At 51.5% G+C, this 68837-nt stretch overlaps 5 protein-coding genes across 17 annotated transcripts; 2 read left to right on the forward strand and 3 right to left on the reverse strand.

The window, feature by feature from the left end:
* Positions 1-7987: 7987 nt before the first annotated feature.
* On the forward strand, positions 7988-20541 carry CIAO3 (cytosolic iron-sulfur assembly component 3). The gene is made up of 11 exons (XM_068207292.1): positions 7988-8088; positions 11034-11129; positions 12212-12355; positions 12565-12697; positions 13303-13437; positions 13706-13824; positions 15108-15237; positions 15470-15542; positions 16724-16858; positions 17860-18017; positions 18760-20541. Exons 1-11 carry the CDS (start codon positions 8023-8025, stop codon positions 18996-18998), a joined length of 1428 nt encoding a protein of 475 aa, XP_068063393.1. The 5' UTR covers positions 7988-8022; the 3' UTR covers positions 18999-20541.
* Positions 19785-56466, reverse strand: LOC137483866 (hydroxyacylglutathione hydrolase-like protein). Of its 3 annotated transcripts, XM_068207294.1 has the most exons (9): positions 56458-56466; positions 25642-25769; positions 24206-24270; positions 23983-24100; positions 22905-23013; positions 22653-22756; positions 22422-22523; positions 21944-22023; positions 19785-21701 (listed from the first exon to the last, which is right to left on the reverse strand). In XM_068207294.1, the coding sequence occupies exons 2-9, from the start codon at positions 25744-25746 to the stop codon at positions 21536-21538; spliced, it is 849 nt and encodes a 282-aa protein (XP_068063395.1). In that variant the 5' UTR covers positions 25747-25769; positions 56458-56466; the 3' UTR covers positions 19785-21535. The 3 variants fall into 3 exon arrangements, with proteins under 3 accessions (XP_068063395.1, XP_068063396.1, XP_068063394.1); XM_068207295.1 differs by lacking the exon at positions 56458-56466 and having other exon boundaries at positions 21944-22020; positions 25642-25821; XM_068207293.1 differs by lacking the exon at positions 56458-56466 and having other exon boundaries at positions 25642-25819.
* HAGH (hydroxyacylglutathione hydrolase) lies at positions 27825-36905 on the reverse strand. 4 transcript variants are annotated; one of them, XM_068207279.1, is made up of 10 exons: positions 36771-36887; positions 35166-35191; positions 33782-33963; positions 33319-33383; positions 32398-32515; positions 30168-30276; positions 29238-29341; positions 28725-28826; positions 28409-28488; positions 27825-28057 (listed from the first exon to the last, which is right to left on the reverse strand). In XM_068207279.1, the coding sequence occupies exons 3-10, from the start codon at positions 33884-33886 to the stop codon at positions 27958-27960; spliced, it is 783 nt and encodes a 260-aa protein (XP_068063380.1). In that variant the 5' UTR covers positions 33887-33963; positions 35166-35191; positions 36771-36887; the 3' UTR covers positions 27825-27957. The 4 variants fall into 4 exon arrangements, with proteins under 4 accessions (XP_068063380.1, XP_068063383.1, XP_068063382.1 ...); XM_068207282.1 differs by lacking the exon at positions 36771-36887 and adding an exon at positions 36670-36770; XM_068207281.1 differs by lacking the exon at positions 35166-35191 and having other exon boundaries at positions 36771-36905.
* Positions 36965-38236, forward strand: FAHD1 (fumarylacetoacetate hydrolase domain containing 1). The gene has a single exon (XM_068207296.1). It carries the CDS (start codon positions 36965-36967, stop codon positions 37649-37651), a length of 687 nt encoding a protein of 228 aa, XP_068063397.1. The 3' UTR covers positions 37652-38236.
* MEIOB (meiosis specific with OB-fold) lies at positions 39485-58045 on the reverse strand. Of its 8 annotated transcripts, none has more exons than XM_068207286.1 (15): positions 56288-56308; positions 52762-52814; positions 51546-51627; positions 48220-48277; positions 46898-47029; positions 46271-46343; positions 45693-45888; positions 44634-44734; positions 43093-43145; positions 42913-43008; positions 41988-42089; positions 41372-41525; positions 40846-41029; positions 40313-40399; positions 39504-40035 (listed from the first exon to the last, which is right to left on the reverse strand). In XM_068207286.1, exons 3-15 carry the CDS (start codon positions 51612-51614, stop codon positions 39922-39924), a joined length of 1419 nt encoding a protein of 472 aa, XP_068063387.1. In that variant the 5' UTR covers positions 51615-51627; positions 52762-52814; positions 56288-56308; the 3' UTR covers positions 39504-39921. The 8 variants fall into 8 exon arrangements, with proteins under 8 accessions (XP_068063384.1, XP_068063385.1, XP_068063392.1 ...); XM_068207287.1 differs by lacking the exon at positions 56288-56308 and adding an exon at positions 53437-53456; XM_068207283.1 differs by lacking the exons at positions 48220-48277; positions 56288-56308 and adding an exon at positions 57985-58045 and having other exon boundaries at positions 39485-40035; positions 52702-52814.
* Positions 58046-68837: the final 10792 nt, after the last annotated feature.

Below are 68837 nucleotides of genomic sequence, written 5' to 3' on the forward strand. Positions count from 1 at the left end.
CAACCCAACAACAAAAAAACAACCCAGCAAAAAAAAAAAACAACCCAACAACAACAGCAAAATCCCCAGAACAGAAAACCACCACCAACAAAAAAAACCCCAAGCCAACAACAAAAAACAACAGCAAAACCACCAACAACAATAACCCAAACAAACCCTCCCAAAAAAAACACAACAAAAAACCAGACAAGTTTTTGCAAAGCTCAGCTCTGGGCCTGGCCTAGGCTTGCCCAGTTCCTGGCCATCAATCACTGGTGTCACTGTCACCTCCCAGGGTCACCACACCCCTGCTTTTCTCAGCACACTCCAGTCCTTATCAGCTCCTCTGGAATTCCTGGAGTCACAAACTCGGCTGCTCTGACTCTGAGGCTCCCCAGAATCAAAGAGTCCCCCCAAGACCCATCCCAAGCCACCCAAACCCACAAAAGCCAGCAGCAGTTGGTAATTGGTCCCACTCTGGGGATCCTCCAGCCAGGCTTCAGAGCCCAAAGCTCTGGTGTTTGGCACTTTTTGGGGATTTTTTGGCACTTTTTGGGGGGATTTCAGCTCTCCAAACAGGCAGCCCCTGGCAGGATCAGATGGAAAAGTGCTGGATGGGGGAGCTGGGGGAAAACCTGGGGCTCCAAAAGCGAGACAGCAAGGAGCTCTGCCCTGACAGCCATGGGGCGTTCAGGGCTTGGGAGGGACCTGAAAGCTCATCCAGCCCCAACCCCAACACCTCCCAGCAGCCCTGGTGGCTCCAAACCCTGTCCAAGTGTCCCTTGGGCACTGCCAGGCAGGGGCACCCCTGGGAGACGTGTCCAGGACTGCCCTGCCCAGCCCAGAGCTGCCAGCAGCCCTGCAGGGCTCTGGGAGGAGGATTTTGGGGCTCACCTGGGATAAAAGATCCCCTTTAGCTCACCCCATGACACACCAGCCCTGCAGGGCTCTGGGAGGGAGATTTTGGGGCTCACCTGGAATAAAAAATCCCCTTTAGCACCACTGTCACACACCAGCCCTGCAGGGCTCTGGGAGGGAGATTTTGGGGCTCACCTGGAATAAAAAATCCCCTTTAGCACCACTGTCACACACCAGCCCTGCAGGGCTCTGGGAGGGAGATATAAAAAATCCCTTTAGCTCACCCCATGACACACCAGCCCTGCAGGGCTCTGGGAGGGAGATTTTGAGGCTCACCTGGAATAAAAAATCCCCTTTAGCACCACTGCCACATACCAGCCCTGCAGGGCTAGGGGAGGGAGATTTTGGGGCTCACCTGGAATAAAAAATCCCCTTTAGCTCACCCCATGACACACCAGCCCTGCAGGGCTCTGGGAGGAGGATTTTGGGGCTCACCTGGAATAAAAAATCCCCTTTAGCTCACCCCATGACACACCAGCCCTGCAGGGCTCTGGGATGGAGGATTTTGGGGCTCACCTGGAATAAAAAATCCCCTTTAGCTCACCCCATGACACACCAGCCCTGCCTCCAAGATGCTTTTTCCCAAAAACTGCTCCCAGTTCTGCACCAGGGCCCCCCCGGCTGCGAGGAGAAGGGTGGGGCAGCCCCAAATGGGTGGGACAGCCCCAAAATGTGTGGGACAGCCCCAAAATGGGTGGGACAGCCCCAAAATGGGTGGGACAGCCCCAAATGGGCCCGAGCCCTGGCAGGTGGCCCCGGGCTGGGCAGAGCCGAGGCCGAGCTCAGCCAGGTGTGACAGGGACAATAAATCCTCCCCAGTCCCACCGGCCCCGCCCGCAGCCCGGACAAAGGGGCTTTGTGCTGGCCCAGCAAAGCCGGGTCTAAGCCGGGCTCCGTGAGACGCAAGGCTCAGTCTTTCAGCTTTTTAAAAGCAGAATAAGCGATAAAATCCAGCAAACTGCCAAAAGCACAGAAGTTAACAAATTTCCTTATATACTTTTTCATTGCGCTGCTTAAATGCATATTCATAGACATTTTATAGATGATAAATATATTTATAGTATATTAAAATATATTATTATTATACAAAATGTATAATATTTATATATATTATTTCGATTATTTGTATATAGTGGTTTATATATTATTTATGAATATATGATATATTAATATTATATATAACATTTATATATATAAATATATTATTATAATAAATATATAATTATTTATAGTATATAAATGTGTTGTTATATATAAATATATGTTATTTCTGTTATATAATATATAATAATATATAATATATAATATATAATATATAATATATAATATATATATTATATACTATATATTATATATTATATATTATATATTAATTATATATTATATATTATATATTATATATTATATATTATATATTTTAGGTATATAATATATAGTCTTTTTTATATATATATATAATTTATATTATATAGATAAATATTTGAAGTTTTGTTTTAATATGTCCTGGGAATTCTTTAGCTTTGTTTCATCTCTGACTCATGGTGTAGACTTGATTTTTTTGTGGATTTTAGTGTAGATTTGAATTTTGGGAGTTGTGGCTGCCTTTTCCTCACAACGTGGGCGCTGCTTTCCCACAACAATCAGTTGTTTGCTCTGAGAGCTCCCCGCATTTCCGATTGCAGCACCTCTCCCTGGCTTTTCCTCCTGAAAAACCTGGGTGTTTCCTCCTGGGAGGGAGAGGGCTCCAGCAGCGATGGGGGCCGGGGATGTCCCCAGGGCTGCTCCGGTGGTGGCAGAGGTTTTGCAGAGCCAGAGAGGAGTTTGATCAGAGGATCCATGCAGAAAGAATTTCCTACCGAGGTCATTAACAGAGACACCCAGAAAGAAAGGAGGAGAAATAAGAGAAACCTGCAGCTGCCCGCTCCAATAATCACTTTGCTTGCCTTTCCTGGCCAATGACTAAAGTGCAAACTTTGTAAAAAACGGATAAAAAGCATGCAGGCTGGAATAAAACCGGTTTGAAGCCTTCTGGGAATGGAGTGTGCTGCTTTGGATTGGCTCTGTCTCTTTCCCTGCCCGTCCCCAGTCCCAAACTGGGCACGGAGCCGTGGGAGGGTGCGCGAGGTCACCCCAGCCCCGTGAGTTCGTGGCCCCAAGCTGGGCAACTCCCTGGGGCTCCCCTGGCAGGGGAGACCCTCCTGGAGCAGTTCTGTGTCAGGAACCAGAGACGCATTGGGCTTTTTCAGTCTTCAGCTTCTCCTTATTGTTATCTTATCAAAACTCCAGCACGCCGTCTGCACCAGACTCTGCGTGCAGGAAAACAGCACAAAAATGGCCAACAATCTCTTGTTACGAGGCCTTTTAAGTAATCAAAAACTGAGCTACCCAATTAAGAAGTGACACCTAAATTATTTCCCTTCTAACCCAATAACTGACTCCTAAAGACCCGCAATGTGGATTTTTCTACCCAATTGCAAGAAAACACCCAAACCCAGGAAGAAAGAGGAAGAAGAAGAAAGAAGAAGGGAACTCGAGACAACACCCTGTACCCTCCATCTTGAACCCATCTATAACATACCAAAAATCCTAAACCCTAAATTTCTCACCCATGTGACACACTACACCGCTCTCTACAATCTCCTTCACACTTTTGTGGTTTCTGGCTTTGGAAGTTTTCTCCATGAATGAGGGTCAAGGTCAGAGCTCCCCTGGGGGCCAGGACACCCCAGAGCAGAATGAGGAATATTCCTGGTGCCCCGGGCTCCCACACAGCCCCGTGGCCTCGGGGGTGACCCAGCCTCGTTAAATGTCACCAGCAGGGAGATTCCTACAAACAGGACAATATTTGATTTGCTTCACCAAGGAGCTTGTGTCACTCTGTTTGCTCAGGGCTGCAGCTCCGAGCGGGGAATTCGGGAACAAAAACAAATTTTGGCTCCAAGGTGCTGCTGAGCCCACGCCTAGAAATGCCAGAGGGGTCAGGCACGGAGGGTTTGGGTTTCACAGCTCATGCACATCCGTCTGTCACAGGGAAGGGAAAGGACAGCAGGAAATGGCCTCAAGTTGCACCAGGGGAAGTTTAATTTGGGGATTAATAAAGAATTTCCTCACCCAGAGGGGTGAACAGCCCTGGCACAGCTGCAGGGAGTCACAGCCCTGCAGGGATCCCAGAGCTGGCCCTGGGGACAGACAGGTTTTAGTGGTGGCCCTGGGGACAGGCAGGCTTTAGGGGTGGCCCTGGCACTGCTGGGGGAACAGCTGGGTTTCTAAAAGCCTTTTTAAACCTCAGTGACTCCGTGGTCCCATCCTCATCTGCCTCCAAGGAGGATTTTAAGCAGCAAAGAAGGAGAGAGGGAAGCCAGGGGTGTCAGGGATCTTCTCCTGCCACCAAGCACCCCAACCCCTCTAAACTCAACCCTGATTTATCTCCTGCTCTGGGACCTGCAGAGCAAAAATGCAAACACCCCAACCCCTCTAAACTCAACCCTGATTATCTCCTGCTCTGGGACCTGCAGAGCAAAAATGCAAACACCCCAACCCCTCTAAACTCAACCCTGATTATCTCCTGCTCTGGGAGCTGCAGGGAAATCCCACAAACACCCCAGCCCTGATTTATCCCCTGCTCTGGGAGCCCTCCCACAGCCCCTCCTGTCCCAGGGACAGCACCCAGAGGCCAAGCAGCACCCAACATCCGTTTGGAGCTGGAATCCAAGCCCGGCCATCCCTCTGCTCCTCCCTGCAGGTTTACACAAGAGATTTTTCCTTGGCTTCCCCCTCCCTCCCTCTGTCCCCTGCGATATTTGCGTTGCACAAGCCACAGAGCACGCACAGGTGACGCTCCAAGCCCTGCAAGGCAAACAAGCTGGAAAAGGGGAGGTAAAAAGGGGAAAGCGATTGCTGGGATGTGAGCTGTCTCCCTGTGCCCGGCTCTGGGGAGCCAGCAGCGCCCAGAAACGTGCCCAGCAGTGCCCCAGCCCCTCCTGCTCGGGGCTGGCCTTGGGGACACTCCGGGGACGCTCCTGGCACAGCAGGGCCAGCAGGGACAGGTGGGGCAGGTTTTAGGGTCACTTTAGGGTCACTGGGAGAGAGGTTTGCTCAGGGCTGACCACGGCTGCTCAGGAGCCATCCCATGGATCCCTTCCCATCCCATGGATCCCATCCCATCCTCTTCCATCCCATCCCATGGATCCCATCCCATCCTCTTCCATCCCATCCCATGGATCCCATCCCATCCTCTTCTATCCCATCCCATGGATCCCATCCCATCCTCTTCCATCCCATCCCATGCATCCCATCCCATGGCTTCCATCCCATCCCATGGATCCCTTCCCATCCCATTCCATCCCATGGATCCCTTCCCATGGATCCCATCCCATCCCATGGATCCCATCCCATCCCATGGATCCCTTCCCATCCTCTTCCATCCCATCCCATGGATCCCATCCCATCCTATTCCATCCCATCCCATCCCATCCCATGGATCCCATCCCATCCCATGGATCCCTTCCCATCCTATTCCATCCCATCCCATGGATCCTATAATATCCCACAGATCCCGTCCCATGGATCCCACCCCATCCTATTCCATTCCATCCCATGCATTCCACAGATCCCACCCCATGGATCCCCATGGATCCCGTTCCACCCCACGGATCCCACCCCCTGGATCCCACCCCATGGATCCCTTCCCATTCTATCCCATCCCACCCTATGGTTTCCCACGGATCCCCATGGATCCCATTCCACCCCATGGATCCCATGGATCCCATCCCACCCCATGGATCCCTTCCCATTCTATCCCATCCCACCACATGGATCCCACCCCATGGATCCCATTCCACCCCATGGATCCCATGGATCCCATCCCACCCCATGGATCCCTTCCCATTCTATCCCATCCCACCCCATGGATCCCACCCCATGGATCCCATTCCACCCCATGGATCCCATGGATCCCATCCCACCCCATGGATCCCTTCCCATTCTATTCCATCCCACCCTATAGATTCCCACGGATCCCATGGATCCCATCCCACCCCATGGATCCCACCCCATGGATCCCATTCCACCCCATGGATCCCCATGGATCCCATCCCACCCCATGGATCCCTTCCCATTCTATTCCATCCCACCCTATGGATTCCCACGGATCCCATGGATCCCATCCCACCCCATGGATCCCTTCCCATTCTATTCCATCCCACCCTATGGATTCCCACGGATCCCATGGATCCCATCCCACCCCATGGATCCCACCCCATGGATCCCATTCCACCCCACAGATCCCATGGATCCCATTCCACCCCACGGATCCCCATGGATCCCATCCCACCCCATGGATCCCTTCCCATCCTATCCCATCCCACCCTATGGATTCCCACGGATCCCCATGGATCCCATCCCACACCATGGATCCCTTCCCATCCTATCCCATCCCACACTATGGATTCCCACGGATCCCATGGATCCCATCCCACCCCATGGATCCCACCCCATGGATCCCATTCCACCCCATGGATCCCCATGGATCCCATCCCACCCCACGGATCCCCATGGATCCCATCCCACCCCACGGATCCCTTCCCATCCTATTCCATCCCACCCTATGGATTCCCACGGATCCCATGGATCCCATCCCACCCCACGGATCCCTTCCCATCCTATCCCATCCCACCCTATGGATTCCCACGGATCCCCATGGATCCCATTCCACCCCACAGATCCCATGGATCCCATCCCACCCCACGGATCCCTTCCCATCCTATCCCATCCCACCCTATGGATTCCCACAGATCCCATGGATCCCATCCCACCCCATGGATCCCACCCCATGGATCCCACCCCATGGATCCCATTCCACCCCACGGATCCCATGGATCCCATCCCACCGCACGGCTCCCAGAGCTGCCAGGACCGCCAGCCCAGGAACTGGGGTGTGCCCCCCGTTCCCGGCTGAGGCAGGGACAGCTGCTGGGGCCGTGCCCGCACAGAGCCGGGAGCGCTGGCATGGCCTGCCGCCATTCCCAGCACGCGGGGCTCCGGGAAAAGGAGCTCGGGGCTCCGGGGGCACAGCAGGGCTGGCACGGGGCACGGCCAGAGCGGCTTCACCCGCTGGGGCACTGACAGAAAGGGCACCGTAACCAAACGTGAGCAACAGACGGGAGCTGGAGACACAAACAGGAGCACGGCACTATAAACATGGGACGGAAATATGGAATTGGAAACATATACAATTACAAATATAAAAAATATACACACGCGAAATTGTAAATATATAAATTATAAATACATTAAATGATAAATACATTAAATGATAAATAAATTAAATTATAAATACATTAAATTATAAATAAATTACATTATAAATAAATTAAATTATAAATACATTAAATGATAAATACATTAAATTATAAATACATTAAATTATAAATACATTATAAATACAAAAATACACATACATCAAATTATAAATATATAAAATTATAAATATACCAAATTTTAAATATATAAAATTATAAATACATAAAATTATAAAAACATAAAATTATAAATACATAAAATTATAAATATATAGAATTACAAATACAAAAATATACATACATTAAATTATAAATATATAAAATTATAAACGTATAAAATTATAAATACATAAACTTATACATAAAACATAAAGAGAACGTGTATAGATATATAAAATATAAATATAAAATTAAAAATAATTATAAAATTATTATATAACGGAAATATAAAATGAATAGAAATATAAAATCACAAATATAAATTATTAAAATATAAATATAAATATAAATATAAATATAAATATAAATATAAATATAAATATAAATATAAATATAAAATCACAAATATAAATTATTAAAATATAAATATAAATAATATAAATATAAGTATAAATATAAGTATAAATATAAGTATAAATATAAATATAAATATAAATATAAATATAAATATAAATATAAATATAAATTTTCACACCACGGAGCAAAAATTAAAAATATTCGATTGGAATCGCGGCGGGGGGGGGGGCGGGCACTTTTACGACAGTGCTGCTCTTCGCTTGGCGGCGGGGCTGTAGTCCCGCTGCACGACGCTCGCTTGGCGGCAGCCATGGCGGCGCGGTTCAGCGGGGTGCTGCAGCTGACGGAGCTGGACGATTTCATCGCCCCCTCGCAGGTGGGGCCGCCCCGGCGGTGACAGCGCCGGGGAGCCGCGGGGCTCACGGGGAGCCGCGGGGCTCACGGGGAGCCGCGGGGCGGGCGCTGCGGAGGGGCCCTGAGGGGAGGCGGGGGTGCCGCCCTCAGCCTTGGCCCTGTCGCTGTGCCCGCACGGGGACCGGGCCCGGCCCGGCGGAGCTCCCCGCTGTGCCGGGCTGGGAAAAGGGGGAAAAGCGGGGATTGGGCTGGTGCTGCCACAGTGCGCGGGGACACTGCAGTGTCACTGTGGGACACTGTGGGGTCACTGGGACACTGTGGGACACTGCAGTGTCACTGTGGGACACTGTGGGGTCACTCTGGGGTCACTGGGACACTGTGGGACACTGTGGGGTCACTGCGGGGTCACTACGGGGTCACTAGGACACTGTGGGGACACTGCAGGGTCACTGTGGGACACTGTGGGGTCACTGGGACACTGTGGGGACACTGCAGGGTCACTGTAGGGACACTGTGGGGTCAGTGGGTCACTGTAGGGACACTGCAGGGTCACTGTAGGGACACTGTGGGACACTTCAATATCACTGCAGGGACACTGTGGGGTCACCGGGACACTGTGGGGTCACTGGGGTCACTCTGGGGTCACTGGGACACTGTGGGACACTCTGGGGTCACTCTGGGGTCACCGGGACACTGTGGGACACTCTGGGGTCACTGGGACACTGTGGGACACTCTGGGGTCACCGGGACACTGTGGGGTCACTGGGGTCACTCTGGGGTCACCGGGACACTGTGGGGACACTGGGGTCACTCTGGGGTCACCGGGACACTGTGGGGTCACTGGGGTCACTCTGGGGTCACTGGGACACTGTGGGGTCACTGGGGTCACTCTGGGGTCACCGGGACACTGTGGGGTCACTGGGGTCACTCTGGGGTCACCGGGACACTGTGGGGTCACTGGGGTCACTCTGGGGTCACTGTGGGGTCACACCCCAGAGCCTGCAGCTGCCCCGTGGGGGTGAGCTGGGGGTCCCCAGGAGCAGCTGCAGCCCGGGCAGGGCTCCGTGGCTGGAGCCAGGAGGGATCTGCAGGACTGCAAAATGTCAGGCCTGGCTTTATAGCCTGACTTATATCCGGGTTTAGAGCCAGGTTTATATCCAGGATTGAGGATTGGTATCCAGGATTTATGTCCAGGTTTATACCCAGGTTTATATCCAGATTGATACCCAGGATTTATATCCAGGTTTATATCCAGACTGATATCCAGGATTTATATCCAGGTTTATGTCCAGGATTCATATCCAGGTTTATGTCCAGGTTTATGTCCAGGATTTATACCCAGGTTTATGTCCAGGTTTATATCCAGATTGATACCCAGGATTCATACCCAGGTTTATATCCAGGTCTATACCCAGGTTTATACCAAGGTTTATGTCCAGGATTTATACCCAGGTTTATATCCAGGTTTATACCCAGGTTTATATCCAGATTGATACCCAGGTTTATATCCAGATTGATACCCAGGATTCATACCCAGGTTTATGTCCAGGTTTATACCCAGGATTTATATCCAGGTTTATGTCCAGGTTTATACCCAGGATTTATACCCAGGTTTATACCCAGGTTTATGTCCTGTATTTGCTGAGAAACCCGGCAGAAGAGCCGAGCCCAGCTGAGATGATGGAAAGGCAGATAGCAAAGCCCTGCATGGTGAATTCTCCGTGTGGGGTTTGGGTTTGGGTTTGGGAGGGAATCCCTCACCTGGGTAACCAGCTCTGCCTCTGCTTGGAGAGAAGGAGCCGAGTGAGAGGTTCCTGCAGGGCTGAGTCCTGCAAAGGTGGGTTCATTTAGGGGGGAACCTCAAACTGCTCCCAGGAGAAGCAGGACAGGGAGCCAGGGGCTGCCTGAGCATTAAAGACAGGATAAAATCCAGAAAAACCCTTGGGACTTGTGCTGGGCCACCAGAGCAGAGCAGCACCGAGCCCCTTCTGTCCCTAAACCCAGCTGGGCTGGGCACTGGCACCTCCCTGGAGCTGAGCTGGGATTTGCTCCCGGCTTTTGGGGACGAGGAGGAGGAGGAGGAGGAGGAGGAGGAGGGGGCTGGCTGGTCGTGCCGCAGCTCCGAAGGCAGAGCTGCGCTGCGGAGGAGCGGCAGAGCTGTGCTGTGGGGCTGGGATGATGCTGGAGAAGTGTTCCTCCTGCTCCCAGCGGGTGAGCAGCCTCTGCCCCGCGTTCTCCTGGCAGTGCTGAGACCCTCGGGGACGTTCCAGCCCGCTTTGAGGGCAGATCCAGAGCTGCTCTTGGATCCCTTGATTTCTTTTTGTTTTACTCAACCCCAATATTTATTTCTTACTCAATCCCCAATATTTATTTTTATTAAACCCCATATATTTTTTTATTCAATCCCCAATATTTATTTTTATTAAACCCCCAATACTTATTTTTTATTCAATCCCCAATATTTATTTTTATTAAACTCCCAATATTTATTTTTTATTCAATTCCCAGTATTTATTTTTTATTCAACCCCCATATTAATTTTTTATTCAATCCCCTCTATTTTTTATTAAATTCCCAATATTTATTTTTTATTCAACCCCATGTACTTATTTTTATTAAATCCCCAATATTTATTTTTCATTCAATCCCCAATACTTATTTTTATTCAATCCCCTGTATTTATTTTTTATTCAATCCCCAATATTTATTTTTATTCAATCCCCTATATTTATTTTTTATTCAATCCCCTATATTTCTTTTTTATTCAATCCCCAATATTTATTTTTATTCAATCCCCAATATTTATTTTTTATTCAATCCCCAATATTTATTTTTATTCAATCCCCTGTATTTATTTTTTATTCAATCCCCAATATTTATTTTTTATTCAATCCCCAATATTTATTTTTTATTCAATCCCCTCTTCCTTGCTCAGCTCCTCACTTCCAGGCTCTGCTGCTCTTTCAGGAATGCATCAAGCCTGTCAAAGTGGACAAAAAGCCTGGAAAAGCAGCAGCCAAGATCAGAATCGAAGCTGATGGAAGCTATTTCCAGGTCAATCAGGTACGTGGGGTCTTTGTTCAGTGTAAAAAACCAGAAAAATAAGTGTATTTTAATTATTTTAATTATCTACACCCACTTAATGCCTCAAAGAGATGCTGTCAGCATAACTGTATTTTTTTCTTTTTCATTTATAATCAGTAATTCCAATTTTGTGCCACTTTTATGCTCCGAAGCACTGGCATTAGTTACTGATTATTAATATAAGAGCAGATAAGCTGAGATTGTATTAAACTTGAATTTGTCAGCATTTTAACTTTTAAATTCTAAGCAGTCATTTTATAATCGGTAATTCCAATTTATTCCAGTTTTTTATGCTCTGAAATGCTGCTATTAATTGGGGGTGGTTTTCATAAGAGAGCAGATAAGATGAAAAGTTTATTTATTTTATCAGCATTTAAGGATTGGCAATTCCAGGTTGGTTGTGACAATGTCCTTGTGCTCACTCAGAGATTTAATCAATATATTTTTAATAAATCATTGTGGATTTAAAAAAAAATATTTCAAATTATTTATTTAAGAGCTTGAAGAATTCAGAAGCTTCCAGAATTCAGGCTGAGTTTTTCCTGTTTTCACCAAAAAAAGTTGGCATTGCTCAGCTATCCAGGCTGGGAACTCCTCTAGGAATGGAGCTTGGAGCTTCAGGCAGATTTTGATTTAAAGAAAGGAGGACACAGCACTTCCAAAAGAGTCTGGTTCCTTAGTTTAAAATGTTAATAGTGCCTCGTTTCCTGGGCTGTTCTGGCTTTATTGAGGAGAGATGATCAGAGGAGAATCTCTTGGGAAAATCAAATTATTCAGGGCAGATAGAAGGGAAAATATTCCCTTCCAGTGTCTGGGATGAAATCCCTCAGCAAATCCCCCTTGCTGTGCCAAATAATCCCATTAAAAGCAGCCAGCTTCAGGTGCCTTTGTCCTCATCTCATTAAAAATAAAGATTTTTGTTTTAAGTGATAAACCAACAGCATCAAAAGAGCAACATCATTATCATTATTATTTGTAACAAAGTGGGGAAGCTGCTTCTTAAATTCTGGGGTCAGAGCTGAGCCTGCTCTGGGTTTATTTTTTTTGGTTTTTTTTTGTAGGATGGGGAAGCACAAAAGCTGGAGAAGGCCAAAATCACCCTGAATGATTGCCTGGCCTGCAGTGGCTGCATCACCTCAGCTGAGAGCGTCCTGGTCAGCCAGCAGAGCCACGGGGAGCTCTGCAAGGTGCTGGCCCTCAACAAGGTGGGAGCCACTCATCCCTGCAGGAGCAGGGGGCACATCCACAGGAGAGGGGAATTCCTGAGCCCTGAGGGATCCCGGGCTGTCCTTGCTGGTTTATTGTCATTTTTAAAGAGTTTGGTGTGAATTCCTGCCTGGGGTGAAGGTGAGGAGCTCTGTGCTGCTGCCAGCCCTGCCTGTGCCACACTTTGGGATTGTTTGGTTTTTTCCAGGCTGCTGCTGCCCACGAGCAGAAGCTGGTGGTGGTTTCTATCTCCCCCCAGTCCAGAGCCTCCCTGGCTGCAAGGTGCAAACTGGGGCTGCTGGAGACAGCCCAGAAGCTGACCACCTTCCTCAAGGGTTTGGGCAAGTGTGGGGTTTTCTGCTCTCTGGGCTGAGCACAAGTTAAAGGGATTTAAGCCCCACGGGGATTCCAGACTGTCCAAAACCTCAGTCCCACAGTGAGCTTGGAAAGAGGGGAGGAAAGCTTGGAGAAAGGAGGGTGAGGGATTTTTTTATAGGGGCAGATGGTAACAGGACAAGGGAAAGGATTTAAACTGCCAGAGGGCAGGGTCACATGGGATGCTGGGGAGGAATTCCTGGCTGGGAGGGCGGACAGGCCCTGGCACAGATTCCCAGAGAATCCCTGGCAGTGTCCAGGGCCAGGCTGCCTCACCCTGGGATAGTGGGAGATGTCCCTGCCCATGGAACTGGCTGAGTTTGGAGGTCCTTTCCAACCCAAACCATTCCACCAGTCTATAAAACCTCTAAAGAACCACTGGAAAGAACTTTTACGTTTTACATTTCCACCTCTCCTGTCACTTTTCCTCTTCTTCCCCTCCTGAAAAATGTCCCCTGCCAACTGCAGGGCTCAGTACCTGTGCCTGAGTTTGCCTCTGGTTGAAGTGGGAGGTTTTTTGTTGTATTTTGCTGCATCCTGAGGGTTCTCACCCAGCTGCTGTCCTGCCCAGGTGTGCACCACGTGTTTGACACGACTTTCTCCAGGAACTTCAGCCTCCTGGAGAGCCAGCAGGAGTTTGTGAGACGCTTCCACAAACAAGCAGAGGACAAAAAGGCCCTGCCCATGCTGGCCTCTGCCTGCCCAGGTATGGCTCCAGTTCCAGCTGCCATCCAAAATCCAGCAGCTGCTCAGAAAGCTGCAAATGTTTGTTCTTACCTGCAGGATTATTCTCCTCACAGCACAGATTTTGGTGCTAAAGCAGTGATGAGACACCTTAAAATCAGTCTGAGCTTTGCTTTTTGGGCTGAACTGAGGCTGGAAATGGTTATTAAACCCAGAGTTTTGGGAGAATGGGCAGAGTGAAGGTCTGCTTCTTATTTTTGAATTGAATTTGTTGATGATGTTCCTTCCAGGTTGGATCTGCTACGCAGAGAAAACCCACGGCAGCTTCATCATCCCCCACATCAGCACCACCAAATCCCCCCAGCAGGTCATGGGCTCCCTGGTCAAGGGCTACTTTGCAGAGCAGCAGGTAAAGCTCTAAAAATGCTCTTCTTGCTGCAAAACTCCTCCAATTCAACACTTCAGGCTGACTTTTTATAAATTTGCTATGTGTAACACATATTTAAGGGTCAGTATTGCCTTGCAGAAGGCAGAAATCTTCCTCACTTCTGTCTTAGCTAATGAGTAGTAATTAGGGTAGGACACCGAGCATGGGCTAATTAACTCAAAGCCTCTGAATTATTTGGGAGAGCTGAGGAGCCTTATTTTCAGTGTCTTTGTGCTCCTGTTGTTTCAAGTTGGTGAATAATTTCAGATAAGTGACCCAAGCCAAGGCTGCAGTGTGGGTGTTTAGATCATGGCTTCTCCAAAAATGATCCCTCATTCCCAGCCTGATGTTCTGCTTCTGTCCTTAGCCTGGAACCTCTGGAATGTTTCCAGGAGGGAGCTGGAAATGCCCACAGGAAGGGGCTGCAGCACCCACTGGGATTTCTTTGGGGGTTACTGGCTGTGACACTTGCATGAGGCTGCTGCAGATTTGGGACAAAATTTGGCAGTTTCTGGGAATATTTGGCACAAGAGACTGAAACAGGGGCCCAGGGTCAGTGACCTGCTGGCTCAGCCTGTGTTTATTGCTGGGTGATCCCGAGGTTTCTGTGGGACTCCAGATCTTGTCCTGAGGGGCTGAGCTTTGGGAGCAAGGAGGAAGTTTATTCCCTAATGCCTTAATTAGGGATTGGCTTCTCTGCTGACCTTGGATCATTGCACCAGAGTGAGGGAAACTTCCAGGAGCTGAAGGGAACCTGAGGAAAGATGGAAAGAGGTTATTCCCATAGGCCTGGTGTGCCATGACACAGGGAATGGCTGCCCACTGCCAGAGGGCAGGGTTGGATGGGTATTGGGAAGGAATTCCTCCCTGGGAGGGTGGGGAGGGGCTGGGATGGAATTCCCAGAGCAGCTGTGGCTGCCCCTGGATCCCTGGCAGTGTCCAAGGCCAGCTTGGACAGGGCTTGGAGCAGCCTGGGACAGTGGAAGGTGTTGGGGTTGGGCTGGATGGGCTTTAAGGTCCCTCCCAACCCAACCCATTCCAGGATTCCCTGACACCTGTGAAGGTCCATAACTGCTGACACTGACTGCAGCTGAAATTGGCTTCTAAGAGAGAAATCATTTCATTTACTCATCAATATTTAAATGCACAAATACTCAGTCATAGTGGGGCTCAGTGGCATTATTTCCCCCACTCTCCTTTGCCCCTGGAATGCACTCCCTGAGCACAGGGGGATTTTGGCTGCCCCAGCCTTGTCTCCCTTGCAGCACCTGCCTCCTGACAGGATCTACCACGTCACTGTCATGCCCTGCTATGACAAAAAGCTGGAGGCCTCCAGGCCAGACTTTTTCAACCAGGAATACCAGACCAGGGATGTGGATTGTGTCATCACCACAGGTAAGCAGAGCCACAGGAGATTCCCAGTCCCAGCAAATTCTGGGAGCCTTGCAGTGTTCCCTGGCTTTAATAACCCTGTGTCTCTGACAGAGGTTGGATATTGATCTATATTTACATTTAAGAGTGCAAATCATGCCCTGGTAAAATGCAGGTGCAGTTTAGGGACTGCTCTGTGGGGTTTGTTTCCCTGTATCCCAGAAATAAGAGCTCTTTGTGCCTGGTTCTGCCCTAGGAGAAGTGCTGAAGCTGCTGGAGCAAGAAGGAGTGTCCCTGTCAGATGTAGATCCTGCTCCTCTGGACACCATGTAAGAGTAAAATGCCATTTCAGTCATGTTCCTTTTCCTCCAGGATTTAGGGAGTTCAGAATTTCCCTGTTCCCTTTCCTCTAGGATTTAGAGGGTTCAGAATTCTCTTTCCTCCAGGATTTAGGGAGTTCAGAATTCTCTTTCCTCTAAGATTTAAGGAGCTCAGAATTTCCCTTTCCCTGTTCTCTTTCCTCCAAGAATCAGGGAGTTCAGAATTCCCTTTTCCCTGCTCCTTTTCCTCCAGGATTTAGGAAGTTCAGATTTTCCCTCTCCTCCAGAATTCAGAGAGTTCAGAATTCCCCTTTTCCTGCTGTTTTACACAAGTGTGTTTGCCCTTGGTTTTGTTTCTTGTGTCCCTTGAACCAGAACAATTGGGAGTTAAAATATTTAATGTACAGAATATGTGCATTTCCACTGGACAATCACTCCAGCTCCTTTCATCCCACAAAAAGCTGCTGCAGGCTTTGGGAAGGACAAGAATCTGTCCCAGTGCTAAAAATGTCCTGAAGCAGAAGCTGCTGCTCCTCCTTACCAGAGCCACTGCAGAGACCCCAGAAGTAAAGCAGAAATAACAAATATTTAGGTCACCCAGTTAATCTGCAGAAGGCTCTTGGTGGAAAATGCCATTTAGGACGTGTCAGATGGGACTGGGGCTGCTGAACTGAGGAGGAACCTCTGCTCCAGGCCCAGCTGCACACGTGGGGTGGGGTGGGAGCACGTTCTGGGGTCTGAGGTGACAGCAGGGCTGCCTCTGCACTGAGCACCCAGAGCTGCCTGTGCTTCAGGGCAAGGGGAACATCCCAGAGCTCCAGAAAGGTTCAGCAGCAGCACCTCCCTGAATTACTCATCAATTCACAAGGATTAATTAGAGAATCTTGGAATGCTTTGGGTGGGAAGGACTTGAAAATCATCCAACCCCAACACCTTGCACTGTCCCAGGCTGCTGCAAGCCCCATCCGGCCTGGCCTGGGACACTTGCAGGGCTCCAGGGGCACCCACATCCCCTGGCACACGCTGTGCCAGGTGCCACCGTTCCCCGGGGCCGTCACCGCTCCCAGGAGAACGGGCGAAGCCGGCGCTCAGGGGAAGCTGCAGTTTGGCTGCTGCCATTGTCCTGGGGCAGCCCCTGGAGCTTTGTGTGACCCCCAGAGCCCTAAAGCTGCTGCTGCTGTGCCCCCCAGGCTGGGCAGGGCTGCAGAGGAGCTGAGCTCTCACGGCGGCGGGGGCTCGGGGGGGTACCTGGAGCACATCTTCAGACACGCGGCCCGCGAGCTCTTCGGGATCCACGCGGCCTCCATCCACTACAAACCTCTCAAGTAAGAAGCTTGAAATCCCACAGGAAACTCAGGGTTTTCCCAGGAATTCTCTCCTTGTTGAGGGGTTGAAATTATTGGGGTTTTGGGTTTTGTTTTTTTTTTTTTTCAATGTTAAACTTCACTCCCAGGCTGAGAATTGGCTGCTCTCTCCCCCAGCTGCTCAGCAATAAATCAGCCAATTCCATGCAGGCAGGGAGAATTCCAGGGAGAATTCCAGCCCCTTCCCCAGCCACACCCTGGAGTTTGGCCTGGTGGATTCTCTCACTGATAACTTTTAGAATAATTATAAAATTTTCCGGTAATTGAGAAGGCAGAGCTCTGGTGGAGCTGGAATTCCTCAGCTTGGATCAGGGAGATTGGTCACTGGTTATTGATCCCAAAAAACCTTGTGGGAGGGCTTTGGGGCTCTGTTTGACTGGACTGAAACAGAAAATAAATCACCTGAGTTTAGGCATTGAGGCTCATCCACCTGAGATTCCTTCTGGCTTCCCAGTTCTAATTTAATGTATCCTTTGGAATTAATTATATCCCTAATGAATAGTTTTTATGTTTAGGATTCTCTGGTTTAAGAAGCAGAAAAAACAGTCTCAAAATCTTGATAAAAATCAAACTACTTACTTTTTTATCAGGACCAGGTATTCCCACTAACCTTAGAAATCTGGAATCCTCAGTCAGGGTTTGTTCCCATGTTTGATGATCCAGCAGAAGCCAAAAATCCCCTCAGGGGCTCCACTGATGCTGGCTGAAGTCAGGGAAAGGCTCCCTGTGCTGAGCTTTTCAGGCTTTATCCAGCACAGATGTCCTTCAGCAAACTCTGCTCAGGTGGCTCCAGCAATCCTGAAAGGCTCTGGAAGGAATTCCTTCCTGTTTTCCTTGGAAGGCACAGAACTAGGACAGCTCTTCAGTGAGACTCACAAAGAGTTTGGGTTTTGCACAGGGCCCTTTGGAGTTTAAAACAGAAACTCATTTGGAGAAGCCACTTCTGTGCTCTGCTCCCTCAGGAACAAGGACTTCCAGGAGGTGACCCTGGAGAGGGATGGAGAGGTGCTGCTCCAGTTTGCTCTGGCCTATGGATTCAGGAACATCCAGAACCTGGTGCAGAAGCTGAAGCGAGGGAAGTGCCCCTATCACTACGTGGAGGTCATGGCCTGTCCCTCAGGTGAGGCTGCTCTCAAATCCAGCCTGGGGGGAGCTCCAGGGCATTCCAGACAGGAAAAATGGGAGATTTCTCACCCCCTTGGGCTGTGACAGCCACACCATCACAGCTGTGTGGGGATTTTCCTACCTCTGAGCCAGTAACTCCTCAGGATTTAAAGAACTGTAGCTGAATTCCATCATACAACATTTGCATCATTAATTAATTGTTTTTAAGGAGGATTTCCTGAGCTCTGGTACCTGAGGGGATTTTCCCCCTGAAATTGCCCAAACCTGACCATCACACTTACAGAAAATGCTGCTGTGCCTGGAGAAAGTCGCTTCCTTAAAAATCTGGTTCCATTTTCCTCTTCCTGCCTGCTGGCTCCCTTGGGAGCAGGGGCAGCCTGAGCCCACTGAGGGAGCTGCTCCTTCCCAAGGATCCACACAGCTCTGGCAGCTCCCAGAACACATCCCAGGCACTTTTCCCTTTCCTCCAGCTGAGCCTCCAAGGCTGGGCTCACCTGGGCTGGGCTCTGGCTCCGTTCTGGGGGCAGGAGATAAGAGCTGGCAGAGCCCCAGCTGGAGGCAGCCCAGCATCTCCCTGCCCTGTGGCCCTGCTGCTGGCAGATAACTGGGAGTGAACCTCCATCCCTGAGGTGTTTTCATTCCTGCAGCTGTTTGCAGGAGCGGGATAAATGCACTGGAATTTCTGACGATGTTTTCCCAGCTGAAGTTCTTCATCCCTTTTTTTTGCCCCCCCTCAGGCTGTCTGAATGGAGGAGGGCAGATCAAACTGGAGGGGGAATCCAGCAAGGAGGAGCTGCAGCAGGTGGAGAGGTTGTACGAATCCCTGAGGGCTGAGATTCCAGAGGAAAACCAGGCTGTGAGGGAGCTCTACGAGCACTGGCTGGGGGGCTGGGGCTCAGAGAGGGCTCTGCAGGTGCTGCACACACAGTACCACGCCGTGGAGAGAGCCAGCTCTGCCCTCAGCATCAAGTGGTGAGGGCTGCCCAGCCCAGGAGACCCTCAGTGCCTTCTGAACTCAGAGTGCTGATCCTGCAAGGACTCTGAGCAGTTCCTGCCTCTGGGAATGTGCCTGGCACTGCTCATTCCTCCAGCTGGAGGGTGAGGTGATGGGAGTAAACCCAAAGTCTGGCAGGGACACATCAGGAGAGGCAGAAGCACGTCCCAGGCTGATGGGACAGCCCCTGCACTGCTCCACCAGCCCCAGTCCTGCCAGAGCTGAGGAGCTCAAGGATTCAGAGCTCAGCTCCAGGCTGAGCTTTGTGCCACACCCCAGTATTCCTCCCCCAGGCCTTGCTGGATCGACACAGCACTCAGTTCCGTGCCTGCCTCTGCTGGAGCAGCCTCATTTCATTAGAAATGGTCTCATGAGTCCTGGAGTTCTCCCCTCTCACTGCCCTGCAGGGTCTGTGCCCTCAGAGAGGGGATCCAAAGCCTGGGATCATCCCTGGGGCTGCAAAGGGACTGGGGAGAATGCTGGACAAAACCCTGTGATTCCTTTTCCTTAAATTATAATAATTTATACCAAGGGCAATTATTCTCTGTGTTTTCTTCCTAAACCCTCAGCAGGGAGTCACAGAATTGTCACACTTACCCACTCTCAGCAGCCACTCACTGAGAGATAACATCCCTAAATCCAGAGAAAACAGGCACTCAGTGCTGGGTAACATCCCAAAATTGCCACAAAATAATTCCTGGCTTGGGGCTGGCAGGAACCAAAGCCTCCTCTGCACTTTGTTCCAATGAATCCACAGAGCAAGTGGTGATTTTCATGTTTTTAATTAAAAGCTTTCCATTCTTCAGCTGTTGCTGATCATTAATGACCTCACAGTGTTCCAAGGCATCAGCCTCCCCCTGCTGCCCCCTCCCCTCATTCCTGAGGAGCAAATTGGTGCTTCCAGTGAATTCCCTTTTCCATGCAGGGATTGGGCTAAACCAGGAAACGGCCAGGCAGAGGCTCCAGGCTGGACTCAGTGATGAGCACAGGCACATCAGCCCAGAAATGCACAATCAGTGAAGCTGAATTAGCTGGAAATGAAATAATCGGGGCTCTACACTTGGTCACTTCCCCAGTTCCCAACACACACAGAGGTCACTGGAGCCACCCAGGCCACCCTGGGGTCCCTGTTCTGGCACCAGAACAGCTGGAATGTGTCCCAGCTTTGAGGTGTGGGGTTGGTTCAGACACACAGGGGCATTCCTGCTCCCAGGATAAATAAAACTCCAAAGGGGACACCCATAAGTCCAGCATTTCATGGAAACTGAGGAATTCAGGCCGTGGTACCAAGGGAGCTTTTGCAGCTGGATAAATCCTTCCCCTTCCATGCAAAGTAAATCCAAACTATGATTTAATAAAAGGAAAAAAAAGAAAACCTTGGTTTGTAGCACAGGAAAAAGCCCCAAACCAGACTCCAGTGGTAACAAAGAAATTCACAGTCCACACTTGAAAATCCCTGAAGTCAACTCTGTCCCAGTGCTGGGAGCAGCCATCAAACCCTCATTTTGTCCACAAAAAAAAACAACCAGGGAATGACTTCACTGGTGTGAAGTGCCTCCCCACACCTGCAAACAAAACTCTGCTCCTTTCTCAGACTCAAAAATAAATAAAGCACAGCCCTGATTTTGCACAAAGTGAAGGCTGGGGAGGCCTGGGAGCCCCAGCTGCTCCCTGGCTCTTGACAAGGCAATGTCCATGGATTTGGCACCGAGTGTTTTATCCTGGAAAAAGCAAAAAGGGATGCCTGGCAGCACTTTGTTCTTGGCTGCCTAAACTCTGTCCCACCTTGGGAAATCCTTCCTGGGGCAAACCCTGGCCCCACCTGGACACCCCACGGGGGCCAAGGGCTCCCCAGGGCAGTGACTGGGCCACAAATCCCTGTGGGACCTACTGGAAAATAGGGAAAAAAGAGGGGGGAACCCACCCAAGCCCTGCAGTGAGGAGGGATTTGTCAGCACAGAGCCGGAGTCAGGTGAGTACTGGTGCCACCAGTGTCACCAGTCACTTCCCAGTTTCCCATGGGGGGGATCCAAGTGTCCATCACCCAGGACACTGGGCCAGAGGGGCCCAGGGTGGCTGGAGCAGGACAGGCAGGGCCAGGAGGGCTCCCAGGAGTCCCAAAGCCACCATCAGAAGCCCTGGGACTGGGATGCAGGGCCTGGCAGGGCGGGCAGGGCAGCCTGCTGCTCCGTGGGGCACAGCACCACAATCCCTGAGCAGTCCTGCCCTTCCCTGGCTCCCTTCCATGGCAGTTCCCCCACCGACCCCAAAACTGGGACTGTCCCCTGCCCTGAGCCACGTCCTGACCCTCTGCCAGCATCCCAGCACCAAGCGGGGGGTCCCACAGCCCGGGCTCTCCAAAGGGATCCAGGAGCTCCACAGGGAATCCCAGGAGGCAGAGGGGAGCGGAGCAGAGCAGAGCAGCCTCACACAAGCAGCTTAAAGACAAAACCCAGCCCCAGCTGGGAGCCAAGCCGAGCTGGACACAGCCAGGAGGGAGCCCTGGCACCACGGGGGCGTCACTTCTTCTCCAGGAAGGGCCCGAAGAGCCCCCAGTCGAAGGCCAGCATGGCCTGGGGGTTGGGCCTCTCCTTGGGCTTCTTGAAGTTGTCCCTCTGGGAGCGCAGCGCCCTCAGCACCTCCACGGGGTCCGTCCTGCCCGTGAACCTCTGCACGGCCTCCTCCCTGCAAGGGGACAGCCCTGCTGTGCCCTGGGGACAGGAGGGGACCCCACCCCGCTGGGATGGCAGCGGGGGGGCCCACCCTGTGCTGGGCCCTGCTGGGGCACACGGTGGCTCTGCGGTGACCCCATGTCCGGGCAGGCTCCCCAGGGCCCGGGCTGGGATTTCCCAGCAGGTTTTTGGGAACAGAGGTGATGCTGGAGGGGAAGAGGAGCGGGTTTGGGGCAGGAGCTCAGCAGTGCTTACGTGACCCGCAGGAAGGGGTTGTACAGGAACTCCTCCTGCAGCGTGGAGGGCACCGTGGGCAGGTCCTCGTCATCCCGCTGCTGCCAGGAGAACAGAGGTGTCCAAATGTGGATATTCCCAGTTCAGTCAGAGAGAAAAAGAGAAAGATTTCTGCCAGGCTAAGCCTGGGGAAAAGTGTGAGAGGAATGTAAACAATCTGTTTTCTTGCTTTCCGTTCACATTGCTTATAGATCTGCTCTACCACACTGACCCAAGTCCAGGGTACCAATCAGGTGAAATGTTTTTACTGTAAGACCAATGGAATGAATGTTCACGATGTTCTCTATAAAAGAGAGAGGTGCTTTTGAATAAACGCTCATTTTGCCTTCTGAAATCCTGCGAGTCATTTCGCCCGGCCCTGGCTCAACAGCGGCATCCAAACCCTGCTGCCATCCCACAGCCCGGGTCCCGCCCTGGCACAGGGGGCACCGCCACTTACTCTGGCCCACGCCAGCTTCTCCTTCACCATTTCATTCTCTGGCTCCACCTTCAAGGCGAATTTGAGGTTCCTGATGGTGCATTCGTGGCCACAGAAAACCTTCTGCAGGAGGCACCTGGCATCAGAGCCGCTCTGATGCCAGGGATCAGGGCAGGTCCCAGCCCGGGATCCCTGCCCCGAGCCCCCTCCCGGCCCAAGGAGCCCCCCGGGCTGGGAAGGGAGGGCACTCACCGTGTCCTTGGGCAGAGCCCCCAGGATCTGGGTGAGGTTGGTGTGCATCTGCTCCGCCGTGCCCTCGAAGAACTGCCCGCAGCCCCCCACGAACAGGGTGTCACCTGTGGGACAGGGGGTGGGCACCGAGGGGCCCCAGGGCCGGGGATGGGGGTGCCAGGGTCACCCCAGCAGCGCTGGGTGGAGGGAACAGGCAGCACACAGGGAGTGTGTCCCCAAAAGCCACAGGGGCCATGTGGGCAGGGGGGCTACCTGAGAAAAGAGCTGGAGCATCCTGGGAGTCGTCCTCCCACATGAAGTAGCACATGTGGCCCGAGGTGTGGCACGGGGTGAAGAGACACCTCACCCTGATGGACCCGAACTGGGGGACAGAGGGTCAGGGTTCCGCTGCGGGGGACAAACAGACCCCCCAGACCTCCCCACGCCTGCCTGGGGCCCAGCAGGTCACAGATCTGATGGGGCTTCGGATGGGGGCAGCTGTGTCTGCCCCGATGGCATTTGGGACCTGGCCCCAGGAGAGGGTGGGAGCCTCCAGCACAACCCTAAACAGGCTGGGATTGGGATGAGGCTCCTCCTCCATCCCAGCCTTGAATCCGTGGGGCCACATCTGCACCCACCCCAGGACACCAAGAGCTGAGCACGGCCCAGCAGCACCAACCCTGCTGGGGACCACTGGGGACAGTGTGACCACCCCACTGCACTTCCCACTGGGGACAGTGCGACCACCCCACTGCACTCCCCACTGGGGACAGTGCGACCACCCCACTGCACTCCCCACTGGGGACAGTGTGACCACCCCACTGCACTCCCCACTGGCCACTCCACTGGGGACAGTGTGACCACCCCACTGCACTCCCCACTGGGGACAGTGTGACCACTCCACTGCACTCCCCACTGGGGACAGTGTGACCACCCCACTGCACTCCCCACTGGCCACTCCACTGGGGACAGTGTGACCACCCCACTGCACTTCCCACTGGGGACAGTGCGACCACCCCACTGCACTGCCCACTGGCCACTCCACTGGGGACAGTGCGACCACCCCACTGCACTCCCCACTGGCCACTCCACTGGGGACAGTGTGACCACCCCACTGCACTCCCCACTGGCCACTCCACTGGGGACAGTGTGACCACCCCACTCTGCTCCCCACTGGGGACAGTGTGACCACCCCACTGCACTCCCCACTGGCCACTCCACTGGGGACAGTGTGACCACTCCACTCCACTCTGGCCACCCCAGTGGGGACCACAGCCCCACCCCACGCAGCAGGAGGAGCCGTGTGTGGGCTCCGGTGTCCCCGATGTCCCCCAGTGTCCCCCACACGCACCGCGAGCTCCTGGCCGTGGCTGACCCTGTGTGTGAGGGCCCCGATGCGCTCGTCAGCCCCGAACACCTGCAGGCCCGGCAGCAGCTGCGCCAGCTCCTCATTGCCCCTGGCGTGGTCCCTGAGGGCAGAGCAGGGATTGGGATTGGGATTGGGATTGGGATTGGGACTGGGAACCGGCACCGTCCCCGTGGGGACACGGCCACCCCCAGCTGGCCTCACCTACCAGTGATGGTGGGTGGTGAGGATGGCCCTGAGCTCCACGTCCTCCTTCCTGATGATCTCCAGCAGCTGCAAGGGAGCAGAGCAGCGCTGAGAGGGCAGGGGAGGTGACACACACCCGCACCGTGACCTGTCCCCTGTGCCAGCAGGCAGGGGAGCCCCCCAAAAGCGCACCCTGAGGAGCCCCAGGCGGAGGGGGGCACGGAGGCGAGACCCTGAGCGCAGCAGGGGCAGGGGACCGCGCCGATGCCACGGCCACGGGGGCGTTTTTGGCCGGTGCTTTCTGAGGGAAGGCACGGAGGAGAGCACGGTGCCACCCACCCCGGCCACGGCGAGGGCCACAGGGCACTGCCAGCCCCGGCACGGCTGCCGGGAGGCTCCGGATGCGAACGGAGCACTGAGGGCCAGGAGCGAAGCAGGAAATGCCCGAGTCAGCAGCAAACGCTGAAAACGCGCGACAGCGCCGAGGGCTGGCACCGGGGACACCGGGGACAGCGCTGAGGGGGGACACCGGGCACAGCGATGAGGGCTGGCACCGGGGACACCGGGCACAGCGCTGAGGGCTGGCACCGGGGACACTGGGCACAGCGATGAGGGCTGGCACCGGGGACAGCGCTGAGGGGGGACACCAGGGACACCGGGCACAGCGCTGAGGGCTGGCACCGGGGACAGCGCTGAGGGGGGACACCAGGGACACCGGGCACAGCGCTGAGGGCTGGCACCGGGGACAGCGCTGAGGGGGGACACCGGGGACAGCGCTGAAGGGGGACACCGGGGACAGCGCTGAGGGCTGGCACGGGGGACACCGGGGACACCGGGCACAGCGATGAGGGGGGACACCGGGGACACCGGGCACAGCGGCACGGGGGTCGGCACCGGGGACACTGGGCACAGCGCTGAGGGCTGGCACCAGGCACAGCGATGAGGGCTGGCACGGGGGACAGCGCTGAGGGCTGGCACCGGGGACAGCGCTGAGGGCTGGCACCGGGGACAGCGGGCACAGCGCTGAGGGGGGACACCGGGCACAGCACTGAGGGCTGGCACCGGGGACAGCGGGCACAGCGATGAGGGCTGGCACCGGGGACAGCGCTGAGGGGGGACACCGGGGACAGCGATAAGGGCTGGCACCGGGGACAGCGGGCACAGTGCTGAGGGCTGGCACCGGGCACTCCGGGCACAGCGGCTCGGGGGTCGCGGAGAACGGGGCCGGGCAGGGGCCGCCGCTCCGCAGTCTCTCTGCGGTTACCCCGCTTTGCCGCGGGCTGTGCGGGGCGCGGCGCGGGCAGGGAGCGGCTCAGGGACCCCGCAGCGCCCGGGGCCGGGCAGGGGGGTCCCACCGCACACCCCGCGGGGCTGGAGGGCTCTGTCCTGCCCGGGCGATGTCCCACGAGCGCCGTGGGGCCACCGCCACCCCCCCCCCCACCCCGGGGACCCGCTCACCCTCTTGGGGACCGCGGCGTCCACGGCCACGGCGTGGCGGGTGCTCTCCTCGATCACCAGGTACATGTAGTTGTCCTCCAGCACGGAGATCACCTTCACCTTCATGGCCCCGGGGACACGCGGAGGGGCTGCGGGACCCCGGCGTGTCCCCAGCGCCACCCCCGGGGCGGTCCCTGCCGTGTGCGGGGCGGGTCACGCAGCGTGGGGCGGGCAGAGCCCGCACGGCGCGGCCACCGCGGCTCCGGGGACAGGGGACAGCCCCTGCGCCACCCTGGGGTCCCGCGGCGCATCCTGACACCCCCCGGGCTGGAGGAAGGAGGGGAACCCCCAGCCCTGTCCCCAAAATCGGCTCCTGCCCCCAGGGCCAGCGGGGGACGAGGGGAGGGATGGGGCGTGCTGGCACCGGTGGCACCGGTGGCACTGGAGGGACAAGGGGCAGGGTGGTGCCGGACACTGGAACTCCTGCGGGCGGTCCGGCAGGGTCTCTGCTCCAGGGCCAGGGTCCCACCCCGAGTGCAGCTACCCCAAAGGCACAGGGGGCAGGAGCAGAGCTGAGCTTCCCCAGCCGGACACCAGGGCTGGGGCAGGGCTGACCATGGTCCCCACGCGGAATTGTTGAGGCTGGAAAAGTCCTCTGAGACAGAGTCCAACCATTCCCCCCCAAACCCAAAGCCACCACTGTCCCATGTCCCCAAGTGCCACATCCACAGGGCTGTTAAATCCCCTCAGGGATGGGGACTCCACCCCTGCCCTGGGCAGCCGTGCCAGGGCTGGACAGCCCCTCCAGGAGGAAATTCTCCCAAATATCCACCCTGAGCTCCCCTGGCCCAGCCTGGGGCCGTTCCCTCTCCTCCTGTCCCTGTTCCCTGGAGCAGAGCCCGATCCCCCCGGCTGTCCCCTCCATCAGGAGCTGTGCAGAGCCACAAGGTCCCCCCTGAGCCTCCTTTTCTCCAGGCTGAGCCCCTTCCCAGCTCCCTCAGCCCTTCCTGGGGCTCCAGCCCCTTCCCCAGCCCTGATCCCTTCCCTGGTCACACTCCAGCCCCTCCACATCCCTCTTGTCCTGAGAGGCCCAAATGCCACTTTTGAGGAAGGACTGGCACTCACAGGCAGCAAAACCAGGGCTGAACCTTCTCTGTTCCCTTTCACAAAAATACAGCTGCCACTAAAGCCCCTGGGGTCCCCACAATGCCACCCACTCACCCCAGGATTAGGTAGAATGGCACTCCCGAGTTGGTTGACTTCAATCTCTAGTCCAAACCCAAGAAATTAATAAATCTGTGAGTTAACAACCTCTGCTTCCAGGCATTCTTTATTTCCCCTCTGCCCAGCCCTCAGGGCAGTCACACTCATCAGGACAGTCACACTCTGGTGTGGCAGCACAGCGTTCCAGGAGACACCACAGCTTTAGGCACCACTTTTCTCTCTGAACTACATAAAATTCAGCATTTTAAAGCAAAAAGAGACCTGGTGCCACCCCACATCCCTGCTCACCCTGGGGACAGGTAACAACTGCTCAGCTGCCTGTCACTCCCAGGCCCCAGGCCTGCTGCAGGGGTGTCACCACAGCTCAGGGGGACAGTCACTCACCAGGAGTGGCTGGTCCTGCATTCTGAGCCACCAGCCAAACCCCTGGCTGGTTTGTGGGCTGGCACAGGTCACACACAGGGCACGGGGGAGAGCAGGGAGCAGGTTCATGCAACAGCCTCGGGACTCAAAGGGTGCAAGCACAGCAATGCCAGGGACAAGAGAGCAGCTGGATGGCCCCAGAGCCACTCCCAGAGCCAGACCAGCCCGTGGGGCTCCCTGAAGCAGCACTGGCACAGCAGCTCTGTCCCTGGAACTGGTTTTAGTGGAGCCAGGAGGACACCCAGAATGCTGAAGTAGCAGCATGGAGGAAACATTGAAATCTTCGGCTCCCGCGTTTGGTCTCTGCTTCACACAAAGGCATCTCAGTCCCACCTTCTGCAAGAACAGCAAGCTCCCAGAGAAATGACAGCTTCTTCCTAAACCTCATGGTTTGATCCTGCCCAGCCTCGAGTCTCACACCAACACTTGCACAATGATCTGCAGGTGACACGTGACAGCTTGAGAGACAGCAAGAGGAGGATAAATATTCTTCATCATAATATAAATATGCTGTAGAACATCTCAACAAGGGCAAAGTGCTTTTTTTTCCTCATTAATTAAAACAAAACAAAAAACCTAAATAAAACTTGTCTCAACCACGACAGAAGATTTGACTCCTAAAACATCTGAATGGTCTAAGTGACACTTGAAGTGACATTAAAGTGATGATTAAAGTGATGCAGGCAGGGCTCAGTCCTTGGGCACTCTGAAGTTGTCCTTCTCTTTCCTGATGGCCCCCATGGCCCGCACAGGGTCGCTCTCCCTGGCGTGGTCCTGGACTGACTTCTCCCTGCCAGGAGGGAAGAGCAGGGTCAGGATGGAATCCCAGCTGTGGAGGCACCAGGGTCAGGGTTCAAGGCTGCACTTCAGCATCAGAGACTGCGCTTTGGCACAGCTCTCAGGCCTGGCTTGAAGGCTCAGGAGGAAATGGCACTTTTGTGCCCCAGCAGCCTCCATCTGCTGGATGAAGGAACAGGACCCAACAAAGCCTGCTTTGGGAATGATGCTCAGCACAACCCCCAAATCCAGGAACCTTCTGCCAGGACAGGCAGTGAGAGTCTTGGAGGCATCCAGGCAGGAGTGTGGGAGGCACTGGGCCAGCCCCTCCTTCCCACAGCCCCCCGCAGCAGGGGCTCCCTACCTCACTCTCATGAAGGGGTTGTAGGTGAACTCCTCGGCGATGGTGGAGGGGATGGTGGGCTCCCCACTGTCGTACTGGGCCTGCAAGAGGGACACAGTGCTGCTCCACCAGCAAATCCTGGGCAACAGGAGTGTCCTGCACAGAACACGGCAGGGAACTCCTCGCCCAGACAGCAAACTGTGGGCACAGCCAAACCCTGCTCCCCAGCATCCTGCAGCTCGTGGCTCTTAACTGCCTCTGCTTCTCCCCAGCACTGTCTCCTCTCCGCCACCTCCTCAGCAGGGCTCTGTGTGCAGGGAAAGGAGGAGCAGCTCACCTTGGCCCAGGCCAGCTTCTCCTGGATGCTGGGGTTACCGGGCTCCACGTGCCGAGCAAACTTGAGGTTGTTGATGGTGTACTCGTGGCCACAGTAAACTCTCTGGGAAGAGGAAGGGACAGTGACACTGGGGACTCCAAAGCCACCAAGGGGGAGTGCCAGGTGCCACCAGCACAGCAGGAACAACACACTCAACCCAACACCCCCCGCTGGAGACAGGCACAAGTGCCAGGACTCAGCAGGCAGGACAAGCTGCCAGCTGAACAGATGAGAGAGCCCCATGTCCCAGCTCAGCAGCCTTTAATAACCAGCCCCTGCTCTTTCCCCACAAAGCACAAACACATTTGGGGCAGGCAAATCCTTTCCAGAGCACTGCAGCTATCCAGAATTCCTGTAAGCATTCATTCCTCGCACACACAGAGAGCCTCTCTGAACAGCAGCACTCCCCGGGCGTTTCTCTGCACTGTGTGCTGGTTTGGGCTGGCTCACTCACACAAAAGGAGAGGTTTGTACCGTTCTGGGGTCCAGGCTGCCCAAAATCTCAATCAGTGCCTTGTACATCTCGTCCGGGGTGCCCTCGAAGAACTTCCCACAGCCGGCCACGAACAGGGTGTCACCTGCAGGGGTGACACGCCATCAGGCCCACCGCAGGCTGCCCACAGCCAGCCTGAGGGCTCAGCCCTGCCACTGCTGCCCCAGCACAGCAGCAGGAGCACGGGGACAGCCAGGCCGTGCCACTCGGTGCCACATCAACCCTGGTGGCAAACGTGGCTGCTGAGGCAGGAAATCTCCCTAGGCACCTCCTGCCAGCACCTCCTACCTGAGGGCAGCCCCTGTCCCCTGCTGTCCCTCCTACAGGGGACAAGGAACACTTGTTCTTTGCTGTGAAACTGAACAAAGACGAGTCGCCACTATTTTCTCCCCAGTGCTCCCTAAAATCTTGTTTAAGCCTCTTTCTCTTCCATGCAGGAGCTTCTGTGAGCTCTGGGATGAAGCACAGCCCCAGGGAAGGGGAATCCTTCTCCCCAAACCAGGATCCAGGCCCTGGCCACCAGCACCAGCCCTCTCTGACTCCCCTGTTCTCTCTCTCTGCTGTCAGACGTGAGCACAGATATATGGAAAAGCAACAGGGTCTGGGATCAGCCAGTTTGGCCTGAGACAGGAAACCAACAGCTCTTTTTTCCAGGAAAAAAAAAAAAAAACGCTGGATGTAGGACACATCCAGGGCTTGCTCTTGATGTTGCCTGCAGGGTGTGCAGCCCTGGCTGACAAATCCAGAGGGGCTTCCCCAGCTCCACCTACAACTCCTGCTTGGAAAGGGGAGCAAGATGTGGATGTTAAGCAACTGCCCTGGCAGGAAAGGAGGGAAGCACATCCAGAGCCAGAGGCACCCAGGCAGAGGGGGAGCTTCTATTTTTGCAAGGGGACCTCCCAACTCCTCACCTGTAAAAACTGCAGGTGGCTCGGAGCTATTTGGCTTAGTCACATAATAACAGATGTGTCCCGAGGTGTGACACGGCGTACTGAGGCATTTCACACTTAGAGATCCCACCTGGGAAGAAGGCAGAACACTACAGCTGAAGCTGCAATTGCATGGTTAGGAAAGAACTGCTACTCTTAGTGCTCTAAGGGTCCTAAATCTGCCCCAGTCTGGCCAGGAAGCACCAGCTCAGCTCCTGGGAGAGCCCAGGGAGGCAGGGCTGTGGCAGGGAGCTGTTTCCTCCAAGCAGCTGTCCTGACAAAGGGAACTGCCAGATCCTTTCATTTCCATGCACAGGGACTCAAAGCCCGGTTGGCAGCAAGAGCCAACAGAGAATCCTAAACAAAGCTGATGGAGCGTGAAAAAAGCTCCAAACAGAAACGGAGCTGAAGGGGAGAAGTGGATGGCACTGAGGAAAAGGCAAGGATTAATCACAGCCTCATCTGCCCACCTTCCTGTGCTGCCCCTCCCGGGGTGCACCCGGGGCCAGCAGTGCCCTTCACGCCTGCCTGCACCTTTCCCAGCAGTGCTGGCACCTGCCAGCTCTCCTGCAAGCAGCCAGGCTGCTGCAGCCAGGGGACAGCCACGCAGGCAGCTGGCACTGCCCTCCTCACCCACATCCCAGCCGCCATCCCACAGGAACACCCGGATCCGTTCAGTGCTCGCTGTGCTCCTGGCGGAGCACAATCCCTGTCCTGTCACACTGTCCCTGTCACACTGTCCCTGCCCTGTCACACTGTCCCTGTCACACAGCCCCTCTCACACCATCCCTGCCCTGTCACACTGTCCCTGTCACACAGCCCCTCTCACACCATCCCTGCCCTGTCACACCATCCCTGTCACACTGTCCCTGTCCTGTCACACTGTCCCTGTCACACCATCCCTGTCCTGTCACACCATCCCTGTCACACCATCCCTGTCCTGTCACACTGTCCCTGTCACACCATCCCTGCCCTGTCACACTGTCCCTGTCACACCATCCCTGCCCTGTCACACTGTCCCTGTCACACAGCCCCTCTCACACCATCCCTGCCCTGTCACACCATCCCTGTCACACTGTCCCTGTCCTGTCACACTGTCCCTGTCACACCATCCCTGTCCTGTCACACCATCCCTGTCACACTGTCCCTGTCCTGTCACACTGTCCCTGTCACACAGCCCCATCACACCATCCCTGCCCTGTCACACTGTCCCTGTCACACAGCCCCCATCACACCATCCCTGCCCTGTCACACTGTCCCTGTCCTGTCACACAGCCCCCGTCACACCATCCCTGCCCTGTCACACTGTCCCTGTCACACTGTCCCTGTCCTGTCACACAGCCCCCGTCACACCATCCCTGCCCTGTCACACCATCCCTGTCACACTGTCCCTGTCACACCATCCCTGTCACACTGTCCCTGTCCTATCACACTGTCCCTGTCACACCATTCCTGCCCTGTCACACTGTCCCTGTCACACCGTCCCTGCCCTGTCACACTGTCCCTGTCACACAGCCCTATCACACCATCCCTGCCCTGTCACACTGTCCCTGTCACACAGCCCCCATCACACCATCCCTGCCCTGTCACACTGTCCCTGTCCTGTCACACAGCCCCCGTCACACCATCCCTGCCCTGTCACACTGTCCCTGTCACACTGTCCCTGTCCTGTCACACAGCCCCCGTCACACCATCCCTGCCCTGTCACACCATCCCTGTCACACTGTCCCTGTCACACCATCCCTGTCACACTGTCCCTGTCCTATCACACTGTCCCTGTCACACCATTCCTGCCCTGTCACACTGTCCCTGTCACACCGTCCCTGCCCTGTCACACTGTCCCTGTCACACAGCCCTATCACACCATCCCTGCCCTGTCACACTGTCCCTGTCACACTGTCCCTGTCCTGTCACACTGTCCCTGTCACACCGTCCCTGCCCTGTCACACTGTCCCTGTCACACCATCCCTGTCCCACAGCCCCTGCCCTGTCCCCCAGCTGCACAGGGACACCCAGCATGTCCCACGTCCCTCAGTGCTGTCCTCACACAAGGCAGAGGGGTCGCAGTCCCCAGGAAAAGGGGGAAAGCTGCATTTCAAGCACCCATCACGTGCCAGGGGTGTTCAGAGGGACCAGAGCTGCCCGGCTCAGGTGGGAACACAGCTGTGCCACAAGGAGGGGGTGCCCGGAGCCCTGCAGCCCCTCCCTTTACCTTGAGAGCTGTCAGGTGGGACACTCTCTGGGTCAGGGCCCCCACCCTGCTGTCCCCCCCGTACACGCGCAGCCCCGGCTCCATCTTCACCAGCTTCTCGTTGCCTCCAGCGTGGTCCCTGAAGGGGAAAAAGGGATTTGGGGAGGGATGAACACAGATTTATTGGTCAGTGGTCAGCTCCAGGTGATCATTCCTGATCCAGCCCTCTCCCAGGAGCTATCACTCCTCACAGCCAAGGACAGGCCACGACAGCAGGAGTGGAGATGTTTTCTCCAGTAATTAGGGCAGTCAGAGGGGGAATCAATCCCTGACAAATCTATCCCCAGCTGGGAAACAGCTGCCTTAGGGGCTCCCAGTCACCTCTCCAGTAACTGGGGCAGGGAGGGAATGGGGTGAGTGGAAAATGTGCAACCCAGCATCCCACAAAACACCAGGGAGCAGGCACACAGACACCCCAGAGCCCAGCTCTGCTGAGCTGCTGGTTTGTCCAGCTCAGGGCTGGTTGTTTCACTCTCCAGCCACAGAGGTGGCTCCACTCTGACCCACAGACAGGTTACTACAGCAAAACGTTCATTTTACACCCCTGGCAGAGCTGACCTGCACCTGTGTGATCCTCCCACGATGCTGACTGCAGGAGGCCTGGGGGCCTGTCCTGGCTCCTCAGCACCAGTGTGCCCCCTCCCACACCCCACAGCTGCCTCCACACCCAGTCACTGCACTGGCTCCCCGGAAAAATCAGGATTGTAAAGGTGAAAGGCACTGACACACAGCTCTGCACAAGGCCTCTGGTCAGAGCAAGGCCAAAGGAATGAGCTCTGATCCTTCTGCCCACGCCTCAGCTGCTGCTCAGGGATCACCTGGATCCAGGAGAGCAGCAGCTCCTGGCTCTGTGTGAGTGAGGGACCAGGACGGGGTGGTTACCAGTGGTGGTGTGTGGTCAGGACAGTGGTCAGCTTCACGCCGTGCTTTTTGACTGCATCCAAAACCTGCAGGAGGGACACGGGAGGACAGTTACACCATGGGACGAGCTGGCAGCACCCCTGGTGGCACCTGGACACAGGAGTGAGAGCCACAGCAGCTCTGCAGGAGCTCATCCCACCCAGGCTGGAGGTAAGAGTGCAACACAAGAGCTCTGACCCATTTCCCTTTTCTGCCCTACATCAAATTAAGGCCAAAATCCCAAACCAGGTCAGTAATTCCTGGAGGGAGTGAGGGACACAGCTGTCCCTAGGGTGAGGGACACAGCTATCCCTGGGGTGACCCCTGGCTGTCCCTGTGCACAGCCAGCCCTCCCAGCCTTTCCCCCACACCTGAGGCAGCATGGGGCTCGTTCCCTCCTGGAAGGACACCCTGGAAGGCCACCCCAGAGCCAGGGGAGCGTTACCTTCTGGGGCTGCACGGGGTCAACGATGGCAGCCTCCCTGGTGTCCTGGTCGATGAGGAGGTACATGTAGTTGTCAGTGAGGGCTGGCAGGATTTCCACCTTCATGTCGGCCTGGCTCACTGTCTTGGGCTCCCTCAGCTCGTGCTCCGTGTGCAGGAATTTAGCTCGCAGCTGTGCTGGACCTGGGCACCCAAAACCAGCCAAAGCTCAGCCCTGGGAGGGGGACAGGTGGGACAGGGCATGGCAGGCGCCCCAGCTCACAGCACAGCCCGACCTGCCTCCTTCAGACACGAGGAGGGAGGCCACCACGGGACAAAACCTGGTGCCCTCAAGGCTCTGGGTGCTCCACAGCTGCCCTGAGAAGGACAGGACACTTAGCTTTCCATGCAGGGACAACTCTGCACTCGGATCAGAGAGGAGATTTCAAGGGGCAGGAGAGCAGAATGGAGCTGGCCAAAGGTCAGCCCGGGACAGTGACTTTGCAAAAAAGGCACAAAAGGCATGTTAGAGCCAAAAAACAAAAATGAAGAAGGAAGGAGGGCAAAAAGAAAAAAAAAAAGAGAAATACAGAAATGCATACACTGCTCCAACAGAAATATCAGGTTTGTATTTCTGGGGGAAATGTCATCCTGCACTGCTCATGGAGAGAAAACAGGCTCTCCAAGGGAGGAAGGCTCCCTACCTGACCAGGTAACACGGGGCTCTTGCTCATGCCTGCCCTGATGCAACACCAGAGCTCCCATGTTTGCTTTGGGTTCAATGTTTAATCAGATCCAAGCAGCAAATTCCAGATGCAAATAACCTGGTCTCCACTGCTCAGTGCACGGGCTCTTAAAGAAATAACCAACCTTAAGAGGGGCTACCACAGGAAACTGAAGGAAAGGAAGCAAAGACAATGAGGTCTGGCACTGCTGGGGCCCTGCAGGTCAGGAACTGCTGTCTGAGCACCCACGAGGTGCTTGCACAACCCAGAGGTGCCCGTGCTGGCTCACACCCATTTTATTCTGCACCACTGACTCTCCCAAAGGCTCCTGACTTTCCTGCTTGGCCACCTCCCTCCGTGCCACAGGGAGGGGTCCCCGTGCTGGTGCTCACCCTGTCCCTCTGTCCCCAGCCTGCCCACCCCTGATAAGAGCAGCTCTGCAGGAGCCCCAAAGTGCTGCAGATCTGCTGCTGCTGCCAGCCCAGCCCAGGCACAGGGAGCTGTCAGGGCCCTCTGGCACAACCACCCTGCCCAGAGCTTCTTCCCCTTCCACCTCCACCATCCCTGCTCATGAGGGAAGGGGAACCAGTGAAATTAAACATAGTGCTCAAAAATCAAAAAAAAAGAAACCCACAAAGGACAATGCACTGGGTATTTACAGTATTGGGAGAAGCATCCTACCTGCAGTGCTCCTCTGGAGAAGACTCCTTTCAAAAAAAGAACACCAAAAAAAAGCCCTTACTATTCTTTGATGGGGAAAAAATGCCCAAAAAACAACTGCTCGCCAACAGGGAGAACTTTTGGATGCTGTCAGTCACAAGAGTTATCTATACTGGGTGTTTGTTTGCAGGCCAGACACCAGCTAGGAAAAAATACAACCAAACAAAAGGAAACAATCCAACCTTAACTTCAACTCAAAGGAAATATTCGCATACTTCAGACGCTTCTTTCCTATGAACCAACCGTCTCTAACCTTGGCCTGGATCCCACAGTCTCTCTACGTGTGTAATTTGCAATTCTTACCAAACAAACAAACAAGCTGCACCACATAAGGAAATGTTTCCAAACATGTAATTTCAACAAAGGAATGAGAAAACATCCACCAAGAACGAAACTCATGCGCTGCGAGTTGCCATCTGCAGCTCAGGAGCGGAGCAGGGAGCTGCTCACGCACTGCTCGGACCGTCCAGCCCCGAGGAGCTCCCTGGCGACGCTCAGACCGTGTCACCCACACAGCTCTGCCCCAGAAGTCATTAATGCCCAGTGACTTCTCACTCAGCTTTGTCCCACGTCCCTCCTGACTGCAGGCCTGGAGCAGAGGAGTGGGAGAGCAGCCACCAGCAGGCTCTGAATCACCCACCCGGGCTTGTGGGCACAGCTGGCATGGCCGAGGGGCAAGGCTCTGCAGCTGGAAGTGTTAACGCCAGCTGGGCACTGACAGCAGGCAGGTTCCCTCAGAACCCGGCTGCTTCGTGCACTTCCTCCAGGGTTAGTCTCTTTATTACATAAAAGAGTGGAAAATTCCTGTCTCAAGCAGGGCTGTCACTGCACGCCCCGCAAGAACCACGTTCACTCTTTACACTCTGCAGCGGTTTTTGGGACACCCAGCGAGTTTGTGGCTCCAAGAAGAGGGTCCGAGCCCAGGGCAGCTGCAGTCCCGGCAGCGTGGAAGGTGCAGCGGCCACCCTGCAGCGCCGGGAGCTGCCACCGGCTCGGTCTGACACTGCCACACTGCCACACTGCAGCTGCGGCAGTGCCAGCCTGGCACAGAACCCCGGCGAGTCTCGCCCATCACAGCCTCGTCTCAAAACCCCAGTGATGCAAAACCACCTGGGGAGACTTCCCAGAGAGCCCAGGACAGGCTTTGAGGATTCAGGCCCGAAATGCAAACGCAAAGCTCGGACAGTCTGCGGCTGGTTCCATCACCGGTACACGCTGTCACCCGCCGAACCCAGCCCGGCCCGCGTCCTCCTCCCCGAGCACTGACCGGCGCTCCGGGGCTCCGCGGGGCCTCCGCGATGGGCTCGGCACGGCACGGCCCCGGCTGCAGCCGAGCAGGGCTCAGGTCCCGGCCGGCCCGGGCCGTGAGTCAGCCCAAAGGCCGGGCACGCCCGGAGCCGCCAGGCACGGCCCGAGAGCCCCGCACGGCCCCGCGGCCCTGCCGGGGCGCACCCGCCGCACGTACCGGCTCGGAGAACGGCCCCGAGGACGGCCCCGGCTGCCAGGGCGGCGCCGAGCCCCCGCCAGCCCCCGCGGAGCATCGTGCACCCCGCCCGGCCCGGTTACCTCGGCTGTCCGCCCCAGGAGGCGGCGGCAGCGCCGGCACGGCCCGGCCCGGCCCGGCCCGGCGTGCGCGGGGGCGGCGCTGCGCCCGCCCGGCCCCGGGGCCGGGCCTCGGCCCGCCCGCTCAGCCCGCGGAGGAGGAGCGGGAGAAGCGGCGGCGCCGAGCTGGGCCCGGCAAGGACGCGGCAAGGGCGGCCATGGCCACCTCCAAACCGCTGTCCCGCTTCTGGGAGTGGGGCAGGAACATCGTGTGCGTGGGGCGCAACTACGCGGAGCACGCCAAGGAGATGGGCAGCGCCCTGCCCGCCGAGCCGCTCTTCTTCCTCAAGCCCTCCTCGGCCTACGTGCGGGAGGGGTCCCCGATCCTGCGGCCCTACTACTGCCGGAACCTGCACCACGAGGTGGAGCTGGGGGTGGTCATCGGCCGGAGGGCGCAGGCCGTGCCGCAGGACGCGGCCATGGAGCACGTGGCGGGCTACGCCCTGTGCCTGGACATGACGGCCCGCGACACGCAGGAGGAGTGCAAAAAGAAGGGGCTGCCCTGGACCTTGGCCAAAGGGTTCGGCTCGTCTTGCCCCGTCAGTGACTTCGTGCCCAAGGAGAAGATCCCAGACCCGCACAAGCTGCAGATCTGGCTGAAGGTGAACGGGAAGCTGAGGCAGGAGGGGGACACCTCCTCCATGATCTTCTCCATCCCTTACCTGATCAGCTACATCAGCCACATATTCACCTTGGAGGAAGGGGACTTGATTCTCACGGGGTCTCCCAAAGGAGTCGGGGCTGTGGAGGCCAACGATGAGATCGAGGCGGGGATCAGGGACGTGGTGTCCGTCAGGTTCAAGGTGGCACAGGGCACGGAACCCAGGAGCCCAAGAGGTGTGTGACTGCCACAGCCCCATTTCCATGGAGGCTTCAGCACACCTGGAGTGCAGCCCAGCCTGGAGCAGGTGGAGCCCAGAAGCTCCGGAATCTAAAATGTAATTCCAAAACCATACCTGGGAACTGGCAACGGAGACACTGGAGAGGGGAATGGGCCTGGCTGTCCTTCTGTGTGTGCTTCTCTTCTGCTGATGCTATGGGTTTTGCCAATGTATTGCCTTAAAATAAAATTACTGATCAGAACTATTCAAATGATGATATAGGAGCTAGGGCTCAGCCATGCTGTGGAAAATCAAAGGTTTATGTGTAGATGTGCAACCCTAATTCAAGAGTTGCAGCTTCACAAAGAGTTTCCTCTACAAGAGAAAGATGTTTGATTTTTTTGGATTAGTTTTGTGATTTCTCCCTGCTGTTTTCAAACATACAAATTAAAGGAGGATGATTTTTCCTCCCACTCCAGGGGGCAAAGGCAGCAGGAAGTGTGCCAGATGTTTGGCAGATTGTTTTTTCCTAAACTGAGCTTTAAATATGTCCTAAAAGTAAAATAATGCAAAAAGATCAAGAATAAAGAACCATATGGGTAAAGATCACCACCAAACTTTTCTTTTGGCCGATTTCAGTGTCTTTTTAGTAAAACTGTAACTGCAGCAGTTGCTGTTACCCAGGGCAGTGCAGCAGTTGGAGATGTAAGTATTTCCAGCTGCTGAAAGCCACACTGGGTAACTTTCCCCAGTTCCCAACTCCAGCTGATGCAGCACTCCCCACCGGTTTGCATGACAGCGGGTTCTCTTTCAATTCAACAGAGCAAGTTGTAAAATATAATTTAAAAAATCCTGCCCATGCAAACATCAAAACCTAGATTTTCAAAGGTTGCACAGAACTGGCTCATTTCTAACAAAAGCAGATGGATTTTTTTTAACATAAATGCAAAGCACCAAAGCTAAACACTTCAATTTATCAGAGCCAGATCTTAATAACTGCTAGGAAAAGCTTTGTTTTTAAAAGTGGGGAGTTCTACAGAGAAAATTCCTATTTCCCAAAGAGAAGCAGCTCTGTGAGAGCAGCACAGTCCAGGGTGCTGCACACCACACTGGGAGAAGAAATTGAAGAATTGCTTTGGAATTTCTTCAGAATTAAAGTAGACATTAGGGTGAACAGTTCTGGAAGAGGAAGGGTGGAATTAAGCATCTGTACTGTTTGCGTTTCCTCCTGCCCGTCAGACATTCCCATCTCTGGCAACAGCAGCAGGGCATCCTTTGCAGTTTGGTCTCCAGCCCTGGGTATTGACAGAGTTGGGATGAAGTTATTGGAAACATTCCCTGCAGAATGGGAATTGTTATGGCTGGGAAGTGTTGAACCATTTATTGCTACAAGAGGGATGCTGCGACCCAACGCTGGCAGCATTTCTGGGGTCTTTATTGCCACCCATGAGTCAGGGCTGCAATCTGGGACTGCTTGTCAGGATTTCCTGTTTCTGTGGGGGTTTTCTCTGTGCCCACAGGGGAGCTTTAAGGGGTAGGGAGGGCACCAGGGGGATCAGAGTTCCCTGGGGTGTCCTGGCCTAAAACCCTTTGCTAGAGCAGGGCTGAGGGAATCTCCCTCTGTTGGAAACAGGCCGAGTCCCAGCGTGCTCACGAGGTGAGGATGTGACAAATACACCAGCAGGAGGGGAAGCTATGGACAGGAATATATTAAAAATAGGGAAAAATACATGGAGGAACCCACAATATACATACCTTTAAATCCAGCTTTGGTGAACAGAGTCCTGCTTACAGCCTCTGCTTGCTTTTTGCTTGTCAGAGGTCACTGCTAATTGATTACTCTGCTCTAATTAGTTTGCCCAAAAAGAATCAGCCCTGCTCTTGCCCACAGCTCCACGTTTGGTCTCAGCAAGGTGCACCACAAACCCAGGCAGTGTTTCAAGGCGGGGGTCTTTATTTCATTAACACAAAAGCAGCAAAGCAGTGAAAACCACAGAAGTTCAACAGATCTCTTTTAACCTATTTGTTATTTCTGATTTTTTCAAAGATCTCAGCTGAGTGAGGAGATCTTCCAGCCCCCTTGGAAGGGGTTGAATTTGGTAGAATTAACATTTAAGCTGAGGCCCAAGTACACTTTTAAAAGTACAATCACCCAAAAATATTAACTCAGAAGCCCACTTAGAGGTATTGTAACATGCACTCCTCCTTTACCATCAGAACAGACTTGGCAAAACCCAACAACAGTAGAATTCCATCTCTAACAACAGAGTGAAGGAAGCCTTTCCTAGCATTTATTAATAATTCCAGTCTCTTCCCAACAAGCTTTGACTCGCCTCTATGGGATCTGCCAGCTTGCAGGAGAGAAGATTCACTTTTAATCCAGTCCTCCAATTGGGTGATGAAGTAACCTGGAAAAATAATTAAGGATCTTTGTTATCACAGCACCTTGACAGAGATTCTTTTCAGCTTTTACACAGCATGTTTGACAGATTTATTTGCATTATTTCCTGTGTGAGTACACATTTATGCCATAGGCCTGTTACTGCTGAAGTCAAACACTTTCATTTTGTCCTGGAAACAGGGACAGAGAAAGGGGAGATGGGAGAGTAAGAAGAGTTTTGCCCAAAAGGACAAGTTTAAAAGTGAAAAACAGCTACTGTTTTGAATTAAACATTAAATACTAACTTTGAAGTAAATCTTGCTTCGTTCCAAGAGGAGTTGCCATTTCAGTGCAGTCTTCTGGTCTTCTTCCAGCATGAGGAATTCATGGACCTGTTAACAGGACACCACAGAGCACTTCAGCAGGTAGTTAAAACATCTCGACAACAGAATGATGATGAAAAGAACATCTTACATAGTTTTTTATACATTTCTAAGCTGTATTTTTCTGTTTTAATGCGGTGCTTGGTATGAGATGTGTACCAAGACAGTCCCATTAACCAGATAAACTGCAGGGTGTTTGAAAATCAGAGTTAGGGATTTCCAGCCATGTCCTCAGAAAAGCAGTGTTCTGAATGAGTTCACTCTTACCCTGAACACAATTCCTGTTGGCATCTGCTGACTTCCAACTTTTGCCTTGTCAAACAGCTCTGTGTGTCCACCCATGCATGCCATTTTTGTAACTCTCTCACACACACACAGAGAACATTTACCAATATTTGTAATTCCCATCAGGCTCCACAGCTGAGCTCCGTAGGAGCAGCCCAAGTCCCCCTTACTGTGCAGCCCAGGGTTTCCTCAGCGACACAGTCAGACAGGTAGCAGGAGTGCAGGGTGCCTGTGTGGTCTGTCACATCCACCAGGATGTCAAAGCTGGCAAAGGTGGACTTGGCCTCTGGAGGGACGTCACTGCAGAAGGTGCAGGTGTTTGACACTTCATTCACGATGAACCGGCAGATTGAGCTGCAACACAAGGAGAGAATTCATGCAGATATGCAATTTATTCTTCCTGAAACATTTTTCTAGACTGAGACTTCCCAAGAGACTTTGTCTTAAAAAAAAATTTTCATCTCCTAAACTCTTGAGTCTGAGACAAAGTGACCTTTTTCTTTTTCACTCTAGGACCACAAAGAGCCCTCAACAAAACCCCACAACAGAAACCTACAACAGAAACCCACTTGGCATCCTCCAGAGGAGTTTTATTTCTTCTCTGGGACAGGACTAAAATATTGCTCCATCTCATTTGGGCCGGGGGAAGAGGGACAAGCCATTTTTAGCACACATTCCAAGCAGGCAGTTGCTCACCATCTGTTGCGCAGGACTCTGGACATGTTCTCGTCGATGTCCAGGGTGGAAATGTAGCCATAAATAATTCCATGCAGAGGCTGCAGCTTCCCATCACTCTGGAGAGCTTTTTCTTTCAGCTGTTCCACTGTGTAGACATCCACAACAGCCTCCACTACAAGTTTAAAAGACAAGTGAAGTGTGTCTGAGCCAGAAATTATTCAGAGAGCAATGGCAAAAGTGGATCTTAAGGCAATAAAAAAGAGATTTAAAGCAGCAGCAAAGCCCCCCTCCAAAAAAAAAAAAAAAAAAAGAAGTAAAACAAAAGCAACTCAAATCAGGAATATCTCTATTATTTAATCTTTGTATCACCCAAAAGGAGTTTTTGACAAAAGCTTTCCCCATCACTTCTCCAAACTGGCTCCAGACAGAGAGAACACAGCAGACAGGCTGCAGCTGGCACAGTCAGCTGGAGATACATAAAGATAAAATAAGGGACAGCCCCAAGAAACCACCCAAACTCTACCTACTCAGCCAGGCTGGACCCGAGTTTTGTTTCTGTGAACACACAGAGCAGGAATTCTTTCAGCTGCACTATGACACGACACTGTGCAGGTAAATAAAATCCAGTGCTTACAGTTAATGGTTTCATTTGGCAGCTCCTTCACTGGGCTGGGCAGAGCTCCTGCCTGGGCACTGTCTTTGATGAAGCTGAAGAGAACATTTGCTTCTGCTGTTTCTGAAGGTGCATTTTTAAAAGTTATCAGTATAACTGCATGTAAAAATCACAGCATTTTTATATTTCACAGGTTTTTATTCTGGTAGCACAAACACGTTGGAATTAGCCAAGATTTGCTTTTCTGTTTTTTATTTTAACTGTTTGTCCTGCATGGAATAAACATACGAAGGTTGCAAATAAAATATAAAGTAAAATATAAAACAAAATAAAATATAAAATATAAAATATAAAACAAAATAAAATGTGAAATATAAAATGTGAAATATAAAATGTGAAATATAAAATGTGAAATATATAATGTGAAATATATAATGTGAAATATATAATGTGAAATATATAATGTGAAATATATAATGTGAAATATATAATGTGAAATATATAATGTGAAATATATAATGTGAAATATATAATGTGAAATATATAATGTGAAATATATAATGTGAAATATATAATGTGAAATATATAATGTGAAATATATAATGTGAAATATATAATGTGAAATATAATGTGAAATATAATATGAAATATAATATGAAATATAATATGAAATATAATATGAAATATAATATGAAATATAATATGAAATATAATATGAAATATAATATGAAATATAATATGAAATATAATATGAAATATAATATGAAATATAATATGAAATATAATATGAAATAAAATGCCAAAGGCACTGGTCATCACATAGCAGACAAAAAGCAGGGAGCTTTGTGAGAAGCAGGCAGAAGAAATCACAGTTCCAATAGATTAATTAATACATTCTAGCCTAGAATAATTACTAAAAGCAAAGAAATACTTGAGCAGCTCTTACCTGGGTTGGTTGTAATGATGGTTTTGGATATCACAGTTGCAGTCATGCAGTTCCTAAATTTGTCAAAATTGATTCTCACATCTGATGCAAATATAACTGTGCAGAAAAACACCCCCATGTTACTGGAGAATAAATGCCACATGAAGAGTTTCAATAAAGCCACGAACCAGACTGTTTTACCTGTTTCTTGGGGAATCCAACTCTGTGCCAGCTGGATGGATTCATTATCCCAGCTAAATTAAACAAAAGTGGATGCATCAAAACATTTTTGAAGCAGCACTCAAAGTGTTTAGTACTAAACTACTCAATAACGTAGTTGCAATAAAATTGGCCAAAGGGGACATGACTCCTTTGTGACACATGTGGCACTGAAATTCCCTGTGCCTGCTTTATTCCAAACAGGATAAAATAAAGATGGGTTTAAATGCAGAATATACCTGGGGAAATGCTGTATTTCAGCTTTCATCCAAGTCTTTTCTAAAGCAAAGCCCAGTTAAAGGAGCTGTTTGTGCTGGGCCAGGCCGATTGCTCAGATCCCCAGGCCAGATGTTCAGCCACTTCCAACACCGGGATCTTTGTGGCTTGGGATGATGAGACTGGAGTGACGTCAGAAACATCCCTCAGAAATGGGAATTTCATGGTCTCTTGATAAAATCTCATTCAACTCCTCCTAAATTTGGCTGGCAAGAGCACAGCCAAAGCACAGATTTGTTCTGATGGGTTTTCTCCTTAATCCTTGGAAAAAGATTTAAGATATTTCCTTTTCATCTGATATTGCCCAGCCACCTCTTCACTGCTGGGCTCTGAAATCCCCTGACAGTGCCCAAGTCCCAGCACTGAGAGAGCTGATGGAGGAGCTGCTCCAAATTAACCCTGGGCTGGAAGGGTTCTCCCCAGAGATGCTTCTTTTGGCTTTGTGGGCATGAATTGTGTTAAACATCCCATGATAAACATCCCTGGTGCTAACACAGTTCCCAGCCCACAGTGCAGGGCTGGCTGCCTACTTCCCCTGAGGGAACAAAGGTCACTGAAGTCACTTTTTAACCACCAAACAGCAACCCCAGGGCAAGGGAATACCCACACCCCCACATGCCCCTGCACTTGGAAAAGCCACAGGTTTATTGAACAAACTCTGGGCAAAATGCAAAGGTTCCTCTGTGAACAAGGCACTGTTTAGAGCAGGGATGGGCTGGGTGGAGTTGTGTTTGTAAACAGGACAGAGTTTGAAAATACAGCCAAGGTCGTATCAAAATGTTTCTGCATTATTTTAAATATTTAAAAACTATTTCAACTTATTTTCACTCCACTTGCAGTTCTGCTTGGCTTTAAAAATGGATCATGCTCTTCATTTTTCTGCTTGAGGAAGAGACACAACAGCCTTTGCAGCTGGTTTTAAAAGTCATTTCCTGAATTAGCTCAGATGTCCACATTAAAAAAAAAGGAATTATTTAGAACTGAGCTTCGTTTTGCCATCCATGAGCCAGCAGGCTGTCAGCAAGCCATAAAAATACACAAGATATATAAGGCCACTCTAATGAATCTCTTAAGTCTTTTCTGTGTACATTGCTGCCTCATTTCAGTTGCCTCCTAAATATCAATATATTTAAATTAAAAGATGGGTTTATGGTTAATTAGTGTGTGTTAAGCTAATTTCTTTACCCATGTTTGTAGTATTCTTTTAGTGAATTAAAGAACATTTAGAGAATTAAAGAACATTTTACCATACTATTGGGAAAGACCTCTCTGTTTCATCATACAGCTTTACTTCACACCTCTGGCCTTTCCTTTTGTCTGAAGTCATAAAATACTTTGGCTCCCCAACCTTTAAGAAGAAAAAGAAGAAGTCATTTATCCTCTATTCAGTGTTTAAAAGAATAAAACTCATAACCTAGAAAATAAAAAGGTTAGAAAAGGGAAGAAAGACTGTAAACTACAAAAAATGGGATCACTTAATTTCCCCTTCATTTTGTTGATAAAAATCTCATCAAAGGGTGTGTGTGGTCACTGTCACTCAGGTGCCAAGCTGAACAAATGGAGTCCTGGCCACTGTGAGGCTCAAAATCCACATTTACACAGATTTCCAATGAAGTTACTCGTGGCAGAGCACAGAAATGCTCCTCACTCACTGCCACCACAGCCCAAAATCCACATTTACACAGATTTCCAATGAAGTTACTCGTGGCAAACACAGAAATGCTCCTCGCTCACTGCCACCACAGCCCAAAATCCACATTTACACAGATTTCCAATGAAGTTACTCGTGGCAGAGCACAGAAATGCTCCTCGCTCACTGCCACCACAACCCAAAATCCACATTTACATGGATTTCCAATGAAGTTACTCGTGGCAAACACAGAAATGCTCCTCACTCACTGCCATCACAGCCCAAAATCCACATTTTCAGGGATTTCCAATGAAGTTACTCGTGGCAGAGCACAGAAATGCTCCTCACTCACTGCCATCACAGCCCAAAATCCACATTTTCAGGGATTTCCAATGAAGTTACTCGTGGCAAACAGAAATGCTCCTCACTCACTGCCATCACAGCCCAAAATCCACATTTTCAGGGATTTCCAATGAAGTTACTCGTGGCAAACACAGAAATGCTTCTCACTCACTGCCACCACAGCCCAAAATCCACATTTACACAGATTTCCAATGAAGTTACTTGTGGCAAACAGAAATGCTCCTCACTCACTGCTATCACAGCCCAAAATCCACATTTTCAGGGATTTCCAATGAAGTTACTCGTGGCAAACACAGAAATGCTCCTCACTCACTGCCATCACAGCTGCCAGCACGTTGAGGACTCTCCCATGGAGGCTTTGTCCATTTGCCACGATGTCCCCCAGGGAATAATAATCCTGAGGGTCCTTGACAGGCAGGTGCAGCAGAGCCAGGAGCCTGGTGTCTGTGTCGTAGCAGGAAGAGGTTTTAACCACAGAGTGGTTTTCACTGAGCAATAATTTGTAGCCACTAGAACAGAACAAATCCCATGGATCAGCACTGCACTCACTGAGGTATCAACAGTGTAAAATGTTCATTCAATTAATACAAAAAGGCAACTTTATTCCATTACAGTTTTTCCTAAAGGTAGAAAAAAAATCTTGCAGATTTTACTCAAAGAATGAAATTTACTCTGTTTAGTAACAAAGAGCATTATTGCTTTATGACCTTCTGTTTATTAAATATATTCTCCTTTGAGATTTGACCAGACATTGTTGAGCACAGGAGGAAGGTATAACTATGCAAGAAGAAAACACCAAATATTTCTACCAATTTCACGTGGCTGGAAATTGAAGCAAGTCTTAACTTTGATCTTTCTAGAAAGAACTACCACTCCATGCTTTAAATTTACCTTGGAGTTACAGGGTTGAATTTTTCTTCTCTTTCTGCTTCCTTTGACTGAATTAAAGGATTTTCGATTGTAACTAAAATAAAGCATCAATAAGTAATGTTAGAAATTGATTATATGTACAATTACAGATATTTTTGAGTGTACACTCTGTAAGCTCACAAGTTTTACCCAAACAACCACAGGTAGCAAAATCTTACTATGACCTTAAAAAGATAAAAGCACATGCTGTAAATATATACAGGATTTTTGCTGTGGTTTTATCAGCAATCATAGCCATATCTATAACTGAGGCAAGGCAAACACCAAAACTGCTTTACAGCTTATTTTCCATCATGTTTAAGACCTCAATACAATGTGAGATTTGACATTGATTAACTGCAGGCCAGCTCTGAGCTGCTGCACTCAGTGGGTTTCTTTTGTTGACATATTTACTGGGCTTGAGTGGAAATCCTTGGAATCTTGTTCCTTTCCTCTTTATATTGAGCAGAGCTGAACAATTTGTTTCCAATTAGGCTGTTTGTGAGTCCTCACAGCAAAACACAGCAAAGCCACCAGCACAACCCTGATTTCCATGCAAACAGAAACGTGGTGAGAATCAATAAAATAAAATAAAATAAACAAACTCACCACAGTCACCAACCCTGAAGCTTTCTGAGAGAGATCTGATGTACTCTTCTCTGCCCCAGGACTGCACATTAATGAAGTAAGTTGGGGAGTCACGAATGGTAAAATTGAAGGTGTATCTCTCAGTGCCAATGTCTGCAAAAATAAACAGGGCTGCAGCAATTCCTCAGCGCAACTTGATTTCTAGAATATGTGTATAAAAACTACTATTTGGGGCTTTTCCCGGATTTTGACGGGAATTTTCTGCCACTAGAGGTCAGCAGGCGGTGCAGGAACACGGTGGTGTGGGGAATGGGCTGCGATTCCTGCTGGAGTTGTACCTGTGCACCCCGCACGTGAAAACTTCCAGATCAAACAGGGCGAGGCGCAGGAGCCAGGGCTGGCAAACACACAAGCAGGGCTCCTTTGTACCCGCAGCCCCTGTTCTGTAGCAGCGGGGCTGACTGATGGCCCAGGCTGCAGGGTCACTGCCAGGGCGTTGAATGGAATAAAGCAACGTGCTCCCAGTGCTGCGGAAAATTCAGGATATTGGTGTCTGCATCCCTGCCCTGTCTCGTACAGCTAACTAAGCAAGCTTTGCAGGGAACACGGCATGATGCAACGGATTGCTAAATTAGCAAGGAAAGCTCGGGTGATTCCCCAGAGTCCCCTGAGTGCAGGTCCATGGAGCACACACACCAGCACCCTTCTGCAGGCTCTGCACTAGGGTGCCACCAGTTGCAGGTGACAACGATGACTTTCCCCTAAAATCTCACCCCTCCAGCAGCTCAGCAGGAGCCAGTGGCAGCAGAAAAACTGAGCCCTTCTCCTGGAGCTGGAATGGCTCTCCAGGGCTGGAGGTGCTTCTGACAGTGTCTGCACCAACCCTGACTGTAAATTTGTTATTTCAATTTCCAATTAACATTATTAACAACATACAATTCCCATTTTGTTCCAGATGAAGCTGTTGCTATTCAGGCCAGAAATCACTTGTGTCACTCCACAAGATGTGTCCTCAACATTTCTCTTTTAAGAGAGAACAAATATGAAGGCACCAGCTCATTCCAGCAGTATTTATGGAAGAGTGGGTTCATATTGGTTCCATCTTCTAAGCATGAAACACTTCCATGAGAGAGTTTTTCCAATATCTAATTGATATGGTTTAGCCAAACCAATGCTGCTCTTTCATCTTGGTTCTCAAACAGACACGATTTTTAGGGGTGCATTTTTATTCTATCCATTATACACTGAGAAATCTGTTTATCATTTAAATCTTGATTTCAGTCATCTCTGCCAAATTACACCGCTGAAGAAAATGAAGTAAAAAGAGTTTAAAGGGACTGTACTTTTTCGGTCTGGAAAGCTTCTGACATCTGTTTTCCCAATAACCACCCCGATTACATTCTGAAAAATAAAAAGATTATAGAGTACAAGTATTAAACCCAGATGTAGATGATGAATTAGATTTCATGGAATTATACTTTGCTGATGATAATAAACATATTTCTGGCTGGCAATCATTTTAATCTATTTATTCCACAGTACCGTATGAGCTAAAGAGTAAAACATAAACACACAAGTTTACTTTAGGGAAAAAATGTGACTAATAAAAATATTAAAATAAATCCATCTGTTTCTGTTTGTGAAGAAAATGGGAGGACAAAAGTTCACCCCAAACCTTCACAATTTTGGCTGTTCTACAGCAATCTCTCCTCAGGTAGGCAGCAATGTTGTTGTTTCATGCTTTCTGCACAGGTCTCAGATCTCCTCAAATGCTCCATGGAAAGTCTGGAGAGGATTTATTTTACAGTGAAGTGTCCAAGGTTTTCCTGGCTGTCAGCACCACAAGCTACACGTGACATGTGCAGCCACAGGAGCTTGTCCTGGCCTCAGCTGAGCAACCTAAATTTCTACAGGTGCCTCTCTCTTGCTGTCTTTCAACTGACTCCAAGGGAGCTGAGGCAAGGAGCTTTTCTGTTGATTCAGACCAAAATCAGACTTACTCTGCTTTGCTAAACAGCTATTATGCAAAAACATCCTGTTCTCAGTTGTCAAACACAACTACTGGGAGCAAACACACACATGTAGATACAGATATATTACCCATCTATCTATAATACAACATAACAGCTGTGTGGTGGGTTCTTGCTGTTTTTTAGGTGGTCCTTGGTGGCAGAGAAGAGTTTTGAAGTGCTTGTTTGGGATTTAAAAGGTCAGCAAGGAAAGTCAGAGTGAGACAAGGGCTGGAAGAACAGACTGTGCAATACTGCCAGGATCCTTCAAAACATGAAGCATCCCTCATCGATTCCACTTCACAGAATCCTGGAATGGTTTGGGTTGGAGGGATCTTAAAGCCCATCCAGTGCCACCCCCTGCCATGGGCAGGGACACCTTCCACTATCCCAGGGGGCTCCAAGCCCTGTCCAGCCTGGCCTGGGACCCTCCTAGGGATGAGGCAGCCACAGCTTCTTCACAGAGCCCTTCCAGCAGTCCTGAGTGTCCCATTCCAGCAGAATTCCAGAGCCAGCTGGGAAGGGCAGGACTACAGTTCAATAACCCAGCCAGGATTCATTTTGTACATATTCACAAAGCAGCGTGACCTGCCTGACTTCACTGCAACGATATTGACACGTGCTCAAAAGTCAGCTCTCCGATTTCCTTGGGTTCACTAGAGGGAGCACGGGAACCGCCTTATCCTGCACGGATGGAAACACTCAGGAGGAGGCCACTTGTGTACAGCACTGTAATATCCCCCTTCCACACAGAACGCTTTATGTCCACTGCATGCAGTGAGGCTGACTAGGATTTTGTTTTTCTATTTTGGATTTTTTCTTAATTAAAAAAAAAAATCTATTAAATCAGAGGGCAACATTCCCTGTATCTCACCACCAAATGTCGAAAGAACTGACATTTGGGATGAGTGCCTGCAGAAATTAGGCTGATTGTGCCTAATTTCTGGTGTAAATATCCAATTTCACAAAGAAATCTGCCCTGGTCCTGCTGTAAATGTGTTCACCTCTGTGTCTCCAACACAGAGCTTGCAAGGGGAGCTGGCAGAAGGAATTGATCTGTCTGGAAAATGTTTTGGACTGAGGAAGGGAGAAAAACTTCCAGAGATCATTTCCTTGATCAGCTCATTGTGCAACTGCCCGAGCACTCACTTCCCCAAAAGAGGAGGGGAACACCCCCCCATGGTGCCTGTTTTGGCAGAGCACTGCTTGAGGCTGCTCAACCAACTCATGTACACACTGCAAGTGTTTACACTTGAATCTCTTTCACTTTTTAAAATAAACAGCAAACTCATAAACCGTGCCATTTTGATACTTCAAACTGTGTGTTCAGCTGTTTTAACGTCCTAACACAACACACACTGATCATTCTATCACAAATTATTGTTTTATAAAAATACTTTCATTGTCGTGTGTTGCTAACTGCAACATTCAAGTTTTATTTGTAAAATAAAAGCTTTTAACTGGGTTAGTGGGTCATTATTTGGGAGGAACTGTGAATGACAGGTTAGATTAGCATTGCTGAAGATCAGTTTGGATCAATATGGCTCTAAGGAGAGAAAAATTCTCATACATCATCCCTTTTCTGTGATTCCTCTTTCAATTGTTTAAAGTAAATGAGAAAATAAATTGTGCCATGCCAAATAAAAAACAGTGGGAATGGGAAAACTCCATGTTTTCACTCTTTTCAGGAACATCAGGACTTCCCTGGGGCAGGGGAGGGGGGATTCTGCCTCTGCTCAGGTGAGACCCCACCTGCAGAGCTGCCTCCAGCCCAGGGATCCCAGCACAGGGAGGACGTGGAGCTGTTGGGGTGAGTCCAGAAGAGGCTCCAGGATGATTGGAAAGGCTGAAAGAAGTGGGATTGCTCATCCTGGAAAAGAGAAGCTTTGGGGTCACCTAATTGTGGCCTTCCAGGGGCTGAAGGAGCTGACAAGAAACATGGAGAGAGACTCTTTACAAGGGATGGAGTGACAGGACAAGGGGCAATGAAAGAGAGTGGGCTTAGGATATTGGGGAGAAATCCTTCCCTGGGAGGGTGGGCAGGCCCTGGCACAGATTCCCAGAGAAGCTGTGGCTACCCCTGGATCCCTGGAAGTGTCCAAGGCCAGGCTGGACAGGGTTTGGAGCACCCTGGGATGGTGAAAGTTGTCCCTGGCCATGGCAGGGGTGGCACTGGATGGGCTTTGAGCTCCCTTCCAACCCAAACCAATCTGTGGTCCTATGCAAACCCATTTTTCATCCCAAAGGAAACAGAGCTAACCCTGCCATGGGACTGTGAGATTTTCACCCTGCCTCCCTAGCGTGCCGTGAGAGACTGCTGAGGTCACAGATGACTGTGGCTGCATAATGCTGACTCTGTAATGTCTTGAATGATGTCTTCACTAATTCAGCATCCATTTAAAGTGCTACAAAGGGGTCTCTGATACATGGAATTGTCCAGTCAATATCCGTGCCTGTGGTACCCACAGGCTGTGGACAACAACAGCATCAATTTTCATTTTGCTGCTTTGCACACAAAGAAGGGAAGGTCCTTTCTACCCAACAATTGCACTAATGCTATCAGTGCCTAAATACACATCAATTACATAATTTTGCAGTAACATAAGACAGTCAGATACAATTTCATCTGGGAACAAAAGGACCATGGCTGTGAGACTTACAGGACGAGCAAGGTTTGGATGCAGATCTGAAAGTGCAACAAAGTCCCGTGCTGAACGAGAATGAGCCATTCTTCATCTGAAACTGAAGGAAACTGACTTAGATTTTGTAAAAATCCAAACAAATCACTTAAGACCATTCACAGTGAGAATAACAAGTTATTTTTTAACATAAATGTTTTGACCTAATAGCATCTGTTTTCAATAAGAGGCATTTCAAGCCATCTGAAGTAGACAATTCTTTATTGTTTGGATTTGGCGATGGAAGTTATGAGTTTTACTGGGACGGCTCTACCTAAGCGTCTCAAATAAAGGCCTGTAATTTTTATTTATTATTCATCATTAAATGACTCCATTAGCACCAGGCTCTGAAAAATATTTACCCTCCTTCTCTCTGGGAAGCCCAACTGAATTTAATGAGGCAGCTCATATTTAAAAGGCAATTTGTATGTGAGGAAAGAAGTGTTGGGTTGCAAAGCACCTTTAACTGAGGTTTTGGACTAAAGATTAAACTACTTTAAAATGTGCGTTTATTCCTTCCTCAAAATAGAAAAGCTGGGAATTTATTAAAATAAAATTTGTGAAAACCAGTTATTTTCAGGCTGCCAACATGGCATTTACTGCCCAGCCCTGAGAGCACCCAGGTTCTCTCTAGAGATGCTGAAGTGGGGCCATGGGTGCTTTTTTAGACCTCTGAATGCCTTTTATTATCTCATGGGTTCCTCAGAGACATTTAGATACTTAACAAATGGTTGTCAGAGTCTGTTTTCTGTTGTAAAAGCAACCATGGCATTGTCCAAATCTTAATAACCTTTAATAGGAGACATTTTTCAGAGGATGCCTGTTCAATCTTTAGAACAAAACCCTGAATGGCTTTCACAGTCTTTATACCTGGAACCTCGTGTGAGAATTGTTAACCATTTCATCAGGCATTAGGATAAAGATCTGTTGAACTAGAGAACAAATAAGCCTACATTTTAAAGAAAAATAAGCAGTTATCTGAGAACCAAATGATTTCTCTAAAAGAGCATTTCAAACTACACTCTCACAGAGAGACAGCCCAAATTTACCTTACAGAAACCACTGAACAATGGGGCCCTCAAACCCGTTCCCATTCCATTAGATGGAAGAATTCATGTTCCTCCTGTAGGAAAATTACCTCAGCATCCCTCCAAGGCAGGGTAATATTCTCACCCCAGGAGTTGTTAAATATTGTTACCTGCTGTACCTCACACCAGCTGGGTCGTGTCAAAGGAGCCAGTGCCGGAGCACCTGTATCAGAGGAAGGTTAAAATGGTCATTTAGGATTTTAAATGCTCTGGATTCTGAGAGCTGGAGCAGAGCTGCCCCACTCAGGGACCCCTCAACCTCCTCAACCCATCATGGACCCCTCAGCCCTCCTCACACACCCACCATTCCCCTCAGGTGCCCCTCACTGACCCTTCAGCCCCTCAGGTTCCCTTCACTGACCCTTCAACCTCCTCATGGACCCTTCAGCCCCTCAGGTTCTCCTCACTGGCCCTTCCCAGCCCCTCAGGTCCCCCTCACTGACCCTTCAACCTCCTCCTGGACCCTTCAGCCCCTCAGGTTCCCCTCACTGACCCTTCAACCTCCTCCTGGACCCTTCAGCCCCTCACTGACCCTTCAACCTCCTCATGGACTCTTCAGCCCCTCACTGACCCTTCCCAGCCCCTCAGGTTTCCCTCACTGACCCTTGAACCTCCTCATGGAGTCTTCAGCCCCTCAGGTTCCCCTCACTGACCCTTCAACCTCCTCCTGGACCCTTCAGCCCCTCAGGTTCCCCTCACTGACCCTTCAATCTCCTCCTGGACCCTTCAGCCCCTCAGGTTCTCCTCACTGGCCCTTCCCAGCCCCTCAGGTTCCCCTCACTGACCCTTCAACCTCCTCCTGGACTCTGCAGCTCTTCAGGTGCCCCTCACGGACCCTTCAGCCCCTCACAGACGCTCAGTTCATGAAGCAGGACAAGATGGCGCCGGCGCAGTGGCGGGAAAAGGCTCCGCGCCCCCTCCTCCCTCAGGGCTGAGGGGAGACGTTCTCCCATCCCAGCTCCTCCACTGGGATCTCCTGCAGGCCAGGAGTCCCTGGGTTTGAGGAGGCGACAACGGGGTTAGATGGCATTTTGGGCGGGAATTGCCCCCTGGGAGGGCGGGCAGGCCCTGGCACCGGCACCCAGAGCAGCTGTGGCTGGGTCCCTGGCGGTGCCCAAGGCCAGGCTGGAGCAGCCCGGGCTAAGGGAAGGGTCCCTGCCCATGGAACTCGATGGGTTTTAAGGTCCCTCCCAACCCAAAGAATCCTGGGATTCCGTGACTTACCAGCGCAGGAATTTAAAGTCAGGTTCATTCTACAAATATAAACACACAACGCACCAGCAAGACAAAGCAAGCCGCAGAAATCTCTGGAGAAACCATTCCCTACTTCTTTCTTTTTTTTTTTTTTATGTTGGCTATGTTTTATTCCCTACTTGCCTTTTTTTTTTATGTTGGAAAATAAGTAGCAGCTGTTATTTTACAAATGAATCAAAATTTCTGGTTTAAAGATATTATTTGTATTGATTCGCACCCAATAGTCCTATATTTTCAGGCTCTGCAGAAGGCTGGCTTGAGCCATTTTCTCCATTTATGTTGAATATAAAATTATATTTTATAAAATCAATACCCTTCACTCCTGCATCATAAAAAACTTTACTCCTGATGAGTAATTTTATAACCCCAAGTCTCAGCTATTGGAAGTTTTCAGAGTAGCCTGACAAATTCTGTGTGTTGACTCTGTATTACAGGATCTTTCATTTCTTCAGTTAAACAGCTGAAAATGGATCCCACCTGTGCTCTCGTATTTATTGTGTCACAAAAATCCACGATAATTATCCCGTGCTGCTGACAAACAGGATGCCCGGGAACTGACAGCCTGGGTGTGTTCTTTTTCTTTTTAGTTCACCTTTTATACAGCATGATTCATGGATGTAATTTTGTTTCGCAGGTTTGATGTCTCCACTGAATGGAATGTGGCATTTTTTCTGTCGGTTCTGTTGTTTTCATTGTCTCAAGCTAATGAACAAGCAGAAGGTAATGAGTCTGGTGATGGGATCCTAATGGAATGGGACCGAGAACCTGGACACTGGCAAAGGTACAAGTCTCATTCTTACAGCCACGACTGCAATGCAAAACGGGGGGAAAAAAATCCCTGAAATGAGACCTGGCGGGTGTCCACTGCTGCAGAAGGTGACAAGTCAGCACCACAGCCCAGGGGCTCGCAGGAGCTGAGCTGGTCCAGTATCTCAGCAAGCTTTTGGTGGGACACCTGCTGCAGTGGAGCCTTGCAGAACCCACTGGCATCTTGAGCATGGGTAGGTGCCAGTTCCAGTGGGTTTTGTCCAGGTGGAGCTGCTTTTCTCCCACAGGCACGAAGGGCAGGTGAAACCCGACCCTGCCATGTCCCCTCCAGGCCTTTGTTCCGTCTCAAAGCCACCAGAACAAGGGTGCTGTTGTGCCTGTCCTCCGCTCCCCGTAATCACCGGGAGGGTTTGCTTTGTGGGCTGCTTCCACTCCTATTTTCAATGTACATTTGGGGGGGAAAAAAAGCTGCTTTTTACTTTCCCAGGATAGCTCCTGCTGGGAAGACGTTATCAGGGCCATCGTGACAGGATGCACAAAGGCAGGGGACAAAGTGAGGCCGGGTTCTCTCCCTCGGAGATGTCTGATTAGATGCTGAATTTCTGCCTTGCAGATACTGAGCCAAGGACTCGTTTGATGGGCGTACCTGTCTCAGGTGCCACGGAGAATTCTGCCGTTCACACAGCACATGGCACCTCAGCGACAGCCAGGGACTTCTGTGGTTACTGCAAACAAATAACACCTTTTTTTGGTGCTTATAACCAGCAAATGTCTAACCTGCCTCTATCCCGCTGATTTACAAAGCCAGCTGATTCTCCCAGTCAGGAATTTTCAATACAAACACTGGAGAGCATCTGCAAAAACAAATGTTATTCAACTTGTAGCCCGCTTTACTCAACCTTTCCTCCTCAGCTGACCTCAGAGTTGTCTCAAAAAGAAATCAGCATGCTTATCTCCCTTTGACAACTGGAAAAACAGAGGCGAAGAAAGGCCAGAAGAGGTTTCCTAAAATCCATGTGCCACACAGAACCAGCTCCCCTCTCCAGCAGCAGCCCCCGCGGGAGAGCAACAGTGTTAATTCAGTGTTTTTCTGATCTAGTGCTTGATCCCTGAAAGCTCCAAGTGATTTTAACTCTCCAGCACTTCAGCGGCACTTAGCACTCTGCCGATTCCGCCTGTGACTGGCAGAGCCTTCCCGTACGCGGCTGCAAATTGCCCAGTCCCTGCTAATTAGGCCTTCATGAATAGATTTATTTAAATTACACTCATTGGCATGGCCAAGGAGTGCAAATGCCATTTCGTAATTCACTTTAGCAATTTGTTACGTGACCATCGGTACACTTTGCGTTCAGGGGAAGAAAGTCCAGCACTAGCAGGGACATTTCAGAAATCATTTCCAAAACCAGAGCAATATAAAAATATTTGCTCTGTGCATTTTCTGCTGCCCACAGCGTTTACTGAGAGGGCTCGTTGAATATTTATGCATCCTTAGGACCAAAAGAACTGGTAAAATGGAGAGGGCAGACATGTAATTTTATGTAATTGGCCTGACTGAATGCATTAAAAGCAGCAAATTATTAAAGGTGCTCAGTGTTCAGTGGTTTTGGCTGATACCTGAACTGGCAGAGCCTCGGGAGTGCTGATGGAGTAATGATGGACATCTTCAGCAGCAGCAATGCAGGTGCTGAATCAGCCAACAGGTGCTCAGTGTGTGTTTAGGGATATTTAATCTAAATTTCTCCGAGTCTTTGTTCAGCTCTCACTCCAGCCTGGTTCTCCCCCACCCTGGTCCCCAGCGCTGGCACCATCCCAGTGCTGTTTCAGTGGGAGCAGCAGCACCACCACCTGCAGCATGGAAAAACAAAACCCAGAGCCTTGTTGTAAAATTAACACGACCCATGGCTGGTTCCCACCTCATCTGGGCTAATTCTGCCTTCTTGGGGCCAGACAAGGTGCCAAGACCTGAGGCTGGTGCATGCACGTGGCAGCAGCAGGAGCCTGCAGGGAGCTCGGACCCCAGTATAGGCATGAGCAAACAGAACCACATGCCAGGGGCTCTGCTGGGAATGCCAACAGCTCTCTCTGCACAAGAAAAGCTCCATTTATGGCAAATTCCAAAAAAAAAAAAAAAAGTTTTTTTTTTTTTTCAGGTGTAAATCTCTGTGGGCCATGTAGCTGCTCTGCCCATGGGCAGGGAGGGAATGGCACTGTCAGGGCTGGAGCCTGGCACGGCATCGCTCCTGTCCCTCCCAGGCTCATGATGTCTGCTCATCAGCGAGCCCAGCTCCTCATGATTCCATCACTAATGAATCCCTTCTGCAGCAGTGGTGGAGCAGGAATGTCACGGAAAGGATGTGGCACATCCCAGGGAGGAACAGCAGTCATCAGCACCAGGCCCTGCACCAAAATCAGCTCCCCTCAGGTGCCAGGGCAGAGTGACAGCCCGATAGAAACACCACAGCTGACATCTGAGACCTTCTGGATCATCACTAAGCAGTCAGCTTATTTTCAGTGTATAATTAGCAAATAAACTTATCCCAGAAGTAGCCTGCGTAGTTTTCCTACCAAAAAGGCAGAATAAGATGCCCATATAGGAACTCACTGCTTGAAAGCACTGACACAAGGCTTTTTTCCTTCAATTTTCTCCCTTTTTTGAAGCTCAGGCTTTGATTGCTCAAGATTTAAAGCCCTCAGTCTGCTGTTCAACTTGACTGAGACTATAGAAATTCAAAATTCTTCTTTTAAGAACCTTCAGGCTAATAGCAAATAACTTTTCCTGCACATAATTCCAAAATAATGTGAGCTCAGTGAAATGACTTGGATTTTCATCACTTTCCCCAAGACCAGAATTTCCTCCTCCCTCTCTGAGCAAACAAGTGATGAATATTTTCCAACAAAACATCATGAATTAAAACACACAACAATTAAAAATAGTTTTAGTGACAGCTCCCTGACACAGAGGAAGAATGCGTTGAGGGGGGAAGAAAAGAAGATATTTAGCATTGTTGGCTGCTATTCAGACACTTCCAGCCATTCAAATCCATGAAACCAAATCCAAATTATATCTGGATTTCAGCTGGAGACACATGAGACTGAGCAGTACCAATTAGGACACACGGGATGAGCATCTCCCAGTGACAATACTGGGAAAAACCCTTCCAACCACCAGTTGCTCCAGTTTCCAACCAAGCCTAAAACTTGATCCCTGCAGTTCACAGGGAGGAAACCTTAGGATATAATTCCCAAATACATATGGGGGTGGCTGTAAAAGAAAACTGGGATCTTGCAATAAATCAAATTTTTCCCCTCACCACAGAATCCAGTGAAGGGAACACCAGAGAAATCCAAAGGGCCCATCCAAACTAAACTTTCCAGCACAAATCCACCTTTGATCTCCTGGCTGAGCGTTTGGCCCCGGCCTGGTGGTGGCAGGGCTCCCACCGCCTCCGAGAGCCAGGAGTGCATCCAGCCCTTCCGAGGGAATCGTGTGTCAACATTTCCACAGCCCTCCTGGCTGCCTGTCAGGCAGCTCGTTAGAAAACTCCTGCAGACCCACACTGACATTTGGAGGGTTTATCCGTTAGAAAAACAAAACCTCCCCTCAAAGCCTGTTCAAAGTGCAAAGGTACGAGACTTGATCAAACCAGGACTGGATCACAGAGTTCTCCCTTAAGAAAATGAACACTAGAGGTCAATCTAACAACTTGTCCCGGAAATATATATCCCTGGAATAAAACATTACAGACTGCTGTGCTCTGTGCAGCTCTAACTACCTCCAGACCCACTGGCTCGGCCCCGACCTAACAAGGGTTTCCTCTGTTCTTTTGGATTTGCTCTTGTCTCGCTCTCCATTAGCATTTCCTTTCTGGAGCTCTCCTGTATGGTCGCTGTCCTGAGTCACGGGGCTCCCTGATGCACTGAACTCCCTGTTTGTGGGAGAAAAGGGGGAACTGGCCTTGTGCGAGGAGGCTGGAGGCCAAACGTGTCCCTGATGGAGCTCCACTGCAGCTCGAGCTCGATTAAGGATCAGGGCAGGAGCAGAGGAGCAGCCGGTGCCATGCAGGTGAAAGCCCTGAACAGGTCAGGATCCCATCTCATGGGTAAATCCTGGAATGGGTTGGGTTTGAAGGGATCTTAAAGATCACAAAGTCCCAGCCCTCCTGCCATGGGCAGGGTCACCTCCCACTATCCCAGGCTGCTCCAAGCCCTGTCCAGCCTGGCCTGGGACACTTCCAGGGATGGGCAGCCACAAAGCCATGGTTTGAAAGAGGCAGCAGGGAACAGGGCTGGAATGCAAGGGGTGGGTTTGGGACTTGCAGACTTCAAGTCTGATTGCCTTCCAATGCATCTCCCATCTAACACCAGCAGAGTGACTTCAGTCTGCACCTTGTGCTTTCCTCATCTCATCTCACATGCTCAGATTCTGGAGGACCTTGAGACTACAAACTCCCACAGACTTTTCCTGCTTAAAATCAGTTTTGGTTGGGCTTTTTTTACTTTACCATTCTGAAATGCCCAGTATTCCAATTCCAGTGAGTTGCTTCCTCCCACTTCCCCGCTCTTATCACCAGAAATAACACACAGCCCTGCCAGCCTGTTTCAGCCTCCCCATTGCCACCTTCCTCAGCAAATCCCAAATCCCCTCCACAAACCTCCTGCCTCAGACAGACTCGATGGAGCACAGGAGGCCACCTCCACTGGGAAGGCCAAGAGCGATCCAAGGCACAAGCCAAGCCAGATGAAAGCTCAGACCCTGCGGAGAGCAAGTTTAAGCACAAGATTTCTGCTGGGGAGTCACTCGAGTGCTGCTCCCCGAGCTCAGCCTGCTGAAGCAGGGCCAAATCGCGGCTCTTGCTGCCTGCAGCCGGATCCTGCAACCCTGAGTAATACTGAGGAGCAACATTTATTCCCACCCAGGGCTCTGTGCGGCGGGGCTGCCAAGCCCTGGCCCCGGCTGAGCTTTCCGTGAGCGAGCAGCTCCATATGGCAGCGCCGGCTCCTCACTCAGCAGCTCGCCGGCTGCCAGCTCCTCTCACTGCAAAGGGCCCAGCGCAGCAGAAATGTTCCAGCTCCACCTTCGCATTGCCATTACCTTTACAAACCTGCCAGATGAATTCCTTAAAATCCTTGCCGGCAGTTTCTCGCTGCCTGGATGAGCGCAGCGGTTCTGGCTGCAGCCAGCCACGCTCCCCCGGGGCAGCAGCCGAGTCATTCCCAGGTGGAAGTGCCTGCCAGGCCATATCCAGAGGGTGTCCAGCCTTAGTGCCCAGCTCCTCAGAGCCCAGGCGCACCCAGTGGCTGCCACAGAGGTGATGAAAATGCCTCATTTTAAAGCAAGGTGGTCCAAACACAGAGCTGAAGTTTCTTCAGGGACACATCTCTGAGACATTCCCAGGTAACAGAGGCACAGGAGAGATTTAGGAGGGGTATGAGGATGGCTGGCACAGCAATGGATGCCTTGTGCCACTGGTGTACGTTAACACCTTCTCTTCAAGGCATAAAAACTGGGCAGAACCGATCAGGAAGACTCCATTTTTGGGGCACTTGATGCCTGATCTTGGCAGTTTTTTTGTCTATTAAAATGCACAAGATGCAATTCCTTGGCCACAGGAGCTGCCCTTCCCAGTACCCCCATTCATCCCCATCCCCTGGGAGGTGGCTCCCCCAAAGGCTGACTGCCAGAGGCCCTTCCCAAGGACCAACAGCAGCACAGCCCTCAGTGCCACCACCCAATGGCTCTGGGCACTCAGCAAAGCCAGCAGCGACAGCAGAGGGGTGAAAGCCGCAGCGGTACCTCAAGTGATGTGGCCTTAGCCCAGGCAGGCTCACACTCAACCCCAGGTTAGCAGGGAGCCCACTTTCAGTTTATGGATCCGTTCAGCCTCAGCCCTGCCACGGCACGTGCAGTTCCTGCCAAATCAATATCTGTGTTTTCCTGGTGAATAACTGTGTCAGTGGGACGTTAATGGGGCACAGTGCTCATGGTGTTGAGGCTTTTTTAAATTTTTTTTTTGTCAACGAAGCAAAGTCATTTGCTTGCCTCCCCCTTCCCAAATGCACAAAATGGGCTCCAGACCCACCTCCTACAAGGAAATGAGAACCAGCCCTAGAGGATCACCCAGCAAGAAGCCTCTGTTCGGAGATCTGACGCCTCTTCAAAGCCAGGGGAGCAAATGTGCTCCTACCTCCGCTGATTTATGAGGAACGGCTGCGTCACCCATGCGGGGGAAATGCTTAAACGCTACCAGAGGGGAGGCAGCAGAGGCCTGGCTGCCTGCTCTGAGTAACCCCGCTCTTCAGGAGGGTTTGTTTTCATCTAATTAGATCTCGATTGCATTTTAAAGGAAAACAAACAACCTGGAGACTGCAGCACATGCTGCTGGATGCTCCCCTCGCTAGGAAAACAAACACCAGGGTGGCACCGCCGTGGCAGGCAGGATGTGCCAAGGAGGGCTCTTGAATGGCACGTGGCACCAGCCAGCCTGAGACTGTGCCCCCACACACGAGGGGATGTGGGCAAAGCAGGTGGCTTCCCAGAAACAGCCAAAATCCCCTCAGCTGGAGGCAGGAGCAAAGCCAGAGGCACAGGCACCCCAAGAAAGGCAGGAGCAAGGTTTAAGTGAGGGGCACAGCCCAGGGGTGTTTTCTTCCTTCCTTTCTGTGTTGAAAAATTCTGGGTGTAAATCCTTCTGTGTGTTTGGTTTTAATTTCTGCTGCTGCCCCACTGTTATTTATGCTCTTGAAATATAACAGCAGGCACATGGAGAGTGTGGTGTTCATGAAATACAGCCCAGTGCCCAGAGTGTTTATCGACCAATGCAGTAAATAATTCCAACAAGCACAACTCATCCAAGAGAGCAGGGCCATGGATGAAGGCTGCCCATCTGCCAGGGCCCTTCCAGCACTGCCAGATCTGCCCCAGAAATGCTCTTTTCCATCTCAAATGAAGCCAAGAAAGCCAAGTGCAGCTCCCAAGTGGGTCCGGGTGGCAGCTGTGCCCTGGGCTGGCAGGATGGCCAGTGCTGCAGGGACATCCCTGGGGACACCTTTGCCCACCATGGCATGCTCCCAGCTCATGCCAGGAGGACTTTAACAGAAAGCAACTGCTCAACTTCATCCAAGCTGGAGGAGAGGCACCCAAGGGACACAGCCACACCAGGAACTGGACCTCCACAGCAGCCTCAGTGCTCCAGTACAGCCAGGAGGTCACTGCTTGAAATAAAGCTCTCTGCAAGGACCTGATTTGGGTTGATGGTTGGGGGGAAGGCAGCAGTAACATCTCTGTGTAAGCACTTGCTCATTTAGCCTAGGTAATGTCTGTGGAATTTATTCAGCATCTGAATTCTTGCTTTTTTTTCCAGGGGAAAGGCCAGGGGGGACTCTACATGCTGCTTCCATACAGAGCTCAGCCGTCCCAAGGATTTCCCTGGATGCTTTCCCTGTCCTGGAAAGCCCAGCACAAGGCCAAGCAGATTTAGTGCTGCTACACTGGGACTCGTTTATCTTCCCTCCGAGGTGAACCCACACTGTCCTCAAGGACAGGAGCTTAACAAGCACAGAGGAAGGTCTGAACCAGATCTTGACCTGATCTCAATCACACAGCTGCTCTGAACTAAACAGGGCTGATTTATGCCAACCTGTCCTGGCTCCAGCTCATCCCCGGCTCCCTGTGCCCCGAGCAGTGCTGCAGCACCCCAGGCAGAGCTCATCCCACCAGCACCAGCTCTCCCAGCAGCCCAGTGCAGGGCCATGAAGGGACATCAACACTCAGATTCCATCCTGGGACACTCACACCAGGCATTGCACCACGGACATTGGCAGCACGAAGACCCTCAGGGTAAAACAAAGCCCCTCAGACAGGGCTGTGCTGCAGCAAACCCTGCCCTGGGTGTCCCACGGCTGCCCATCCCTGCAGGGCACCAGTGCCTGGGTTTAGGGGAGAGCTCAGCGCCACAGGGTACCTGTGGGACTGACTGGAACTCACAGCCAGCTCCTCTGGGCTTTGCTGCCAAAATATCACTGCCCAGAGAGGGTAACCTTACATCAAACTCACATGCCAGCCATGAAGCCAGGCTGGGAGAAGGCTCCTGGTCAGGGATCCTGACAGATGCTGCACTAACACCCCCAGTGCTGCTGTCAGCTCTGGCCCTGCTGGTCCCAGTTCATCTCAGAGCAGCATTTCCCAGCAGGGTGGTGCCCAGCACAGCACAAAGGACACTTTCAGCACTTTTACCCGTGGGCAATCCTGATATCCCAAGGGCTTCTCGCAGGGAACAGCTCCTTCAGTTTAGCTGAGAGTCTGAGACACCCTGGAAACCCGGAATCCCCAGGCTGGGATTCCCAAATCCAGGCAGCATGAGGTGCCAGAGGCTCTGCTCCAGCCAAGCCCCTCATTTTGCAGCACTGCCTGCACACACCAGGTCCTTTTACCTCCTCTTGCTCCGCAGGGAGACAGCAGCAGACACCCACTGACCCCATTTCCAGCTCAGCACCTGCTCCTTCCCACCACCCAGCCCCAAAGAGTTCCACTCCCCGCACACATCCCAGCTCAGCCCCGGGGCTGGGAGCACAAGTCACCCCACACACCTGGAGCTGGCAGGATGGGGGAGCAGCACTCCCCAGCCCCATGGATCCCAGCAGAGCCACTCCACCTTGGCTCACTCCCCACGCAGGAGCCGCTTGCCAAGTCCACATTTGGATCTAGCAACAGACTTTTGTGCTTTGGCTCATGGATCCTGCAAACAAGAGCTTTAATCACTGCTTGCTTTTATGCGCCGAGAGCCAAAATTGTCTTGTTAAGTACAGTAAGTGATCAGTACTCACAGCACAGAACGTTTCAATGGCTGCTTGTGTGGGTAATTATTCCAGGCTTGCCTCTCTTCCCCTCTTGAGAAAAATTACAGAATGTGGAAATTATTGCGAAGCCTCTCCGGACTTGGAATGTTTTCCACTGGTTACTTCAGGCTGTGCCTGGACTTTGTTGCCTGCTTGTGCCCCTTGCTGAGGGATGTCCATCCCTGGGCAGGCTGCTCCAGGATCTCACCTTCCACAGGCAGGTTCACAGCTGGGCTTTCCTCAGACAGAATAACCCCAATACCTGTCCTAAAGGTATCAGGAGGCTCAGCCTTGGCTCCCCCTCCCTGTCCTCTCCTGCCTGAGCACAGCCAAGCCTAGCAAACATTGATTTAATTTGGTTTTCCCCCATTTTCACCATGCATCCCTAAATGGAAGCATGGGTCCGTGCTTGGGACCCCAGCTGTGCCATGGCCCCAGGCAGGAGCCTTTCCCTCCCAGCCCTCTCTAATATTACACTATTAAAGTTGCCTTTTGGCTTCTATTAGATTTTTTTTCCCTGAGATAAAAGCAGGCTGTGAGAGCAGAGGGAGCCCCAGCAATATCCATGTCCTTGGAGCTGACAGAGTGGGGAACCTCAAGCTAGGAATGCTGTGGTGAGGCTGGGACACGCAGAGGAGGAGGAAAAGGAGGAGGAGGAGGGTGCTCAGCTGTTTATCCCTCAGCCCCAGCTTGGATGAAGGGAGCAGGAGAGCAAACTGCAGGGATGCCCCCTGCTCCAGTGGTCAGGGGATGCTTTCCTGAAAAAGGGGGAGCAAAACACTCTCAGCACACCTGGAGCTGGCTTTACATCACCACCTCCTCTGCAAATGCAGCTGGAGGCTGAAACCTCAGCAGGACTTTCAGGCACCCATAAACCTCCTGCTGAAACAGGGACAGGACCCCAGAGTCCCATCCCACTCTCACAGCCCATGGGCAGCTCTGCTCTTGCCCCCAGGAGGATTTTGTACAGGCCACTTCCAGCGTGGGGTGTGGGAAGGAAAGGCTCTGGGAGAGATAAAACCAAAAGAGTTGGGTTAAGTCCCTAGGAAGTTTCAGCAGGTTTATGTGCATAGCAAAGCCTGGCCCCGGCTGGCAGGAGGGCAGTGCTGTCACTCCAGAGCTCCTTTCTGCAGCTACATTGCAGCAGGAGAAGCAGGACAGAGGCAGCAGCTCCAGGGAGGTGTGGGTGCCCCATGGCACCCCCAACACCCCACAGGGCTCCTGCACTTCAGGCAGAGCTTTGCCCTCAGAGCTGGTTCCTGGCACCAGTGTCCACCCCAGGGCTGGCTCAGACATTCCCAATCCAGCGTTTGGGTGCTGGGTGGCACACACTGTCCTCTCCAGCCCCAGGTGGTGCCACTGGCACACACCCCCCTCCAGCTGCTGAGCTGCTTCAAAGACATTTGGGTGCAGCAACCAGAGCTTCTCCCCTGGGAGGGTGGAAGGCTCTCCTTGTCCTCTCCAGGCAGGCATAGACTCATTTTCCTCTGTGCCATTTTTTCAAAGGGCTGAGGGACCAGGACTCCTCACACACACACACACACAGGGCTGACAGGAAGGGAATCACTCCAGAGGAGCATTGCTTCTAAACCACTCCAATATGGCAAGGCAATGTTAACCAGCTGGGAAAGCTCTTTAAAGACCCTTAATTAAAGGCTGGCTGTTGCACAGGCCCCTTTCCCATCCCCAGCAGGAGTGTTTCCCAGTTTCCCGGCCTCTCTCCCGCTGCCCTCCATCCCTCACACTTTCCTTCCCTCTGGCATCTGCCAGCAGCGTGCTGCAGCTGCCAGGGGGGGTCTTCAGCAATCAGCCATCAGATGGAAGTTTAAACTCAGAGTAAAAGGGAAAAAAAGGGGGAAATTCCCTCACTGTTGATTTCCAGGCATGGCTGCCAGCCTGGATGGCAGTGCTGGCACAGAGCTGGCTCTGTGCCAGCCTGACCCTTCCCATCACTGGCTTATTGATCTGCACCAGCACTCCCAGCCACACAAACTGGGGAAAATGGGGCTGGATCAGCCCTTTCAGCTCCATTCTCTCCTCCAGTACCAGCTGTGGCATCACCATGAGCCAGCCCCAAAGGCTCCAGCCATGCCCCTCCTCCTGCCCATTCCATGTGTGCCCATTCCCTGGGGAAGGAGCAGTGGTGGCAGTGCCCCATCCACCCCATAGCCATGAGGGTTCACAGTTAGGGCCTGGGGCTCGCCTCCCGCCAGGGGAATCCTGCCAGAAAGGCATCAATTTATTCTCTCATGTGATAAAAATTCATTAAGTGAGGCAATGCCTTGCTCTTTCAAATCAGGGCAGAAATTTGGCATTTGCACGTGATGGCTGCACACAACCACACTGCTGCAGCCCCCAAAAGCAGCAGGAAGGATGCCCAACACCCCTGGCAGCAGCCCCCACTTACCAGCCGGTGCCAGCTCCTACTGCCTGAGCCAGGACAGCCTCTGGACCCTGCAGAGCTGGGGGAAATCCTGCGGGGAGGCTCTAGGGCCTCCTCCCAGCTTTTATAGCCCACAGGTGCCTGGCAGCACCAGCCTCACCTGGGCAATGTGGTGTGGGCCAGGTGTGGGAATGGGAATTGATGGGCATTTCCAGGGAAGAGCATGAGTTTCCCTGTTACAGGTTACAAACATTCAAGATGAAATATGGGACTGAAAATCAGCCCTGCTGCTCTCCTCATCTCCAGACCCATGCAAAAGCAGGGAAGTTTTAACTTCTTGCTTTTGGAGCTTTTTTTTTTCTTCTTTCTTTCTTCCCTATTTTTGTTCTTTCCCTTCTGTCCTCCTAAATCTGGTATAACAGAAAAAGGAGTAAATAAAAAATTTGGAAAGCTCTTCCAGCCCTGCTCTTCCTGGCTTATGGAGTGGAATGGAGAGGGAGGCCCGGAGCACAGGAACCACAAAACTTTGGATAGCTGGATTTTCAAAACAAAATTGGGTCTAGAAACGGAAACTTTGGTTAACTGAGACAGGGATGAAAACTTCATTTCATACTTGGCTGCAAAGCTGGATCTTCATCATCCTCTTGTTCTGGCACTTCCCCAATTAACCTGATGCTCCCAGAGACATTTTTCCAGCTCCACGAGCACGGGGTTTTTGCCATCATCCCCTGAACAAGCAGCTGCCCCAACTCCCTCTGTCCCAGAAAACACCAGCACAGCTCAGAATCCTCTCGTTATAACTTTTATTCCCAGAGGTTTTGAGCAGGGAGACCCAGCAGTGATACCTGTCCCTGAGCCTCTGTGGGAGTTTCAGAGCAATTCCTCCCGGAGAAGCTGTGGCTGCCCCTGGATCCCTGGCAGTGTCCCTGGCCGGGCTGGACAGGGCTTGGGGCACCCTGGGACAGTGGAAGATGTCCCTGCCATGGCAGGGGTGGCACAGGGTGAGCTTTAGGGTCCCTGCAACCCAAACCATTCCAGGATTCCATGACCCTGCAGAATGAAATGTCCCGGTGGAGAAGTGCTCAGTGAGCACTCGGAATTCCAAGGAATCTCTGCTCAAGCCGATCCCTCCACGACAGCACAAGTGGGACAGGGCTGCTGTCACCATCCCCAGTGAAACACTTTTTTGGGAAGCACATCGCTCCACTGGAGCTCTTGAAAGCACCACAAACTCCGACGGGGTGGACTTAAGCCTGTGCTTGGCTCAGAGCAGGAGCCGGGAGATTTCATCCCCTTCCTACCAAAGCTGCTTTTATTGTCTTGATCTAATGAAGTGCAGACTTCACCTGGACAGAGCCATAAGTGGCTCCTCTCGGAGGCAATGAATACAAATACTTGACCTCGTGAGCTGCGGGGCAGCAATTAGTTTAAGCAGGGGGTTTGTGTAACACTTCAAAAGTCTTAATCCGTGTGGTCAGCCCTGGCACGGTATTTGCCAGAGCGCATTGAGTAGTCTTAATGAGTCTGCAAAGCGAGCTTTCAATACATTTTGGGTCGCTTCAGATGCTTTAAATGGCATAGTCTATATGGTATTGTGCGGCTTTAGAAAGGGCCGGGCTTTAAAAAAGTATGGTTCCCTTTCACAGGGCAGACAGAAACCATCTTTAGAGCCGGGACCCTTAACGTTTTGCATATCAATATGGCTGGGGCTGAATGCAGTCACTCAGCTGAGAAATAGGATCACTATCAGCGTTTCCAGGCTTTCACAGGCACTTGGGAAACTTTAAAGCCCTTCGTGGAGAATAATTTGGTCGAATGTCGTCGCTGGAAACAAAACCTAAACAAGCAGAGCGCAGTCCATCATGCGGAGCTGCCAGCGAGGCTGACAAGGGGCTCCAGCCGCTCCGACATCCCACCCCGGCGGGGCGGCGGCCGGGGGTCACAGCCTGGGGGGACACAGCCGGGGCAGGGGATGCTGAGTCCATCCCACTGTTAAAAATAGGTTAGAAACTGTTGGAAAATAGTTGAGAGTTGTTAAGCATGTACTGTTAGTTTGGTTATGGTCAAAGGGGTGGTTGTCAGAAATACGGTACTCTACGTACTGGGGGTGCTGGTCGACAGCCGGCTGAACATGAGCCAGCAGTGTGCGCTGGTGGCCAAAAAGGCCAATGGCTCCTGGCCTGGATCAGGAATGGTGCGGCCAGCAGGAGCAGGGAGGTCATCCTTCCCCTGTACTGGGCATTGGTGAGGGCACACCCTGAGTGCTGTGTCCAGCTCTGGCCCCTCAGTTTGGGAAGGACATTGAGACGCTTGAGTGCGTCCAGAGGAGGCAACGAGGCTGGAGAGGGGCTGGGAACACAAACCCTGTGAGGAACGGCTGAGGGAGCTGGGGGTGTTCAGCCTGGAGAAAAGGAGACTCAGAGGTGACCTCATTGCTCTCCACAACTCCCTGAAGGGAGGCTGTAGACAGGTGGGGTCGGTCTCTTCCACCGGGCAGCACCGACAGAACAAGAGGACACAGCCTCCAGCTACGTCAGGGAAGGTACAGGTTGGATATTAGGAAAAGATTTTTCACTGAAATAATAATAAAGTACTGGAACTGTCTTCCCAGGGAGGTGGTGGAATCACCATCTCTGGATGGGTTTAAAAAAAGACTGGACATGGCACTCGGTGCTATAGTCCAGTTGAGGTGTTAGGGCACAGGTTGGACTTGATGCTCTTAGAGGTCTCTTCCAACCTCATTGTTCTGTGATTCTGTGATTCTGTATTACACCTAAGTAAAGTGCACTGCCCCCCAGCGAAACGAGCAGCCTGGACAGAACTGTCATGGGCCTTAAACCTTCATGCAAATGAAGGATCCACAAAGAAACCAATCCAAACGGACAAAAAACAGGATAAAAAGGGGCATCTGACCCAGTGAACCCGTGCCACTCCACCTGGAACGTC

The sequence above is a fragment of the Anomalospiza imberbis genome, chromosome 16 (assembly GCF_031753505.1).
Source record: "Anomalospiza imberbis isolate Cuckoo-Finch-1a 21T00152 chromosome 16, ASM3175350v1, whole genome shotgun sequence".
NCBI classification, from domain to species: domain Eukaryota; kingdom Metazoa; phylum Chordata; class Aves; order Passeriformes; family Viduidae; genus Anomalospiza; species Anomalospiza imberbis.

Coding starts and splice junctions, on each gene's coding strand:
- CIAO3 (XM_068207292.1), top strand. CDS start 8,023: ATGGCGGCGCGGTTCAGCGGGGTGCTGCAGCTGACGGAGCTGGACGAT. Junction 11,130..12,211: donor GCTATTTCCAGGTCAATCAG/GTACGTGGGGTC, acceptor TTTTTTTTGTAG/GATGGGGAAGCACAAAAGCT. Junction 12,356..12,564: donor AGGTGCTGGCCCTCAACAAG/GTGGGAGCCACT, acceptor GGTTTTTTCCAG/GCTGCTGCTGCCCACGAGCA.
- LOC137483866 (XM_068207294.1), bottom strand. CDS start 25,746: ATGAAGGTGAAGGTGATCTCCGTGCTGGAGGACAACTACATGTACCTG. Junction 22,757..22,904: donor TGCTCCAGCTCTTTTCTCAG/GTAGCCCCCCTG, acceptor CCTGTCCCACAG/GTGACACCCTGTTCGTGGGG. Junction 22,024..22,421: donor AGAAGCTGGCGTGGGCCAGA/GTAAGTGGCGGT, acceptor TTCTCCTGGCAG/CAGCGGGATGACGAGGACCT.
- HAGH (XM_068207280.1), bottom strand. CDS start 36,745: ATGCTCCGCGGGGGCTGGCGGGGGCTCGGCGCCGCCCTGGCAGCCGGG. Junction 32,516..33,318: donor CTGACCACACACCACCACTG/GTAACCACCCCG, acceptor TTTCCCCTTCAG/GGACCACGCTGGAGGCAACG. Junction 28,827..29,237: donor GCAGCCTGGACCCCAGAACG/GTACAAACCTCT, acceptor TCCTCTTCCCAG/AGAGTTTACTGTGGCCACGA.
- FAHD1 (XM_068207296.1), top strand. CDS start 36,965: ATGGCCACCTCCAAACCGCTGTCCCGCTTCTGGGAGTGGGGCAGGAAC.
- MEIOB (XM_068207283.1), bottom strand. CDS start 58,030: ATGGGCCCTTTGGATTTCTCTGGTGTTCCCTTCACTGGATTCTGTG. Junction 43,146..44,633: donor AGGTCTTTCCCAATAGTATG/GTAAAATGTTCT, acceptor TGTTTAATTTAG/CTGGGATAATGAATCCATCC. Junction 40,036..40,312: donor GAAGCAAGATTTACTTCAAA/GTTAGTATTTAA, acceptor TTATTTTTCCAG/GTTACTTCATCACCCAATTG.